Here is a 72,089-nt window from a genome sequence, read left to right on the forward strand (position 1 = left end):
CTCAACCACTGTGCCACCAGGGAAGCCCTAAAATTTTGTCATTTTAAAATGTTATATAAGTGGAATCATACAGTAGGTAAGCTTTTGGGTTGAGTTTTTTCCACTTAGCATTTATCCTTGTAGAGTCATCAGAATTGTTTCATGTATCAGTAGTTTTTTATTGTTGTTTTTTTCTTTCCTTTTTAATGCTGAGTAGTATGCCAGGGTATGTACATACCATAGTTTACCTAAACATTCTCCTGTTGAAGGAAATGGGATGATTCCAGTTTCTGACTGAAGCCAAATCCGGCCTCTATACACCGACACTGAATTAAATCTCGGAGACAGAGTTTTGGGTGAAGTAGAAAAGAATAGCTTTATTACTTTGCCAGGCAAAGGGGGCCACAGCAGGCTAATGCCCTCAAAACTGTGTGTCTCCACCTTGTGGGTGGGGGGGGGCGTGGTGTGAGGAGTCTTATAGTCCTGGGGCAGGGTTGCTGATTAAGATCAGGGGACGGTAAGTGCAGGGCCCGCATTCCTTCAATTCAGACCTTCTCTGGAATGAAGAATGCTTCGTCAAGCAGGTAACATCTTCCATTTGGGGGCTTTAGTTCTGCAGAAGAGCTCAAAGATAATGTTACGTATATCCCTTGAGCCCCTAGACTGTACTATTGTCTCTTGACTGCTCCTCCCTTATCTCCACATCTCCTCCCTTCCCTGATTATCAGCTGTTTGAACCTGCCCTTTGGAACTCAGGGAAGGGGACACAGAAAGGCTTTTGTGCCCAGGAGGCCCATAGGGTCCTGCTCCATTTCATGACTACAACATTAAAGCTGTTATAAACATTCATGTACAAGTTTTTGTGTGAACATCCATTTTGATTTCTCTGGGATAAATTCCCAGGAGTGCAATTAGTGGGACCTATGGTAACAATATGCTTAATTTCATAAGAAACTGCCCAGTTCTTTTCCAGAGTGGCTGTACCATTTTACATTCCAACCAGCAATGTGTCAGTGATATAGTTTTTTCCTACGTCTTTGCCAGCATTTATTTTTGTCACTAGCTTTATTGTAGTCATTTGTATAAGTGTGTAGTGATACTCATTGTCATTTTAGTTTGCATTTTCCTGTGACGTTGAACATCTTTTTCATGTACTTACGTGCCGTATGTATATCTTCTGTGAGATTTCTGTTCATTTATTTTCCCCATTTCCTAATTTTATTTTTTTTTAACTATTGAGTTTTTTTTTTTTTTTTGCGGTACGCGGGCCTCTCGCTGCTGTGGCCTCTCCCGTTGCGGAGCACAGGCTCCGGACGCGCAGGCTCAGCGGCCATGGCTCACGGGCCCAGCCGCTCCGCGGCATGTGGGATCCTCCCGGACCGGGGCACGAACCCGTGTCCCCTGCATCGGCAGGCGGGCTCCCAACCACTGCACCACCAGGGAAGCCCTAAACTATTGAGTTTTGAGAGTTCTTTTCAAGATCCTAGTCTTTTGATGGATACGTGGATTGCAAATACTTTGTCCCAGGCTGAAGGATATTTCTGATTGGCTTTCATAGAACAAATGTTTCTAATTTTGATGTATCTGTATAATTGAGAAAATACTGTATTAAAAATTAAGTGCACAATCTGAGTATTTCTCATTAAATTATCTCAAAATTATCATTTGTAGGGATTACCAGAGAAATCGTTGTAAATTTTAAAAATAGGATTTTAGCTTGAAAGGGAAATACAAAAACCTATACTACTAATAAATAGGTAAAATGTATTAAGTACATCTATGTGCCAGACACTAGGATATGAGGCCCTTTTGTAACCTTCTTATTATTACAACCTCACAATGGTGAAGTGAGCGTGTAGCCACAAAGGCTACCTAGCCTTCTGTCAGATCAACCCAGAGACGCTTAGACAAAGTGATTGGAGGGTGGCCGTTTATATTTGTGTTCACTTCAGAGAGAATCCAGGGACACAAACAGTAATTTGGGCTTCCTCAGGATATTTAGTCTTTTTTTTTTTAATAGATCTTTATTGGAGTATAATTGCTTCACAATACTGTGTTAGTTTCTGTTGTACAACAAAGTGAATCAGCCATATGCATACACATGTCCCCATATCCCCTCCTCTTGAGCCTCCCTCCCACCCTCCCTATCCCACCTCTCTAGGTCATCTCAAAACACCGAGCTGATCTCCCTGTGCTATGCGGCTGCTTCCCACTAGCTATCTATTTTACATTTGGTAGTGTATATATGTTGATGCTACTCTCATTTCGCCCCAGCTTCCCCTTCCCTGACACCATAAAGCATAAACAAGACGAAAAGACAACCCTCAGAATGGGAGAAAATATTTGCAAAGGAAACAACGGACAAAGGATGAATCTGCAAAATATACAAACAGCTCATGGAGTTCAATATAAAAAAAACAAGCAATTCAATTAAAAAATTGGCAGAAGACCTAAATAGACATATCACCAGAAAAGACATACAGATGTCCAAGAGGCACATGAAAAGATGTTCAACATCACTAATTATTAAAGAAATGCAAATCAAAACTGCAATGAGGTATCACTTCACACCAGTCAGGATATTTATTCTTTAACTTACAAAATCTAAGTATTCTCAGAAGGGATAAAGCATTTCTTGAGATAGCCTAATTGTGAGTAGGCAATTAATCCTATTCTACTTCTCCATGGAATAACAATGCTCCTTTGAAGCTAAAAGTTCAATGTTTCAGAGAAAGTGCTGCCCCAGGAATAATCGTGCCTGTTTTGGTGTACTATGAAAAGATCTCCATTTTGGAATATCCAGAACATTATAATTATTCTACAAGCATAGCAGGGCATACAACTTTACAATATTTTCCCATTTTTTGTGTTTTCAATAGCCAGTTTCTACAACTTCCACAATTCCAGAAGCAGAAGTTGTGTTCTGTTGTCTGAAGATAACACTACAAAGAAAATATTTAGAAGATTTCAATGTTATTTATATGTGCCTAGAGGCCTTGAAGTTAATCATCTACATTTAAATATCCATAGTATGTTTTTTTCCCTATCTACGTCTTCAGTATTTCTCTGTCTCCAAAGATCTCATCATGACCCACTTTCCAGCAAAATTTAAAAGGCCTCATTGAACCTTTTAAAAATTCAAATTTAAAAGATTATAAAAATATGCAGTGTTTAAAAGAAATTTCTTAAATTTTGTATTCCAAAATGACCTGGAGAGATTTCTTAAAAATACTGATGCCTGGGACCAACATAAACCAATTAAATTAGAATTTCTGTGATTGGGATCGGTATTTTTAATAGCTTTCCAGATAGTTATAATGCACTGCTAGGGATGAAAATTTTGAAATTAAATTTGACAAGTGATGGAAAAAATTAGATAATTACTATCCCTAGAAAGCCTCAATTAAAAAAACTTTTTCTATATATTTGCATTTTTGTTTTAATTCCACATTGCATGGTATATTGATCTTATTTTGAGTGATATAAAAAAGAAAAGAAACACATAAAAATGAACTTTCCAGTCTTAATTGTAACAACACTTAAAACTTAATGGACTTAATTTTTTTAGTGATATATGGAAAATATAGTTAGATTATATTTTTTTAAATGTGTAGTTGTTTCTTATATCAGTGTATGGAATGTTCCTACTATGAGAGCAGTTATATAATTTTCACAAGTTACATTGTCTAAATTAAAAAATAAGTTGGTTTAAATCAAAATGTTCAAATAAAATAATATATTAAGTGAAATCTTTGGTTTAAAATAATGAATGTTAGAATCAAAGCAGATGGATTACCTCTGCATTTTTATAATAATAGAAAAGATAGGTAAAAAGGTAAGTTTTTCTTTTCATAAAGGTTTTTCAGTTTAGGTGATGACTTTTCTTCCATTGATATACCTATTATATTATTTAATCTCAATTTTCTCTTTTGATTACCAGATCCAGATGATTTTAAAAATAAATATGTCTGGCAGAAATGACTCTATATTACTAATGGCATATTCTTCAGACAGACCTTACAGTCCTTTTGAAGATATTTTAATCTTAGTTACCCATTCTGAGGATCTTCTAGTACAGACATAATTATATTTCTCTGCACAGGTTCCAGGACAGTTTTATGGACATGCTTATATTTGATCTGTTTTCTCATGGCTCTTGACTTAGTATGCTAAAATCATTGAGTAGCTTCAATTACATCAAAACCACTATTAGTTTACTGCTTAATGATTTATCTTTTGAAATTATTCCAATAGATGGATACCAATTAATTCTTCAATGTTATTAAAACCTAAGCATAATAACGAAGTTTAAAAATCTTATGTAAAAACATTTATATTAATGAAGTTTATAAACATGTACTTCTAAACATGCTCATCTATGAATTTAAAATGTATATCATCAGTTTCTTGAATTCATAATAGGATTATTAAAATATTTCAGTTCTCTTGTATACACCTGGAAATAAACACGCTCAAGGGCATTCTGGGGTTAAGCTAATATATCTGACAGGAGAGAAGGTATATGTAGGTGGCTAGGTGACATATCGCATACATATGTAGATTAAAATAGGAACTTTAATTTTTTTCCTATAAACCTTAAAACTATTTATCCTAAACTATTTTGTATTAACATTGATATAAAAAAATATAAGCCATACCAAGTAGCTCTATTGAATCATTGCCTTTCCTCCCTATATTCATAATACATGGACATAAGTAGTATAGTAGAAAAATTCTGTCATGGGGATAATTCAACTTTACTAGGCAGAACTCCTTGAAGACAACTTATAATTTTCATAGTGGAGTTAATTAAATAACCCATGCCTTCATTCAGTGTTTATAAATTTTCTTCTCTGCTCTAGGCATCATGCTCAGCGCTGAAGGTGAAAAGCTCACAATGACAACAGCTTCTTTCCTCTCAGCACGCACAGTCCAGGAACAAAGATGTTCAGTAGTAAAAACTGGGGAACTCTGACCCAAACTCTGCAACTTCTCTGCTCTGTATAACTGCTTTACAAAACCTAAGTTCGGGTCTAGAAACTGCAGAGTTTTAGGTAGATGAGAAAATTCTGATATTGTGGGTTAATCTGGAGTTGAGCGTATTCAATATGTACCCTCTTCTTACAAAAAGGAGTTGAAGAAACTTAAACAAACACATTCCCTAAGATGGAACAGATAAAAATATTGATTTTAAAAATCAAGGTGAAGGAAGATAATCGATTAGCCTGTTGAAGCCAGAAGTGAAGTTTATGGTATAAATGCAATTCCTTTACAATTGCCAGAGATGGGTCACAAATCTGACTCTTCAGTTTCTTTGCAGCCAAAGCAAAGAGAGAAATATGATCAGTTACAATTTAATATTTTCCGCATAAAGCTTTTTCTGGCACTGAGTCCTGAAAGAGATTTCTCCCATGGGTCCTTGTATAAAGAGGTCACACTGTGATATATTATTTCAGACACTATATCCTGGCAAGTATTACAGTGGGTTTCCTATGGCTACTTCTTATACCATCTTTCATTTAAACCAAGGGCACAATGCCAAAGTTCAATTCAGCAAGAGATTCAGAGAGGGAGAAAAACTTAGCAATCTAAACATGCAGATAACTCTCTGATGGTTCGGCTTGATTGAGAGGTAAAGTTTGGAATACACAGGGAGATAGGTAACTTTTCTTAAAGGGAATTTTTCATAAATGTATTCATTAATTTGATACTTGCTGAAAATTTGGCAGTAGAAAGTTTGGGGTTATATTTTGTACCATAAATCTATAGTAAAGATATGCTTCATTGCTGTTTAAAGATGGAATTACGTGCTTTAGATGGTCAACTAAGTAGAAGGTAAAATAGACCACTTCTGAAAATTAAGCTGTCTAAACCAGAATTTATTAATACCAGAAAAGATAGATGGAGGTGGCTTAGGAAGTACCTGTAGACTAACCAAACTCTGTCTCATAAAAAAATTGAATGATGGGGCTTCCCTGGTGGCGCAGTGGTTGAGAGTCTGCCTGCCGATGCAGGGGACACGGGTTCGTGCCCCTGGTCTGGGAAGATCCCACATGCCGCGGAGCGGCTGTGCCCGTGAGCCATGGCCGCTGAGCCTGTGCGTCCGGAGCCTGTGCTCCACAACGGGAGAGGCCACAGCAGTGAGAGGCCTGCATGCTGCAAAAAAAAAAAAAGAATGATGAATGATTTTCACCATGAAAGTATTATATCATAGAATATGGCTGTGATAGTTTTTATTTGATTATTTTTTTCATAGTAATTAAAGCCAATTATCCACAGTGGTTATCAAAAAAAAAAATCTGAAAATTTTATCCCTGCAGTGTCTAATTTTATGCATTGTGATTTTGCTGGTGAATCTCCCAGACTTTTGTTAAGAAAACATACCAATAAGTCAGTGAATAGCTGGTATATTGTATAGGCTTGTTTTATTATTGCTACTTGCTGAAAACTGGTCCACTCTCTGGATATGGTATCACTTTCTCAGTGTACTTGAACTCGTATGATTCTCTCCAGTTGTCTTCCTTCTTTTCTTCCTTCTTGTCTTCCTTTCTTCTTTCTTTCCTTTTCTTCATCTTAGTTTTTTTTTTTTTTTTTTTTTAATAGGGAAGGGACTTTTTTGTAGTTTGTTCATTACATTCTGTGAGGGAGATCCTAGAAACAGTTTATTTATTGTATGCCTGAGGATGTGCCCACATGTGCTTTTTCGTAAGTAGTTGTGGGTCACAGAAGACCAACATGGAGCCACAGCGTTACTGTTACAATGTAGATCATAAGCCTACTGAGAATGCCTGTAATTAATTAATTAATTAATTAGATGTATACCCTTGGCAATCAAGATTTACATGTCCTGATACCTTTGAAAACCATGAACACCCCTATAATGTATGTAATTGTTCATAAACTACAAAAAGCTAACTTACAGTGACACACTGTGCCATGTAGGGACAATGGTCTTAAGCCATTGGCTTGGTTCACTTACTTGCTGTATGGTTTGTTTCTCAATGGCATCTCCTATATGAGCCCAATTCACTGCCATGCTTCAGTGAAATTACTAGTTGCTGAAATTCTCCTACCTTTGGATTTACTTGAAAACTACTGAAAACACCAATTTAAATCTATAACTTTCTAAAGTAACTTTTACTTAAAGTAAAGGAGAAATTATAAATATCATTAATAAGTATCCCAAATGAGTATTGCACATTAAAACTTTCTGCGGCAAAGCAGCGTAATGAAGAGGGCAGACACTCAGTTTAGAAACAGAAACTTTCTTAAAATTTCCGGAATGTCCACTTACTAGCTATGGCCTCAAATAGATTTCTTAACTATTCTAGGTACTATTTTCCTTATCTGTAAAATGGAACAGTCATTCCTCTTAATGTCATAAAATTGTCATGATAACAGAGATAACCACTGTGTCTCTAAAAGTATATTATTTGACCGATAGTTAAAACAGTGTGTGTATATCTCCCTGTTAGCCAGATCTTATTTTTAAAGACAGAAATCTGAGCCTGAAACTGATTGTTTTCCCCCAAATCCCAGTGCTAGGTGAATATTATCATTTAAGTGGCTACCGTTATGTTTAAATTGTATAATTTAATTACAGGACTATCAATAGACTATGTGGAAAACAAACTTTATTGGATCAGTTCGGGAAATGGAACCATAAACAGATGCAACCTGGATGGTGGTAATTTAGAAGTAATAGAGTCAATGAAAGAAGAATTGACAAAAGCTACAGCCCTAACCATCATGGGTAAGTACAGTGATACTATAGCTACGATGCTTGTTTTGATTGGGGTTGATTAATTGTGACCTGTTAAAGCTTAGAAAAGACTGCTCCATTAACACCAGAAGCACATTCAAATTGCACATCTCTAAGAGAGTTTTTCTTTTCTTTTTCTTTTTTTAACCTTAGCAAACAAACTTAAAAAATTATCCAGATCAGTGACTTAGTGCTATTAGCAATAATAACTTCACTGTTATTGATTCTTGGGGTATTATTATTCTTGGTATTATTTTACGATCATTTTCTGTGTTCTACTATAGTGTTCTAAAGTGCAAGGACCTTGTGTATTTGTCACAATAAGGTAAAATCTTATCTCTGCTTATAAAGGATAGATTGATCTACACAGACAGTTGAAGAAACAAGGCCACAGTGTTATTGACCAATGATTTAAATTATTCTTCCACAAAAATTCTTTATATGTACACACACACACACACACACACACACACAGAGATTATACCTGACTAGTGGTTATTTTAGAATAGGATTTATTTAAAATTGTCTCATAAATCAATAAGAAAATAAGGTTATTTTGTATTACCCAGCTTTACCAAATTAACAAGAAAATTTTGTTGTATGTGTATTTTTACATTTTTTAAATCACCTGAGTAAAAACAGCAGAGTTTAAATTCTGAAAGTGATTTGGTAAACTGCAACAATCCCCCGTCAACACCCACACTACGTTTTCAAAAATTGAATTCCAGCATACTTTGTGAAATCAACCCAAACTAGCGAATAATATAGCCAAGGAACCCAGTAAGTTAGAGGAAGCATGATAAAAATATGTCATAACATTTCAAGAGATGTCATTGACTTTTAGTGAATATATACACATATATATATCACAAACTTTATATACTGTAAAAATCATTGCCTCATAGAAAAATGTAGGCTGTATAAAAATTTATTTCTGCTAACATGATTGCTACCGACCCTGCTATGAGTAGGAAATGAGTACTAAACTTACAGAACTCAATGCTATGAACAAAATCTCAACAAATGGAGTAGTCCATTTTAGCAAAAAAATAAAGTAAGTTAGTTTTGTTTCCTAATAAAATAGAAGAGACAAAGCATGGATGAAATCATTAAGCATATATTGGATCAGAGCTGTGAATCTTATTTGACATCAGTGCCGTATGGGAACCGATCTTGAGTAAATTAAAATTCTTTTAACAAGTGAATGGTTACGTATCTGTACTTCTCCCTGCCACCATAATTTGATTAACACTGAAAGATAAAAAAATAAAGAAACCTATTAATACCTCTACTGTCAATACATTAACTGGACATATCAAAATATATCTGCAGTTTGAAGGCTTAAAGTGTAAAGGGCATCACCAAAGAGAAGCAGGAGAGCAACTTCTACTTTCTGAAGTTCCCTAGCTGGTCTCTGAATTTGCCCTTCTGTTCAGATTCCCCCTTCTTTCAGAACCTCTCTACTCTTTCTCTTTGGGGATGGTATAAAGTGCGATGAGGACCTGCTTCCTGCTGAGGCTGAATAGTATAGTCATATAAAAAAGACAATAAAAAAAGGAGAACCTTACCACTATCCAGGGGATTACTGATGATTACAGATGTTTAAGAAGAAATTTGCCTACAGTGATACTGAAATTGCACATCCAGGAACAAAGAAATAATTGTAATATGAAATGACCAGTTATATACCAGCTTCTCAGACTACCTAGGTGATGGATGATAGGTAACTGAAAGTTTGTGTTTCACTAAAATGTAGGAGTGGTTTTCCTAAAATTGAGTTAATAATCTCTTTGGACGCATTTCACAATTTTTTAAACTTAGAATATTGTAATTTATAACTCTCTGGGGGCTCCCAGTTTTACTTGGAATAGTATATACAGAATAAACTGAAAGGAGCTTTGAAATATTAAAATTAGGTAAAGCAATAGGTATTTGGTAATACCTAGATTAAAATAAAGCAATTATTTGATGATTCAACCAAGTTCAAGACCCAAAGACCAAGATTGCTACATCTAAGTTTCACAAACCTTATGATACTTCTTTCAAGAGGTAGAGTTTAACTTCCCTCCGTTTGAGTGCAGGCTGGACTTAGCGGCTCACTTCTAATGAATAAAATAAGGCAAATGTGATGGCGTTTGACTTTGGAGATGAGGTCATAAAAGGCATGAGCCTTCCTCCTTGCCCTCTCTCTCTTGGGTCGCTCACTCCGGGCAAAGCCAGGTGACAAGTTATGAGGTCCCACAAGCAGCCCAGTGGAGAAGTCCACACAGCAAGGAACTGAGACCTCTAGTCAATAGCCGTATGAGTGAGCCATCTTGAAAGCAGAGCCTCCAGCCCAGTCAAGATTTCAATTGACTCAGCCAAAGCCAATGCATTACAGCAACCTCAAGAGAGACTCCAAACCGGCACCACCCACATAGTGGCTCCCAGATTCCTGATCCATAGAAACTATGTGAGACAATAAATGTTTATTGTTTTAAGATACTGAATTTTGGGGTTAATTTGTTATACAGCAATAGATAACTAATTCATGTAATTCCATCTATAGAACTCATTCATTTATGAATAGATTCACAAATTCAAATACTTATTTAATAGAGTGAGGCAAGTTATAAATAGTAAAGTGTGTCAGGTGTGATAAAATCCAATGGCTCAACATGATAGTAAGTAGCAACTGAGTTTAGACTTCAGTATCTAGACTTACTTGAGGGTGGAAGAAAGTATGATAAAACCGGAGAGAGCTAATGGTCCACTTGAGGTAGAACATCTCTCACCTCCACTTATTTTTTACCATAAGGAACATTAACGGGTTGTGCCAGACATTTCATTTTTCATGAGAAGCAAGAAATCTAGATTTGTTGTTGTTTAAATCTCGAAATTTAAAAATGTTACCAAATTATCACATTACAAAAATACCATGCAGGCCAACATACTGCACATATAGGCTAACTGTGAAGTCTAACACTCTACAAACCAAGAAAACTAACGAATAACAAAAACACCACCACAACAATCATCTGTGTGCTTGATTCATCCCAGTGGCACCACCTAGCTACCACCTCTGGTTCAGTCATCTTTTATGCTGGTGATGTTGAATTGTAGAGTGAAAATGATGGAGCTAAGGCAGCTAATGCCCAGTTGCACCACTGGAGGGGACTTGGTAGAAAAAAATAATAATAATCTGGGAGAGCTGGCATAACCTACAGAGGTGAGCAGGACATATGATTTCTCACCAAGCTTTTGTGGTCTTGTTTGACCAGACCTTGTATTCTGCCTGAGGTATATACAAATGAAGAGCATACGAATGTGAGGTCAACTTCTTATTTGAGTTCAACTGTTGACAAGGAAGTGTAGCTTCTAAATGTAGAGCTTGCACCCTAACAGCAGTGGATACTCAATTCCATTCATTCTTTCAACGTATATTCACTAGTGCCTACCATATGCCAGGCACTGCTATATATGGTGGTGAAAATCCTAGCTTCGTCAAATTTGCAGAAAAGCAAGGAAGACAGACACTAAGGAGGATGGAAAATGCATAGAATTATAGGTAACTGTTAAGGAACAAAAAAAGAGAAAAAAAGGACAAAGCAGGGAAAAGAGATAAAAAAGTATATAAAAAGATATAAAAAGGTAAAAAAGTATATAAAATTTTAGGTTTTAGGTTGAATGGCCCAGAAGAGTGAAAGAATGTGAACGAACAAAAACTGTTTCAGTTGTTCATTTGGTTTTCAGTTGTGTTATTAAATGCTTTGTTTTAAAAAATATTTTTAAAGTAATTTAATTATATCAAAATAAACCTTCACAGGTGATTCTGATAATTTACCAGGTTAGACATCTTTTAAGTTGACCATGGTTCAAATACAGTATTGTCTGTGATTCACCTTTTCTCCAGTGAGTCACTTGGTCAGAAGTGATTTACACATCGTGTACAATGGCTGTTTGATGAGGACTCTTAACACCGTTTACTCTGGACTGAATGTTTGCGTTTCCCCAGATTCATATGTTGGAGCCCTAATGTGATGGTATTAGGAGGCGGGGCCTTTGGGAGGTAATTAGGTCATGACATTCAAGCTTCCATAATGGGATTAGTGTCCTTCTAAGAAGAGACCAGAGAGCTTGCCTCTCTGGGGTGTGAGATTACAGCAAGTAAGTGCTGACATCCTGATCTTGGACTCTAGTCTCCAGAACTGTGAGAAATAAATTCCTGTTGTTTAAGTCACTTAGTCTATGGTATTTCTGTTAGAGCAACCCAAGCTAACTAAAATACCATTCCAGTTAGCTGATATAAGCTGACTAGCCTATAAACTTTGAACATCAAATTCTTCCCCGTTTTAAAGAATGACCTTGTCAATTTTCTTTTCCCAAATGTCAGAGCTAACAAATAAAATAGTTGCTGCTTTCAAACACAATAGCTGGTAGCTCTAAAATTATATCTACTACTTATTTTTCTTAGATAATTTTTCTCAGTATTTAGCAGTTCTTTTTAAATAATTTTCTTTTATAAATATATTTCAGTTTCATGATATAATAAGGTTACTCTAAAACATTTTCTTACATGATGTCCAAGAGGTTTGTGTTATAAAATAGTGTATAGTCAACTATGTTATATTTAACTATTGATTACCTAGTTTTCAGATACAGAACTTTTTTGTTTGTTTCTATTCACCTTTTCCTCATAACATTTGGCATTTTCCTCGTCATTAATGTCTGCAGGAGACAGTGAAGTAATCGCAAATTAATAAAGTTGCTCTTCACTGCCTTTAAGAGAAGGAGTTTAAAACTATTGACTAAAATTAGTGTTTGTGGGTTATTTATGGATTATATTTAACATACTGTTCCTTTTCACTGTCAGCATATGCAGTTTGAGAGCAGACTGCGTATATTGTATCCACATTGAAGAGAAAGTTAGAAAAATGAAAGAAAATACACAAATAAAGCAAATGTACTGGCAGAAATAGGCTGAGTAATTTTTAGAGAAAATTAAGATGGAATTTGGGAAATAGCAGGATGGTAACTTAGCTGTATTTTGTACTTTTAGGGTGAGGAAGGGAAGACCTGGGGCAAACGGACCACAGATTTAAAATAAAAATGAGGATATAGATTATTCAATTATAGAATGTAAATTATTCAAGCAAACTTGAAGAAATATGCATATCTGTATGGCAATTGTGGATTTAGTGGTCAGCATCTTATTCAGTCATAGGTGACCTTCATACAGTCCATTAAAATGTGTCATGTAGTAATTTGTCAAGTTTTACTAGGGCAAGGGTTTGAGTCCTGGGCACTACAAGGGGTATGGGTTTGAATTTAAACCTCCACCCCACGCTCACACCTCATGAGCTTTTTTTTCATTAGCTCATATATTACTCCATTGTATATACAGTATTCCCATTGAGATTCAAGTATACATCTACTCTTTTTGTTTCATTTTGTGGTAAATATGATCTTTGGAAATTGTTCTTACCATAGTACTTGTAAATGGGAATTCTGAAGTTAACATGGCAGGTTCTTCTTGAATGTCAAGGGGTATATATATTGGTAGCCTTCTTTATGTGATTAAATCATAGACTTTTATAATTAAATGTAACCTTAGAGATCTTTAAAGTTATTTTGTCAGTTGAGGAAGTGTACTTCAGATTCCTGTTCCTACTATTCACTAACCAGCTGTGGCTATGGGACAACTACTGAACTCTATGCCTTAGTTTTCTACTCTGCAAAAACATGAGCTTTGACCATATGAGCTACAAAGTTTTAAAAACTTGTATGATTTTGTCACCAATGGGTTGAACCAGAGTGCAGGAAATTGTTTAAAATAAACTATTATCTAAGTTGAAGTAATACAGGAGAAGCAATAAAGACTGGCTAAAAATAAAATTTATGTGTGAAGTTATGTTAATCAGAGTTCATACTAATCTGATCAGAAGTTGGGCAAAGTAATTGTTTTGACTTTTAGTTGAGAATTTGGCGGATGTTTACAACATAGGATTGCTTAAATTAATTGTTTTAGAATGGGTTTGTACTTTTTATAAATATCTAAGTAACGACAACACTCATCTGATCTTAGAATCACTTGCAAAAATTGGCAAACTTCTCTTTAAAATAAAAGGAGCTTTGAATCACAGGTAAAGGCAAAAACAAACCAAAAAAACCCGACACATTTTCTATGAATACCTAAGCCCTCTCAGTTGACTTTTTCTGTGTTATCAATCACAGTTTAAATATATTATACTATTGATCTGTTTCGAGTAGCCATTTGCCAGAATAGGCTTAAAATGTAAATATTAGAAGGATATTGAACTTTGGCTACAGTTAGGATCGATCAAGGAGGAGAAAAAGGCATATTCTATGTGCATTTTCAGTCTCTTATCAGAAACAAACTCAGCCCTGTAATGAGTAAAAAGTTGTCTTCTCTTGATTTGGTTATGAACACTTTTATTTTAAGTCAGTGTTAACAAAATAATCATTTCCCTTTAGGGAGCCCTTGAAAGGCTTTACCAAATGTACCCCTTAAGGACATTTGTTCATACTTTTCATAGGTTCACTTCACAAAATTGAAGCCATCATAATAGGTGCTGTGAACACTCTGAGCACATGGATAGTTTGCCATGGGAAACCAAGGCTGTCAGATTAAAATGCTTCCAGAACTGTCTGAATATCAGAGAAGGTCATTTTTATTTGCTTGGGAATGAATACAGTGTTAATATTGTTGGGGATTAAATGTTTTGAGTGTTCCCACTGGAGTTTCTACAGCAAAGCACAATCATCTAATCTCTTTGCTGACCGAAAAAAAACTCTAAGCTTGATGGCAAAAAAATTAGTCTTTACCTACACTAACTCTTAAGCTCGCTCCACTAATTTCTGAATGATATGCTTTTATCATTTGTATCTGTATTCTTTCAGCAAATGATTTGGTGTAATGACATTAGAATTTATTAAAACGTATCTAGCACTCAATTTACATACTTGTATATTTCCTCAAATAATATACTTTACAAATAATAATAGAAATATGAAAAGTGTATATACAATAAACAACCCAGTAAAACTGGCATGCAGAAATCATCAAAAACCTTTTTTTTTCTACTTTACTTCCTAAGATAAATTACTATGGCAAGTTGTCATGACATCTATGAAACATTATAAATGATAGCAAGTGACAGGCTGTAAGTCTGGTGCATTTAGTCTTGCTAAGATCCTTAGACTGAGCACTTGCGGATTCACACTGAAATCTAGCCTGAAAGGATTCTATATGTCATATTCTTATTAAAAGGTGATGAGTCTGATAACTTGAAAGTTCTTGACTTCAATAGCCCACCTTAAGAAGTTATTTCCTCTGTTTTGTACAAGGCAAGTCCACTTTACATGTTGTCACGTGCAGGTTTTTTGTTTTGTTTTGTTCTTAATCATAGCTTAATGAATATCTTTCTCCCTCTGAATGTGCAAAGAAGCTGAAACTTAGTTTCAAAGGAGTTCTTACTTCTTATGAGACTCTACCCTCCCTTCCTTCCTTTTCTTTCTTTTAATCTTCCCTCCCTTTGGCTGTTCCTTGGATTGCCGGTTTTCTTTTTATATCTGAAAGCTTTGCCCCTTTATTTGTTTTGTTGTTTATTTGTTTTCCTTTCACAGTCTAGTTAGATACTAACATTTTATTTGGGCTACTAAAACAACTTCCCACTTTTCGTATCTCCGATCCCCAAACTATTAAGACCTGCAAGGTTCAGAACTCCTGTGGCACCCGCCTACCCCCTCCTTAGCCATAATATTTCAGAGGCTGGAATAAGCACTCACAACTTACTCTGAAATGCTCATTTTTTTCTCTCCTTTTCATTCACCAGAAGTTGTTTGTCACAATATTATCAGTTTTACCTTATAGATAAATGAAACTTAAGGTCAATAAGTTTTGTTAAAACCCAAAGCATTATTTGTCCCACCTTATAGATAAAGAAATAGGGTCAGTAAGATTTGTGAAAACCCTGTCCTCTGAGGCTCAAGCTCAGAGATCCTGATTCAAGTTACGTGTGGTTTCCATTACCAGCAAGAGCCTTCCCTATCATAACTATACTTTTCATTTGATCCTCCTCTACCCCTGAGCTGCAATACATCCAGGCAAACTGTTCCCCTGTATCTGATCATGTCCTACTTATTTCCATTTGTCTTGCTATTCCTTGTTCTTTGACTGCCTTCCATATTTATCAGCCACCCTAATGGGTGAAGTATCACCTTTCAAGGCCTACTTCAACTATACCTCAGTGATTTGAAACGTTTCCCTTCTCTGAACCCCTTTGTATTTTTCTAATGTAGTGGGATATTCTTTGTCTTTTCTAATGAGTGAAAATGTCTCACTTTTCCGTAACTTGGGACTGCATTTTATTCATATATGCATCATTCATGATACACAGCAAGATGCTTTGCACTGAGTACATTTTATTATGTAACAGTAGAATGTATGAATAAATAAAACAATGACCATCTACACACCAAACCCCTACCACAGCAATCAAAATATATTTTCAATCAAAGCAGGCAAATGCTTATGTAGAATGATCACAACCATAAATATACTGTACAATTTAAATATATATAGAAATAAATATTAAAGGAAAATACTTTGAAATATAAGGATTTGAATTGTATAGGGAAGAAAATGAATAACATGATTAAGTGTATACAACAATCATTTCCAACATATATTCTACATACATGTGTATATAGAAATGCAAGAAAAGAAGAGCCGTATTGAATAATGTTTGTTCTCAAAGGAACTAAACAGCTTCATATAAGAAGATTAAGAAGAAGAAGGAAAAAAAAAAAGAATACCCTAAAACACACACAAGTGAAAGAGTTCCAAAACAAAACAAAAACTTTGATGTTTGGAATGTTTTAGTCTCTTAAAGGTAGTCTATCACAGTTGGGCCTAACAGCATTACTCTCTTTAATGATAATAATTGATAGTGTAAATAAATAAAGCATTCTAGTATTTAATTTACAAATCTTAACTCATGTAATTCTCACAGTCCCCTGAGAGAGGTACTATTAACACTGCTTACTCCAGAGCTCCCAGCCAAGGTTCAGCCAGCCTAAATTAATAGCTCAGAGTTACCTGGTTAATAAATAGTGTAGCAAGCTTTCAAGTCCATTATTCTTAGTCTTTAAAGCTTGAGTTTCTTCCAGGAATGTGTCTTGTAGCTATAGTTAACACTGAGATATATGTGCACTGAGATGTATACAAGAATATATGTGTTACTTGTAATTAGAAAAGGCTGGGGAGAAAACCTACATGTGTATTATAAAGGACTAGCCAAATGAATCATGAAATGTTCATGTAGAGTGAAATATTATGCAGCTATTAAAAATTAGGTAAATCTATATATTGACTTGAACCATTCTCTAGAATATATTTTTAATTGAAAATAGGTTCAAAAAGCCTATACAGAATGTTCCAATTTTTATCATATGTATGCATTTCTATAAAAATATATATATTTTTTCATAATGTTCTTTTATCCATTATGCTGCACTGTTTATCTCAATAACTATTGTTTAGAGAGTGTCTACTCTCCAAATTTACACTTTAGTACTAATAGACACAGTTACCATGCAAAGGAGATATTGAAACTGCAGTGTTGCCTCTGAAAACATTGTGGGTGGTTCAAGGTCTAAGCTGGGTCTCTAACATAATTCTGTCTACCTCCAGAGTTAGATTTCTTCTCACTATGCCAGTGCTTCTCAAACCCAGGGTGATTTTGTCTACCAGGGAATATTTGTCAATGTCTGAAAACATCACAGCTGCTGGGAAGAAAGGGTTGCTACTAGCATTCTAGTGGGTAAAAAACAGGAATACTGGTAAACATCCTACAAGGCACAGTAGGGTCTCCCATAACAAAGAACTGTTTGGTCCAAAATGTCAGTAGTGCCAAGCTTGAGAAACCCACTCATACCAAAAAGATTCCTTCTTTTTTTTTTTTTTTTTTTTTTTGCGGTACGCGGGCCTCTCACTGTTGTGGCCTCTCCCGTTGTGGAGCACAGGCTCCGGACGCGCAGGCTCAACAGCCATGGCTCATGGGCCCAGCCGCTCCGCGGCATGTGGGATCTTCCCAGACCGGGGCACGAACCCGCGTCCCCTGCATCGGCAGGCAGACTGTCAACCACTGTGCCATCAGGGAAGCCCCGAAAAGATTCCTTCTTATCCTCAGAGACCAATCACCTGTATGAAGCCTGATATTTTGTGACTGTTGGCCTATCATCACAAATTTTGGTTAAAATAGAAAGCCTTAAAAATATATAAATAAAAACAAATACCTGGTGTTTATAAAAGCTGCTGGTATCAAATTGTCTTGGAAAGATAGGGTGGCAGAGAAGAGAGTGGCGATACACTCCTTTTATGTTTGTTTTCTTTCTTTTAAATGTAACTTAGTGAAAAAGAGTCAGGATTTGCTTCTCTTATGTTTCTATTTATACTTATATATTGTATCATAATAGAGAGAGCATACTCATCTATCACAGTTTTGATTCATTCACCCATTCAACAATTTATCAAGTGACTATTTTGAGCCAGGCACTATTTAGGTGCTAGGTAAACAGCAGGGCATAAAGCAGGTAACAATTCCATTACTATAAGGGGCCGGTATTCCCAGTGTAGGAAAAGAGTGTACAGTTGACCCTTGAACAACACGGATTTGAACTACGTGGATCCACTTATATGGGGATTTTTTTCAATAATAAATACTCCGGTACTACACAATCTGCAGTTGGTTGAACCCTTGGTTGCAGAATTGCAGGTAAGGAGGAACCACATAGTCAGAGGGCTGGCTATAAGTTATACCCAGATTTTCAACTTCCATGAGGGCCTGTGCCCCTAACCCCCAAGTTTTCCAAGGGTCAGCTGTAAAAGCAAATAAACGAGTGAAATAAAATTTGTCAGGTGGTGAAAGACACTAATGGAAAAAATTCAACCAGGGCATAAGAATAGGGAGTGCTGACTTGGGTTGGGAGAGAGGAACCAGAAAAATTATAATTTTAAGTAGTGAGGTCATGGCAGTTTTCACTGGGAAATGGTAAGTGAGCAAGAATCTGCAGGAAGTGAAGGAGTGAGTTATTCAGGTATCTGGGGGGAAGAGCATTTAAGGAAGAGAAAGAAAACAGGATATGCACATTTACTAATGGACCATATTTTCAAATACTTTTTGCTTTTAGAAGAGTTTTTTTGTTTTTGTTTTGTTTGCTTTTTGGTTTTTTAATGCTCTAAGCATCCAACTTACTTTCCTCCTCCATGGAGCTTTTGCTATGTTTAAAAAATACCTGATATGTACATGTAATTTTACTGCTGTCATTGAACTAATCTACTAAAATAGTATATACAGTTAATTTACGCATATAATATGAGCTAAAAGTAGTCATCTACAATAACTTTACTTCTCTAAAGGAAAGCTTTTAGTTTTTGTGTGTATGAAATTCTTAATGATGTTGAAATTAGTTCTGCCCCATGTGTTTTTCTTTATTTTCTACAAAGTTGCTATTAATTATGCATTTTAATAAGAAAGAAATTTCTAGTAAATGTGATTATTCAAGCTGTTACGGTATATGTTTATAGAAATAATAAACCATAAATCAGTCATATGAAGAAATTAATTATAGTTTTTTAGAACAAACTTAACTTGGTAGAACTTCTAGTTTGTTGCTTTAATTTCAAATGTTCTAAAATTAAAAGCTTGAGTGATTTATATGTTTATGAAATTGTATTATGCCAGTTAAAATTATCTAGATTTAGGAAAATTATTAACATATTCTTTAAAAAAAGATTGACATTTTTTGAGAGAATGATCTCTAGACACCAGAGTATACATTTGTAAAATATTAGTAGAAAGCATTCATGAAACATGGTCTGTAATGCTTGAGAATGGTTCTTTTAATGGAGTCTTTAAAACATATCAGAAAAAATAAGGCCAGTTTCTATCACGAGGATTGAAAAAAATGTGAATTCTCTTAGATATATGATCACCAGTGCAATTATATTAGGTATTTATATAATTATTATTGTCATGTTTATACCTGAATTACGTAAGCAAGTTCTACTTAAGAAAATACAAGTGATGAAAAGCTGGACAAATAACATATCATTTAAAAAGATTCAAACGATACCTTATTTACTTAAAAATCGTGTTTACAACCGCTTTTCAGCAAAAGATTCAGTGATTTAATTGTTATACATATATTGCATTTCCCTCTGTAATTTGATATATATAAACCAGTTTATTTTAAATGCACTATAATTATGCTGTATATCTTAAGTGATTCTGCTTTCAAATCATACTTTTTAAAGAGGGGTAATTTACTTTTTAGTTTACACTGCACAATGTCACTTAGTTCAAAGGACTTCAAATACAACCACCTAAATTTTCTAAGCCGTCAGTCTTCTAACTGCTATAATACTATTCATTAAAGTAACAGTAATATATGAAATATATCCAGGCAATTTTCCCAGTACTAAGTATAGGACATAGTTGTCTTCTCTAAGTACTCAAGCCACCATTAATGAAAACTAATAGCCCATCAAACTTTACATTAAAGTGAGAAATCTCCAAAGGACTATATATGATTCTACTCCAGCAATTTTTGTCACCTTAAATTGCTGTGTCCCAATATGTTACACTTCTTAATGCTAATTACCTTACAGAATGGATAAATATTACAATTGCAAAGTACATCAAGTACTATTTTTTTAACCAGATTATAATTAGTGATCAGAGAATGGTCTTATTAACATAAATGGAATAATTAAATCATCTCAGCTTTACCATACTCAAAAGCATTAAATAGTGATCGTTTCCCTTTTGTAAACTACTAAAGGTTAACTTTCCTGGAGTCACTTTCAGGAAAAAAATTACATTATTCATGTTTATGGCATTAAAACAAGAATAAACTTGAAAATGTATAATTTTTTGAGTAGAGATATAATTATTTTATATTGCCCCATGTCTCCCCTTTCATTTAAAAAGGAGAAATAGTAAATGTTCACATTGGGAAAAGATGTAGTATGCTTTAGATTTATGATAGAATTTTGAGTTAATGTAATTCAACAACATTTTAATTAGAGCTAGAAAATTAATCAAGAGAGTCAAAAAGGTCATTCCAGAAGTCTGCCCATATACTGTAGGCATTATCTCATGTTGGAACATAACAAGTAGCTTGGAATCATATGATGATCTGGTGAGCATTATTCATTTCAACTGAGTTAAACAATCAGACCTGAGTCCTTTTACTTCAGTAGTCCTGCTTATTCTTGGGGGATACATTCCAAGACCCCCAGTAGCTGTCTGCAACTGAGGATGATACCAAATTCTATAGACTGGTTTTTTTCCTATACATACATACCTATGATAAAGTTTAATTTATAAATTAGGCATAGAAGGAGATTAACAATAATAACTTATCATAAAATAGAACAATTATAAAAATATGCTGTAAAGTTATGTGAATGTGGTCTCTGTCTCTTCTCTCAAAATATTGTTCTGTAATCACCTTTCTTCTGGTGATGATGTAAGATGATAAAATGACTATGTGATGAGGTGAGGTGGGGTGAATGGCACAGGTAGTGTGAGATAGCATTAGGCTACTACTCCTTCTGACTATCCAGCACAAGGAGAATCATTCATTAGCTTTGGGTGATCCTGGATCACTGAGCGATGACTACATAGATGGTTGGATGTCAGGAACACACTATGTTGATGGTTGGGGACCCCAGCCTGGACAGAGCAGGACTGCACAAGATTTTGACATGCTGCTCAGACCAGTGTGCAATTTAAAACTTCTGAATTGTTTATTTCTTGAATTTTCCATTTAATATTTTCAGATCTTGGTTGACCTTGGATAACTGAAACCGTGGAAATTGAAACCTCAGATGAGAGGGAATTACTGGATTTGGCAGTTTTGTTTAACCCAAATTAGACTTGGATAGATGGCATCTGATCACAGAGGATTTGGGGGGGGGGGTCATATATACCTAGATTTAGGTAAATTTTAAATAATAATAATAATAATTTGTACTTGAGCATCAACATCAAATTTCTGTTTTTTCTCTTTTCATAATCAGTATCAGCACAAAGTTGAAATAAATGCCTGCATCAATTTAATTCTAATTAATAAGGTTCCATATTTAAACTATAACCATTGAAGACAGGAACATGGCAAATGGGAGCACCAAAGATCATTTATTTGTGACAGTATTTATTTCTTAACCTTTTCCCAGTAATATGTTTATATTTACACTCACATATATATTTCTAGTCTGTAAATTTTACAGTATTAATTATTTGGCAGTGTCAAGAGTTGGGTAGTAACTACAATGACATTCATATTTTAATAATAAGAACAGAGTAATAAACTATCTAGGATAGAATAGCCATTTGAAGCAATTTTTAAAATATTGGAACCTTCTAATATACAGTGTGCTCAAACCAGAATAAAATACTAATTCATTGATTCTTATATGGTATTAAAAGAAAACATTGTTCAAGAAGCACACTGTAAAAACGATTTTAATGAATTGAAATCAAAATTTAATATTAATGCTAATCAATAAGTGATTTTAGAAATGGACGGAATAGAATTATTTAAAGATATCAGTAATTTTTGTTGTCGAACTCTGGTTTAAAACTTTATCTAGAAAATTTTAAATTTATGACATTTAAAAAAATTATATATAAACTTCCTTTCAATTTTAATTTGTCATAAACATTGATTTATAGGTCCATAAACATTTCTACAATATCATTTTAATGTTTATACACTTTATACAATGTTTATATACTATATAGTTATATATTTAAATAATTACCTATATATAAATATTTAATTTTTAGGTTTTTCTTGGAAATTATAAATATTGTGATGACTATCCATATAACTAATTATTTGCAGAATTTAGGGTACAGTGTTAGATGTCACATTTCTGAGTCAAATGGTTTACACGTTTTTAAGGCTCTATCATTAATCATCACTTGCACTCATAGGCATTCTGTCAGTTGATGAAAGCAGTACTATTTTTCCCAGCCCCTGCTCCCACATTTGCAATATCTGGTTAGACACCTAGTTTTCTTTATTTCATTCAGAGCTCATGGTTCTCAAACCCTTCTACATCATGATTTTCATCTTCTAAGCCCATTTCCTATTTTTCAAAGTCTTCACAAAACTGAAAACCGAGACCTGAACATAATAATAAGGATATATTTAGGACAAGGTCTACTGAGATTAATACTTCCTGGGCACTGTTTACAGAATTTGGTTACCAGGAACAGAGACTTTCATTCTGGCTGTCTCAAGTAGGGAGAAAATGTCTATTATAAAAATACATGTGACTCCAAAATGAAACAGAAATTTTAACAAAATCCTATATTAGAAGCCATAGAATGCCTGTCATACAGACAGACCGGGAAGGTCAATCTGATAGAAGGCAATTCTAGGGACTTCAGCACAGAAGTTAATGGATAGTTGCTTCTAACTGACTCATGGTCAACTATGGCCCCTTCAACCCCATCTCAAAATGAGTAGAAGTTATAAGGGGGGAAAAAAAGTATATATATGTGTGTGTATGTATCTATGTGTATGTGTGTGTGTGTGTGTGTGTGTGTGTGTGTATATATATATATATATATATATATATATGAAGAGAGAGAGAGATGTAGACATAGAGCTTGGATAAATAAAGTAAGTGCATGAGAGATCCCAGAGATTGCTATTCTGTCAGAACAAAATAGCACCGTATTTTTAAAAATTTCCCATTAATGTGATTCCAAGTCCCAACCTGCTCAGAATATCAGGAGGTTCAATCTTTTAGTAAGATTACCTACCTTAAAATTTGCCCAACATGATTAGACTTGCTTATTTTGATTTTATTTATTTAAAAATTTTGAACATATGAGTTTAATTACCTGCTAGACCATCCAGATGGAAATATGTGATAAAAGGATGGAAGCTAGGGTCATAAACTTAGAAGAGATGCAGGTATTTTTAGACCAGTTTAGGATTAGACATTCACTGACTGGATTATTTTTAACATTTATAATAGAACTTTTTTTACCAAAATAAAATAGTAGTGTATTAAAAGTTACATCCAGAGTCCCTCCCATCAGGAAACTTGCACAAGCCTCTTAGATAGCCTCATCCACCAGAGGGCAGACAGCAGAAGCAAGAAGAACTACAGTCCTGCAGCCTGTGGAACAAAAACCACATTCACAGAAAGATGGACAAGATGAAAAGGCAGAGGGCTATGTACCAGTTGAAGGAACAAGATAAGACCCCAGAGAAACAACTAAATGAAGTGGAGATAGGCAACCTTCCAGAAAAAGAATTCAGAATAATGATAGTGAAGATGATCCAGGACCTTGGAAGAAGAATGGAGGCAAAGATCGAGAAGATGCAAAAACTGTTTAACAAAGAACTGGAAGAATTAAAGAACAAAAAACAGATGAACAATACAATAACTGAAATGAAAACTACACTAGAAGGAATCAATAGCAGAATAATTGAGGCAGAAAACGGATAAGTGACCTGGGAGACAGAATGGTGGAGTTCACTGCTGCAGAGCAGAAGAAAAATGAATGAAAAGAAATGAAGACAGCCTAAGAGACCTCTGGGACAATATTAAACGCAACAACATTCGCATTATAGGGGTCCCAGAAGGAGAAGAGAGAGAGAAAGGACCAGAGAAAATATTTGAAGAGATTATAGTTGCAAACTTCCCTAACATGGCAAAGGAAATAGCCACCCAAGTCCAGGAAGCACAGTGAGTCCCATACAGGATAAACCCAAGGAGAAACACGCCGAGACATATAGTAATCAAATTGGCAAAAATTAAAGACAAAGAAAAATTATTGAAAGCAGCAAGGGAAAAATGACAAATAACATACAAGGGAACTCCCATAAGGTTAACAGCTGATTTCTCAGCAGAATCTCTACAAGCCAGAAGGGAGTGGCATGATATACTTAGAGTGATGAAAGGAAAAATCCTACTACCATTATTACTCTACCCAGCAAGGATCTCATTCAGATTCGGTGGAGAAATCAAAAGCTTTACAGACAAGCAAAAGCTAAGAGAATTCAGCACCACCAAACCAGCTCTACAACAAATGCTAAAGGAACTTCTCTAAGTGGGAAACACAAAAGAAGAAAAGGACCTAAAAAAGCAAACCCAAAACAATTAAGAAAATGGTCATAGGAACATACACATCAATAATTACCTTAAACGTGAATGGATTAAATGCTCCAACCAAAAGACACAGGCTTTCTGAATGGATACAAAAACAAGACCCATCTATATGCTGTCTACGAGAGACCCACTTCAGGCCTAGGGACACATACAGACTGAAAGTGAGGGGATGGAAAAAGATAGTCCATGCAAATGGAAATCAAAAGGAAGCCAGAGTAGCACTACTCATATCAGATAAAATAGACTTTAAAATAAAGAATGCTATAAGAGACAAGGAAGGACACTACATAATCATCAAGGGACCAATCCAAGAAGAAGATATAACAATGATAAATATATATGCACCCAACATAGGAGCACCTCAATACATAAGGCAACTGCTAACAGCTCTAAAAGAGGAAATCGACAGTAACACAGTAATACTGGGGGACTTTAACACCTCACTTACACCAATGGACAGAATATCCAAAATGAAAATAAATAAGGAAACAGAAACTTTAAATGACACAATAGACCCGATAGATTTAATTGATATTTATAGGACATTCCATCCAAAAACAGCAGATTACACTTTCTTCTCAAGTGTGCATGGAACATTCCCCAGGATAGATCACATCTTGGGTCACAAATCAAGCCTCAGTAAATTTAAGAAAACTGAAATCATATTAAGCATCTTTTCTGACCACAATGCTATGAGATTAGAAATGAATTACAGGGAATAAAACGTTAAAAACACAAACACATGGAGGCTAAACAATATGTTACTAAATAACCAAGAGATCACTGAAGAAATCAGGAAATCAAAAAATGCCTAAAAGTTACATCCAATATTGTACAAATTTTTTTAAACATGATTAAAAATTTTTTTAACTGTTAAGTGTTTTGAAAAATATATTCAAAGTATTAAATTTTCATTTTAGATCTTAGTTTATGTTTATATAACAGAATGCCCTCAATTGATCCAGGTTCACCATAATATCTTTCTCTAAGCCCTTAATGGTTCATATCTTCCCTTTAAAATGTATAAGTATGTTTTAATTAAGTTGACATTTACAAAGATATTCTGAAAAAGAATTATTAATTAAACACATATAAGTTCTTCATCATTTCTGTTATAGTGTAGCAATTTCTCATCTAACCCATAGTGGTCTATCAACTGAGTAAACCTTGATTTCTTAGACACACCTGACTGCAACTGAGAGCAACAGCTGGCTGCAGCTTCTCCACCTCTTTGTTAACAACTGTGTCTGAGACAGACCTTTCTTTGATCTATACATTTTAACTAGTTTTAGCCTCTGAAGAAAGTTTCCTTTCTCTTGAACCTGCTCCACCAATTTTGTTTTTTCTTCATTCAATCTTTTTTTGGAAGATTCTCATTCAGAAAATCAGTCTGAAGATCACTGCATTACCCAGTATCAAGTGTTTCAGATCCACATGCATTGATGTTCTTGATGGTATTTTTCAAACACATACTTCACATTCACTGTCTATGTGTTTAAACTTTTTTTTGAAATTCCAAGCTGTTTCCTTGTGTTGAAGGTGCTGGATTCTCTGAAAAGTTCTAACAGTTCTCTTCATTCTCTACTTTAAGATCTTTTACCACACTGTACAAGAAATTAAATGAAGATCTTGTTTTGCTTAATCATTTTCTCTACGTGTTACACTGATAGGTTGTTTTCTTCTATTGGTTATGTGGGGTGATAGTGGATTGACACAGGCCTGTGGAGTGCTAGGTAAAATCATGCCTGTGTTTCCTAGACTTCCCATCTTAAAAATGAAATATTGGTTTACCTGGAGGAAAGGGAACTCTACTCAGCTCCAGCACTGATCCTCAAATTCCAGTTCTCAGATATCACCTGCTTCCCGTCTCCCTCAGCCATCCCCAGAGAGTGCAGAAAACACAAGCAGCTGCAGCTCTCTGCTTACTTTGATTTTAAATGGATCTTCCTACTGTTTGCAATCTCTAAAAGGAACTCAGGGCTACTTCCTGAGGAAGATCTTAACTGCCAACCTTTAGATACTCCCTCTTCTAGCCATGCCTCACTACTTAGTAGAGAGCTGGCACCCAACCTTAGAAATGTCCCCATTTACCACGACTGCCATGGAAGGAGCAGTACCAGGTCGCTACTTGCTGCCTTAACCAGGTTCACTGATGAAACTCAGCATCAGAAATTTGAGACGCCGTTGCTACTTAAAGAAAAAGATCGGTTTTCCAGTGTCCCACGTATTCAGGGATTTCAAAACAAAAGAAAAAGAAAAATCCATGAAACTGCTCAGGTTCCAGGTGATAATAATTCTAGGTGGTCATTTTTTCAGTTTATCTCTTTCTCTCTCTCTCATTCATACACAGCCCTTTTGCCCAAAGCATATCCTAAGCAGCAGAGTGATTGAATTGGGGGTATTTCTAGTATCAGCCCCAATTATTTCTAGAACTAGAATTTCTATTAGAATAGGGAGCATTTATTAATCAATATATAGATTATGCCTTTTCAAGGAGCTAGAGACACAGGGATGAGAAAAGCAGCTCAAATCCCTATCTTCATGAACTTGCATTTAGCTGGAGTAGATAGTAAATGCATAAAAATTTATGAAAATGTCAGATGGGGAAAAGCAGTGTGAAATAAGAGAGAGAAGGGTTTCCATAAAGTCCTTGCCAAGGAGGTGCTATTTGAGCTTACACTTGAATGGCATGCAAGATCTAGCCTTGTGAAGATGTCTTAGGAAGAGCTTTCTGGGCAGAGAAAATAGCAAGTAAAACCCCCTTAAGGCCAGAAAATGCTTGGCAGTTTCTAGCTAATGTGGCTGGAGTAGCAGGAGCTTCATGCCACAGGAGAGGAGGGCCAAGGGTGATGAGATTCTGAGGGACTTGCCTGCTACCGTAAAGACTGAGAACTTTAGTAGCCAGTTTAAGGGTTAAACAGGAGTTTTTAAATCGTGGTTGGTGTTTTAAAATGATTACTCAATGCTGTGTGAAGACTGTACTATGGGAGAGGAAAAGGATGGATGCTGGTGAACTTTAGGAGGCTGGTATAGGAATTCAGGTGAGAGTTTGTGACAACTTGGACTAGTGTGGTAGCAGTGGAAGTGGAAGCAGTGGAGGTCTTAGAAATAATTTGGAAGTAGGTAATTGGAATATATTTTAGAGGTAAGGTTCAGATCTGCTTTAATTTAGGGTGAGTTGCTCCTATTGTACTTCTCCTATTGTGCTCCTAAGGTCAGCTTGGACCTTCAAAATGTCTCAAGACTCTTAAATAACTTTCCCAGTGCTCTGTTCTGCTCCTAATAAGTCAGCAGATATATGTCAGTGTATTAGTCAGCGAGGGCTGCCATAACAAAATACTATAGACCGGTGGCTTAAACAATAGAAATTTATTTTCTCACACTTGTGGAGCCTGGAAGTCCGAGATCAAAGTGTCAGCAGGTTTGGTTTCTCCCCAGGCCTCCTTGGCTTGCAGATGACCTCTTTCTCACTGTGTCCTCATGTGGTCTTTCCTCTGTGCTCACATCCCTGGTAAAGTGTCTTCTTATAATGACACCAGTTCTATTGGATTAGGGTCCCACCCTTATGACCTACTGTAACCTTAGTTACCTCTCTAAGACCCTATTCCAAATGTAGTCTACACTGGAGGTTAGTACTTCAGTGTATGGATTTGGGGAGGGGGAGGATGGTGGAACACAACTCAGTCCAAAACAGAGAAGGTCATTATTTAACTTAACCCTCTTTAGACCTTGCTTAAGCTGAGCCCCTTAACAGCAGGGAAATGATTCTTTTAAACCTTTCTCCTAAACAATGCATACGTAAAAGTCAAACAAAGAATTAAGTTGTCTTTGAATGCTGTTAATCACCCTTGTTTACAACAGTTACAAATATAAATTGAGGTTCTAATATTCTATTTTTTCTATCTTAATAGACCATTTTATATGTGACTTGAACTTGATCACTTTGGAGTGACCACCACAGGCAATTAGTATTATTCTTTTCCATTGTCAGGAATTACACTACTAATCTCAACCAGCCTCCAGGTGAATGAATCTAACTAGTGGTAAGGGGGAGGGAGGAAAGAATTTTCTCTCTACCCTCCTAGACTCTTGGCTGATATCCCTTGAAATAAAGGACAGATTAACAAGAGAAAAAAAAGTAATTATCTATGTACAGGAGCCTCACAAAGATATAAAATTCAAAAGATGGCTATACTGTGGAGGTTTATGTACCATTTATTATTTTATATACCATTTATTTCCTGAGTTAAGGAAAGGGGTCTATGGCTTCAAAGAAGAGAAGGCAATTCATGGAAAAGTGAGAATAGGAGATGTTTAGTAAACAAGGCTTGCTCTTCCTTGCAGATAACTCTCTGAGATGAAAAAGTTCTCAGGTAATAGCTCTCTTCCTGGTACAGGCCCACTTTCTAATGTAAATTTTTCATACCAAAAGGGAATTCCTACTCTGTTTTCAGAGCTTCTCATGTGTCTGGTTTTCCTTAAAATTATCAGTTCCAAATAATCCAAGCCAAAGAGCCATATTTTGGAGTGACACATTCTGCTAGCCACAAGAGAAGTAGTGTAAAATCATAGAAATACAGTAATTCACCATTAATTCCAGAAAAATAATTCCACACACATTCCAATTGACAGTGGGTAGAAATGTTTTTCTGAATTGTTTATGTGTTAGAATCAGTACAGTCACCTGTATGTTTTAGATTTTATTTTTTTGACTCATTCTTTCTTTTATTGTATATAGGTACCGACTAGTGTCCTTACTGTTCAAGTCACTTGGCTAACTATTTCATATATTATATGAGTGTAGTAGAATTTTACTTGTTTTACAGATGAGGAGACTAATAATAAGAGTCCAAGTAAGTTGTTCAAAATCACCCAGAGAGGAAGTGTCATAGCCAGATATCAAAGCACATTTGTGACTCCAAGCCACACTCTCTCACCTACTGTAGTGACTCTCAGCCAGCCTTAAAAACCATCCCTGTAACTGGCATTGGCATATGTATGGAGCATAAGAGTTAATAAGACTAATTCCTCCCCCAAAGAGTCTTACATTTTAAACACGGAGGCAGACATGTAAATAAATGTAGGATTAGGAATGCCATAGGATTAGGAATGTTAGAATTGTACACAGAACAACACAAAGGGTCAGGTGAACCACTTTACGTCTTGGGGACAATCAAAGTTCCTAAACAGCAGTACCATTTGAGCTGAGTCTAGAAATCTGGTTATGTGTTCATTATTCGGATAATGGGAGTACAGCTAGGTGTAGCAGTGGAGGCAAGGATTCCATATGGAGGAAGTAAATTGAGGACAGATATAAAAGGGCATAGGATATTAATGAATCGTTGTTTTGGAAAATTATATCCACTCTATATTATCCTATTAACTAGGGTAATGGAAATTGGGTGAATACAGCAAAAACATTGTTCAGACACAATTCAACACAACTGTGATACAAGGTAGATATTTAATTCAAATGTATTTCATTAAAATATTGAAGTAGTCTGCTCTGAGCTGAGTAGGTCTTCTCCTCCTCCCCCTCCTCTTTCTCCTCTTCCCTTTTTCCGATGAAAACAATCTTTTTCATTGAATAAACTCTACTTTTTGTTTTCTAAATATCCCAGCAAGTAGTTGTTCGGAGCTGCCTTGTTTTTGTCAGCAAATTCTTCCCTCTCACTGTCATTCTCTCCTTCGTCATTGCACAAATACTTCACTGGCAGCACATTCAGGCCATCAACTTGGAAATTAAATTACCTGCCATTCTCAAGTCTTTTTCGCTACAACCCCAGACTGCCCCCTCAGTCTTCAGTAAGGCAAACCTCAGTGTAACAATGAACTGAGAGAATTTTGGACCACATTTGTCAGTTCAAGGTCACAAAAGCTTCAAAGCTAAATTCTGGGCTTTGTTCTTCAGTGCTCTCCATCCCACCTTCATTGTCATTCTCCAGATTCTCTGTTTAAGAAAAATAAATAAAAACAAGTCTTGGGAGAAGGCAGAGCAAAGAGACTTCTAGTACTGTCACTGCCCTAAGAAATAGATTTTTGCCCAGAGCTTCAGACAAACTGCAAAACGCTGCTCCTGCACCAAAGAGCAGTCAACAGGCTAACAGACTGCTGTAAGCAAGCATATTCACCTCTAACTGTCCAGGTGGAGGGGCTTTCCTGATTTGCAGTAGGTACAATGTAAAAATGGAATGGTTCCTATATAATTATAAGTAATAGACTCATTCTGATATGTAGATTTTTCTCTTATTCACAACAGTTTTAATTCTTTTTCTTTACAAATAAGCTGTCTTTGGCTTATTTTCATCTTTTTTTTTTTTTTCCTGTAATGTGGTTAATCTATCCTTGGGAAATTGAAAGTTGACTGCAGTTCAGTATTCCTGGAACATGGTGCATAGTGGGCAGTCATAGATCTGGTGATGGAAAGTTAAGTAGGCATCAAATCATGGATGGCCTTTGTGCCATGCTAAGTGTTTTGCCAGGGGAAAGCAAGCCTTTGGAGAATTTTAAGTGGCATAGTGACATGCTTAGATTTGCATTTTGGAAAGATCACTCTATTGTTTCCTCAGCAATGATAGTCAGGGGAGTGAGAAATAATGGGGTCCTGAGCTAAGCAGTTTTAGTGGGAATGGAGAGAAAATAAAACATTCCGGAGAATATAAAGTGAAGAATTAAGTGGGCTTGCTCAGATCAGAAAGGCACCTGGGAAATGCCATGGTGATGATAGGGGGAATAAAAGATGACTATCTGGTTATTAACATCTGATGACTGCGTTGGGGACCATTTACTGTCAGAAGCTGTCTTAGTTCAGGCTGATATAACAAAAATACCATAGGTTGGGTGGCTTAAATAGCAAACATTTATTTCTCACTGTTCTGGAGGCTGGGAAGTCCAAGATCAAGGAGGCAGCAGATTCAGTGTCTGATGAGAATATGCTTCCTGGTTGACAGACAGCCAGATGGTCTTACTGTCTCACAGCAGAAGGGATAAAGAGCTCTCAGGGGTGTGCCTTCTGTAAGGGCACTAATTCCATTCATGAGGGCTCCACCCTTACAACCTAATCACCCCCCATAGGCACCACACCTTGGGAGTAAGATTTCAACATATGAATTTAGCAGGGGACACAAAAATTCATAACAGAAGTCTATTGGGAAAGAAGCATACATGGGAAAAATAAAATGGATTTTATTTTGGTCATGTAAAGTTTGTAGTGACTTCATTATAGTCAGGGAGAAATTCCTATGATGTAGTAGGATACATGGACTGAAGATTAAGAGGATAGTTAGGCATATGAGAGAGATTTTGGAGCTATTAGGGTGAAACTTAGTTATTGAAGTCACAAGTGAGAATTCTCCCCTACCCAAATTCCTAGACAGTAGATATAATCTCAACTCTTTGGGCTATTTCTTTTGATGTTTGTTGCTGTATTTATGAGTTTTTTTAAAAAGTTATAGATTTTGTTTATTGACAGGTGTTTTAACACATCACATCTCATTTATGATGAGGCAATCATATGTGCTTATGTTCAAAGCCTAGCAAAGGCCTTGGAACTTAGTAGGTCACAGTAAGTTTATTTCCTTTCTTTATTTCTCTCTCTGTCTGTCTGTCTCTTTCTCTTTTGAGTAAAGAGTTTGGAGACTGTATGGTAGAATCTATTTATATTTATTATATTTATATAAATTCTTTTTTATAGCTCATAAATTTCTTCTATATCCCTATTAGTAAGTGTATTTGTTTGCTAGGGCTGCCATAACAAAGTCCCACAGACTGGGTGCCTTAACAGAAATTTTTCTCACTGTTCTGGAGTCTTGAAGTCTGAAATCAAGGTGTGGACATGGTTGATTTCTTCTGAGGCCTCTCTCCGTGGCCTGTAGATGGCTATCTTCTCCTTCCTGGGTTGTCCATCTGTGTGTGTCTGTGTCCTAATTTTCTTTCTATAAGGACATCAGTCATATTGGATTAGGACCCACGCTAATAACCTAATTTTAACTTAATTACCTCTTTGAAGACCTTATGTTCAAATACAGCCCCAGTCTGAGATACTGACAGAACTTTAACACATGAATTTTGGAGTGCACTGTTCAGCCTGTAATAGTAAAATAGAGAAATTCATAATTACTTACATAAAACTTAAACAAGCAATTTTTGAAACCTGGTAATTTCTGAAGATTCTAGTATATTTGTATGAATAACAATGTGAGAAAAAAGTGAGAGAAACAAATGTGATTCTAAATAATAATTACACAGTCAAAACTGAAGTTCTTTATGTTAGAGTGACCTTCAAAAAGGATATTTAAAAAGAGAAATTTTTAAAAGAATATCAAGAGGAAATTGGAGAGATGCCTTTATTTAAATGTTTTCTAAGTGTTGAATTATTATGGGAGATATTTTTAGGGATATTATTTCCCCAGTCATTTCACAGTATTTAGGTAATTTCTACATCATGCTCAGTTCAAAAGAATGCAAAGCACTGTGAAGCATACGAAGAAGTACAAGACAGCATCCTTGTTTTCAGGAGTTTTCATCTCTGGATAAGGAGTCAAAATTAGTACAAGTGAAAAGAAAAGAAAAAGCAACAATTTAATATGAAGCCATATGATTCTGTCTGTAGAGGCTTTAGAATCAATGAGAAGGAAGAGTCAACGTGGGATGTGCTAGTTTGAAGTATTTCACTGAGGGTGGGGTTAGACTTGTGCAATGAAGGGTGAGTAGAATGGGGTTATATGCAGACAAAGGTAGGGAAACGAACTAAAAAATGAAACTGCGCCTGTTTTCTTTATAGGACTAATGGCACTCTTCGGTTATTTCTTATCTTACTTTTTTTTAATTGTGGTAAGAACACTTGCCAAGAGATCTATCCTCTTAACAGATTTTTAAGTGCACTATACAGTGTCATTAGTGGTAGGCACAATGTTGTAGAGCAGATCTCTAGAACTTATTCATTTTCTATAACTGAAACTTTATACCTGCTGGACAGCAACTCCCCCATTTTCCCCCCTCCCTCAGGCCCTGGCAACCACTATTCTACTCTCTGTTACTATGAGTTTGACTATTTTAGATACCTCATGTGAGTGGAATCATACAATAGTTATCCTTCTGCGACTGGCTAATCTTACATCATTTCCTCAAGGTTCATCCATGTTGTTGCATATGGCAAAATTCCCTTTTTGTAGAAGACTTTATTTTGTTCGAGCAGTTTTAGGTTCACAGCAAAATTGACACAAAAATACAGAGATTTCCTACATTCCCCTATCCCTACACATGTGTAGCCTGCCTGTTATCAGCATCCCCCAATCCCCCACCAGAATATTTTCCTCTTTTTTAAGGCTGAATGATATTCCATTGTATATACATACCACATTTTATTGATCCATTCATCTTTTGATGGACATTTAGGTTGTTTCCATACCTTTGCTATTATGAATAATGCTGCAGTGAACATTGGAGTGTTAATATCTCTTCAAGATTTTGAATTCAATTATTTTGTATATATACCCAGAACTGGAATTGCTAGGTCATACTGTAGTCTATTTTTAATTTTTTGAGTAATCTCCATACCTTTTTCAAAAATGGCTGTGCCATTTTACATTCCTAGCAACAGTGTACAAGAGTTTCAATTTCTCCATATCCTTGCATCCTTGCCAGCATTGTTATGTTTTTCTTTTTTTTTTTTATGATAGCCAGGTGTGAAGTGATATCTCATTGTGGTTTTGATTTGCATTTCTCTGATGATTAATGATGTTGAGCTTCTTTTTATATACCTATTTCATATACCTGTTGGCTGTTTGCATGTCTTCTTTGGAGAAATGATTATTTAAGTCCTTTGCCAATTTTCAATCAAGTTATTTATTTATTTGCTGTTGATTTATAGGAATTTTAATGATGTCTTTTCTATTTGTTTATTTCTTGTCTGTCTCCCTCACTAGAGCATAGGCTCTGTAAAGAAAACTTATTCTTTCAATAATACCACACTGTCTCAATTACTGTAGCTTTATAATAAGTCTCAAAGTTTGGTATTGTCAGTCTTCTAACTTTGTTCTCCATCATTTTTTTTTTTTTTGAGAAAATATCTGCCAAATACCTAAGTCTGAATAGCCATAGATTGTAAGACATTCTTTCAAGGACAAAATGATATTCTGTGAAAAAAGTAGCACATTCTTCCTGCAGTTCAAGCCATCTCATAAGTACATTTATTCCACACAGTCATACTTCACTATGCACCAGAAGTGCTTTCTGAACACTCTTGATTTTGTCACTCAGAATATTAAAAAGGCCTGGACTGAAGAGTTAAGATTTAACAAAATTGATACTTTTTACTGGTCAATTAAGGACATTTTTAAGTAAAACTGGAATTTTTCTTCTTTTTTTTTTTTTTTCTGTGACTGCATGGAAGTGAAGAATCCAATGATTCCAAGTACAGCTTTTGGACTTTTTAGACTGACATTTTATTTCTTTCCTTTTCTATCGTATTTTCTGTTTGTCTTTTTCTTCTTTATTATGGAAGATATCCTCAACCACATTTTCTAGCCATTCTATTAAAAATAATTTTATTTAGAAATATTTTTTCCGCAGTGGTTGAGAGTCCGCCTGCCGATGCAGGGGACATGGGTTTGTGCCCCGGTCTGGGAGGATCCCACGTGCCGCGGAGCGGCTGGGCCTGTGAGCCATGGCCGCTGAGCCTGTGTGTCCGGAGCCTGTGCTCCACAATGGGAGAGGCCACAACAGTGAGAGAGGCCCGCGTACTGCAAAAAAAAAAAAAAAAAAAAAAATAGAAATACTTTTTAATCTCTGAGTCCTGTTTTATTCTCTAAATATTACTTTTTAAAATGATCTTTAACTTTTCTAGAATGAGATATGTACTTGAATATATGATGATTTAAAAGATATTTTCTGAATTATTCATTTTGCATCTCTATGTTTTATCTTAGTGTTTACTTTCCACTCTGCTAATTTTCCTCATTGAACTTAATATCCTGGTTTCCCATGACATTTAAGAAAGGACTAGGTGATCTATCCTGGTTTCCTCTATCTTTATGAAAATAAAACTCTTTTCACTTGGTATCTTCCTTGCAGGGGGATCTCTTCCTGGGAGCTCTGCATAGCTTTGAACACATACTGCATTACATTTAGAGATTTAACACATGAAGCTTTCTGCTGAAGGCACAGATAGGTGCATGGCATGAAGATGTCTTGTAGGAGGGAGTTTGCAGGTTTTGCTTTAGAAGGTCAGGATTTGGGTTCCCCAAAGGTCAGAATGAAAAGAACCTTTTTGCAGGGCACCAGCCTTAATATCCCCGATTTTTCACTATCTTAAAAAAGAGCTTTGCTTATGTATTTATTTGAGACTTTCTATCAGCCATTAGCCATCTGTAAACTTAGGGCAAAGGGTGGGGGACATTGTGATGGTAGGTAGTATAACATATAAAAATATCTTGACTTAATCACCCTATTTTTAACCTTTGTTTGCACTTCACTCTGTTATTTCCAAGCTAAAAGCAAGGTCATCTAGAGTTCTGTGGAAGGGGATGTCTTCCATTCCTCCATAGCCTTTTTAAAGTCACATTCTAGGTTGAAACTTTATCTGCCTGTTTCCCCATTTTCCTGTTTCCATACACTGACCATCTTGTACACTTGGTTTATATGCCTGTCATTCTCTTGTTTATTATGTGGATTCACTATGGGTTTATTCTGTTTTATGTTTTCATATTTCTGTTGCAGTGGGTTAGTAGAAGAAACAGAAGTGGAAACACATGTGCTCAATCCACTATACTGTGCTATACACCTTTCAAAAGAGTCTCTTACAAAGTCTCTGCCCTTTTTCTTCACAGAGAACTTCTCTGTTCCTAAAAATAAATTTGTGAGTGTAAATAAAAACATAAATGAATTAGCTACTCAACTTCACCATCATAATCTAAGTTCCATATCTATATGTCAAGAGAAAGAAGACTAAACTATCCATCTATGGAAGGAGACAGTGTAGAAATGAGATTTATGCCATGGACTCTACAATCAGTGCTTGGTTCGTAACCTGGAGCCACTATTCATTCTGTGATCCAGGAAAAACCACTTAACCTCTCTTTGCTTCAGTGTTCTTAACTGTAAGATGGTTTAATAATAGTAGTGCATACCTTATAGAATTGTGAAGATTAAATGAATTAATCTATAGTGTTTAGAACTGTGCATTGCACAAAAGTAGATTTAGAAAGGGATGGTTATTATTAATGTGTATCTTCTAGATTGAAATTGATGTGGTCTCAGTTGTCATTAAGTTAGATGCTTGTTGAAAAGTCTAAATTGTTCAAAACCTTTAAAATTATGATTTTTATTTAAACTTATTTCATTACGTTAAATTTTTTAATGCACTCAGCATTGAGACTTTGAAAGAACACTAGTTTTAGAGACAGGCGATATATGTATATTTGATTAAAATAATCTCTTTGAATCTCAGAATCTTCATCTATGAAATGAAAAATGATAGCAGCATCCTTATAGCTTTGCTATGACAGTTTGACATAATATAATAATAAATGTGAAATTTTACTAGAATTCTGGCTACTGGACTATTTTCTATCTGTGGCACATTTCAGAGTCTCTGCTACCAAATGAACACTCAATACAAGTTAATAGTGCACATTTATAAAATTTCAGAGAAAGAAGCATAAACTATAAAAAATATGTTACTATAAATGTGAAGAATCCAGTAATGGAGAGTGCAAATTATTAAAAGCTTACACACTTGAAACAAAACTTAGAGAACAGTCCTTTTTATACTTGTTCAGATATCTTGTTGGATTTTGCTGTTCATTTAGAGATATAGCACAATACTACTATGATCATGGTTCAGATTGAAAATAATAAATTCTGTATTCCATATTAATTTGAAATATACTTTTATTTATATCATGTGGTTTTTAAGAAAAAGAAAAGTTAAGTCAAGTATCTCTAATTGGAGAGAGAGGAGGAAAATTTAAACAATAGAATGTACTATGGGTTATATTTTTAAAAGTAAAAATGGAGAGGGCAGACAGCAGAAGCAAGAAGAACTACAATCCTGCAGCCTGTGGAACAAAAACCACATTCACAGAAAAATGGACAAGATGAAAAGGCAGAGGGCTATGTACCAGATGAAGGAACAAGACAAAACCCCTGAAGAACAACTAAATGAAGTGGAGGTAGGTCACCTTCCAGAAAAAGAATTCAGAATACTGATAGTGAAGATGATCCAGAACCTCGGAAAAAGAATGGAGGCAAAATCGAGAAGATGCAAGAAACGTTTAACAAAGACCTAGAAGAATTAAAGAACAAACAAAGAGAGATGAATAATACAATAACTGAAATGAAAACTACACTAGAAGGAATCAATAGCAGAATAACTAAGGCAGAAGAATGGATAAGTGACCTGGAAGACAGAATGATGGAATTCACTGCTGCAAAACAGAATAAAGAAAAACAAATGAAAAGAAATGAAGACAGCCTAAGAGGATGTCATTCAGATTCGATGGAGAAATCAAGAGCTTTACAGAGAAGCAAAAGATAAGAGAATTCAGCACCACCAAACCAGCTCTACAACAAATGCTAAAGGAACTTCCCTAAGTGGGAAACACAAGAGAAGAAAAGGACCTACAAAAACAAACCCAAAACAATTAAGAAAATGGTCATAGGAACATACACATGGATAATTACCTTAAAAGTGAATGGATTAAATGCTCCAACCAAAAGACACAGGCTTTCTGAATGGATACAAAAACAAGACCCATCTATATGCTATCTACAAGAGACCCACTTCAGACCTAGGGACACATACACACTGAAAGTGAGGGGATGGAAAAAGATAGTTCATGCAAATGGAAATGAAAAGAAAGCTGGAGTAGCAATACTCGTATCAGATAAAATAGACTTTAAAATAAAGAATGTTACAAGAGATAAGGAAGGACACTACATAATGATCAAGGGATCAATCCAAGAAGAAGATGTAAAAATGATAAATATATATGCACCTAACATAGGAGCACCTCAATACATAAGGCAAGTACTAACAGCTATAAAAGAGGAAATCGACAGTAACACAGTAATAGTGAGGGACTTTAACAGCTCACTTACACCAGTGGACAGAATATCCAAAATGAAAATAAATAAGGAAACAGAAGCTTTAAGTGACACAATAGACCAGATAGATTTAATTCATATTTATAGGACATTCCATCCAAAACAGCAGATTACACTTTCTTCTCAAGTGCACACGCAACATTCTCCAGGATAGATCACATCTTGGGTCACAAATCAAGCCTCAGAAAATTTAAGAAAATTGAAATCATATCAAGCATCTTTTCTGACCACAATGCTATGAGACTACAAATAAATTACAGGGGAAAGAAGGTAAAAAACACAAACACATGGAGGCTAAACAGTACGTTACTAAATAACCAAGAGATCACTGAAGAAATCAGAGGAAATCAAAAAATACATAGAAACAAATGACAATGGAAACACGATGATCCAAAACCTATGGGATGCAGCAAAAGCAGTTCTAAGAGGGAAGTTTATAGCTATACAAGCCTGCCTCAAGAAACAAGAAAAATCTCAAATAAACAATCTAATCTTACACCTAAAGGAACTGGAGAAAGAAGAACAAACAAAACCCAAGGTTAGCAGAAGGAAAGAAATCATAGAGATCAGAGCAGAAATAAATGAAATAGGAACAAAGAAAACAATAGCAAGATCAATAAAACTAAAAGCTGGTTCTTTGAGAAGATAAACAAAATTGATAAACCATTAACCAGACTCATTAAGAAAAGAGGGAGAGGACTCAAATCAATACAATTAGAAATGAAAAAGGAGAAGTTAAAATGGACACCGCAGAAATACAAAGCATCCTAAGAGACTACTACAAGCAACTCTATGCCAATAAAATGGACAACCTGGAAGAAATGGACAAATTCTTCAAAAGATATAACCTTCCAAGACTGAACCAGAAAGAAATAGAAAATATGGACAGACCAATCACAAGTAATGAAATTGAAACTGTGTTTAAAAATCTTCCAACAAGGGCTTCCTTGGTGGTGCAGTGGTTGAGTCTCCTGCCGATGAAGGAGACACAGGTTCATGCCCCAGTCCAGGAGGATCCCACATGCCATGGAGCGGCTAGGCCTGTGAGCCATGGTTGCTGAGCCTGCGCGTCCAGAGCCTGTGCTCCGCAACAGGAGACGCCAAAACAGTGAGAGGCCTGCATACCGCAAAAAAAAAAAAAAAAAAATCTTCCAACAAACAAAAGTCCAGGACCAGATGGCTTCACAGGTGAATTCTATCAAACATTTAGAAAAAAGCTAACACCCATCCTTCTCAAACTCTTCCAAAAATTGCAGAGGAAGGAACACTCCCAAACTCATTCTATGAGGCCACCATCAACCTGATACCAAAAGCACACAAAGATACTACAAAAAAAGAAAATTACAGACCAATATCACTGATGAATATAGATGCAAAAATCCTCAACAAAATACTAGCAAACAGAATCCAACAACACATTAACAGCATCAGACACCATGATCGAGTGGGATTTATCCCAGGGATGCACGGATTCCTCAATATATGCAAATCAATCAATGTGATACACCATATTAACAAATTGAAGAATAAAAACCATATGATCATCTCAATAAATGCAGAAAAAGCTTTTGAGAAAATTCAATACCCATTTATGATAAAAAGTCTGCAGAAAGTGGGCATAGAGGGAACCTACCTCAACATAATAAAGGCCATATACGACGAACCCACAGCAAACATCATTCTCAACGGTGAAAAACTGAAAGCATTTCCTCTAAGATCAGGAACAAGACAAGGATGTCCACTCTCACCACTATTATTCAACATAGTTTTGGAAGTCCTGGCCATGGCAATCAGAGAAGAAAAAGAAATAAAAGGAATCTAAATTGGAAAAGAAGAAGTAAAACTGTCACTGTTTGCAGATGACATGATACTATACATAGAGCATCCTAAAAATGCTACCAGAAAACTACTAGAGCTAATCAATGAATTTGGTAAGGTTGCATGATACAAAATGAATGCACAGAAATCTCTTGCATTCCTATACACTAATGATGAAAAATTTGAAAGAGAAATTAAGGAAACAATCCCATTTACCACTGCAATGAAAAGAATAAAATACGTAGGAATAGACCTACCTAGGGAGACAAAAGAACTGTATGCAGAAAACTATAAGACACTGATGAAAGAAATTAAAGATGATACCAACAGATGGAGAGATATACCATGTTCTTGGATTGGAAGAATCAATTTTGTGAAAATGACTATACTACCCAAAGAAATCTACAGATTCAATGCAATCTCTATCAAATTACCAGTGGCATTTTTTACAGAACTAGAACAAAAAATCTTAAAATTTGTATGGAGACAGAAAAGACCCTGAATAGCCAAAGCAGTCTTGAGGGAAAAAAGTGGAGCTGGAGGAATCTGACTTCAGACTGTACTACAAAGCTACAGTAATCAAGACAATATAGTACTGGCACAAAAACAGAAACATAGATCAATGGAAGAAGATAGAAGGCTCAGAGATAAACCCATGCACCTATGGTCAACTACTCTATGACAAAGGAGGCAAGGATATACAATGGAGAAAAGACAGTCTCTTCAATTAGTGATGCTGGGAAAACTGGACAGCTACATTTAAAAGAATGAAATTAGAACACTACCTAACACCATACACAAAAATAAACTCAAAATGGATTAGAGACCTAAATATAAGACTGGACACTATAAAACTCTTAGAGGAAAACATAGGAAGAACACTCTGACATAAATCGCAGCAAGATCTTTTTTGATTCACCTCCTAGAGTAATGGAAATAAAAACAAAAATAAACAAACGGGACCTAATGAAACTTAAAAGCTTTTGCACAGCAAAGGAAACCATAAACAAAACGAAAAGACAACCCTCAGAATGGGAGAAAATATTTGCAAATGAATCAACGGACAAAGGATTAATCTCCAAAATATATAAGCAGCTCATGCAGCTCAATATTAAATAAACAAACAACCAAATCCAAAAATGGGAAGAAGCCCTAAGTAGATATTTCTCCAAAGAAGACATACAGATGGCCAAGAAACACATGAAAAGCTGCTCCAAATCACTAATTATTAGAGAAATGCAAATCAAAACTACAATGAGGTATTACCTCACTCCAGTTAGAATGGGCATCATCAAAAAATCTACAAACAATAAATTCTGGAGAGACTGTGGAGAAAAGGGAACCCTCTTGCACTGTTGTTGGAAATGTAAATTGATACAGCCACTATGGAGAACAGTATGGAAGTTCCTCAAAAAACTAAAAATAGAATTACCATATGTACAGCAATCCCACTACTGGGCATATACCCAGAGAAAACCATAATTCAAAAAGACACATGCACCCCAATGTTCATTGAAGCACTATTTACAATAGCCAGGTTATGGAAGCAACCTAAATGCCCATCGACAGATGAATGGATAAAGATGTGGTACATATATATAATGGAATATTACTCAGCCATAAAAAGGAATGAAATTGGGTCATTTGTTGAGATGTGGATGGATGTAGAGACTGTCATACAGAGTGAAGTAGTCAGAAAGAGGAAAACAAATATCGCATATTAATTCATGTATGTGGAACCTAGACAAATGGTACAGATGAACCGGTTTGCAGGACAGAAGTTGAGACAGATGTAGAGAACAAACTTATGGAGACCGAGGGGAAAGCCACAGTGGGGGGTGGGGGTGGTGTGATGAATTGGGTGATTGGGATTGACCTTATACACTGATGTGTATAAAATTGATGACTAATAAGAACCTGCTGTATAAAAAAATTAAATTAAATTAAAAATATTTTTTAAAAAAACATTAAAAAAAGAAGCAAAAATGATTTTGCTGTTTCTCATAGAAACAGGGTTTGGGAATTTAACAAAAGAAATCAGAAAGCACTAGAGCTTAATAGTTATTTATTATTATTTAATAAGATGATTATCTTTTTCATTAAAAAAACTTTTCATTTTTATAGATAAGAAACTGTGGTGGGCAGACCAAAACTTAGCTCAGCTGGGAACCTGCAGCAAAAGAGATGGAAGAAACCCCACTGTTCTAAGAAATAAGACTTCTGGGGTCGTTCATATGAAAGTGTATGATAAAGAAGCACAGCAAGGTAAGTCACACGGTAATGCATTTGTGCCGCCTTTTGAATACATAATGTTCTCTTTTTTCATATTATTTTCTCAAGTCAAAAATTGAAGTTCCCTATTTTTCTTCTAGTAAAAAAGGGGGTGGCAAATGCTGCTTAATACTGTAGAAGGAATGCCTTTAGCATAAGGTATATAATGAGCTTTCAAAACATTAGCAAAGCTGCCCAAGGAATCTTAATTTGTCAGGTCTTCAAAGAGGTCTTATTTTGTTCTTGATTTAAAAATATAAGAATAAGGAAAAAATCCCAGTAAAATATATTCAATGTATAATTATGCCAGAAACAGAATGAACTAGGTGACTTCAAATGGACTATGTTGATGCAAGAATTTCATAACCAAAAGCCCTTCATTGTTTGGCTCTAAGCATTTTGCGTTTTTGTTTTTGCTTGTCCAAATGGTGTGCAGTGAAATGGAGTGAGAGAACTAACAGATGGTTTACGTACGTGGACTTGTCACATTGCCCAAATGGCAATTAGATTAGAGATGCCAGCCAGTACAGCCCTACACCTGCTAGTCTTTTCTTCGTTTTTGGTTCATGATCCATGACATTAGCAGAACTCCCTTCCTAGAAAAAATATTCTTCTATATTCTACTATCTTACTTAAATCTCTGCCGTGAAATCCTTTTCTTCATATATTTTTCTGCTTAGGAAAAAAATATCAAGAAAACTTAAAAGGATTTTTATCTAAAGGATTTGGGCATGTAGATCAAAGCAGATAAGAGTAGAGATAAGAGTAGTGAACCAAAGGGATCACTAATTCTGAAGACAGGTGACAGCAATCAAGCAGGCAGAATTTATTGGAGATACCAATTGAGAGCCATTCCTGCACAGCCGGAGACAAAGTGAAGACCAGATTCATGGTTACCTTTTCTGAAAAAAGCATGGGTCAAATTTCGGTCTGGAATCCTTTCTTGCCAGGAGCAGCAGGAAATATTTCTTTTTCAGGAAAAAAAAATTTTTAAGAGAAAAGAATTGCTTTGTAAAACCATCTGAACTGATTACTGGGATCCATTCATGGTTGAGAAGACATTGACACCCAAACTCTTAGGCACAAAATCTGTACTTATTCTCTGATATATATATATATATATATATATATATATATATATATATTTGGTCATTGTCTATAATAATGAACAGGAGTGTTTTCACTAGGAATTACTTAATAGAAAATTTTCTGTATCAAAATAAATAATTTTACTGGCATTCAAGTCATGGAAAATAGATTATTTAACTGGGAATAAAATACTGGCACTCAATAAATAAAATATGGCACTTTTGTGGATTTCAATACAATCTGTTAAGTGTAAAAACTTACAGTACTATGATAAACTTTAGTTCATAGTCTATACTGAGTGAGATTATATCTGAAAATACACATTATAAAATACAAATTAGAGACATTATATTTCCAAACATTTTTTTAAAATCTATATTTATTCCTTCAAAATGTGAACAAACACATACTTTGAAATTGTAAATTAATATAATACATTGAATTTTTGTAGGTACAGTTCCAATAGTTTCTTGGAAGGAAAATTCATTGTATTATGCTTGTCTCACATTGTTCATTTTAACAAGATCCCCCTCATCTTTTTTTCTTTTTTTTTTCGTAGCATAGGGCACTATCCATGATTCTTTTTTTTTTTAACATCTTTATTGGGGTATAATTGCTTTACAATGGTGTGTTAGTTTCTGCTGTATAACAAAGTGAATCAGTTATACATATACATATGTTCCCATATCTCTTCCCTCTTGCGTCTCCCTCCCTCCCACCCTCCCTATCCCACCCCTCCAGGCGGTCACAAAGCACGGAGCTGATCTCCCTGTGCTATGCGGCTGCTTCCCACTAGCTATCTACCTTACGCTTGGTAGTGTATATATGTCCATGCCTCTCTCGCGCTTTGTCAGAGCTCACCCTTCCCCCTCCCCATATCCTCAAGCCCGTTCTCTAGTAGGTCTGTGTCTTTATTCCTGTCTTACCCCTATGTTCTTCATGACTTTTTTTTTTTCTTAAATTCCATATATATGTGTTAGCATACGGTGTTTGTCTTTCTCTTTCTGACTTACTTCACTCTGTATGACAGACTCTAGGTCTATCCACCTCATTACAAATAGCTCAATTTCATTTCTTTTTATGGCTGAGTAATATTCCATTGTATATATGTGCCACATCTTCTTTATCCATTCATCCAATGATGGGCACTTAGGTTGTATCCATCTCTGGGCTATTGTAAATAGAGCTGCAATGAACATTTTGGTACATGACTCTTTTTGAATTATGGTTTTCTCAGGGTATATGCCCAGTAGTGGGATTGCTGGGTCATATGGTAGTTCAATTTGTAGTTTTTTTAAGGAACCTCCATACTGTTCTCCATAGTGGCTGTACCAGTTCACATACCCACCAGCAGTGCAAGAGTGTTCCCTTTTCTCCACACCCTCTCCAGCATTTATTGTTTCTAGGTTTTTTGTTGATGGCCATTCTGACTGGTGTGAGATAATATCTCATTGTAGTTTTGATTTACATTTCTCTAATGATTAATGACGTTGAGCATTCTTTCATGTGTTTGTTGACAGTCTGTATATCTCCTTTGGAGAAATGTCTATTTAGGTCTTCTGCCCATGTTTGGATTGGGTTGTTTGCTTTTTTTGTTATTGAGCTGCATGAGCTGCTTGTAAATTTTGGAGATTCATCCTTTGTCAGTTGCTTCATTTGCAAATATTTTCTCCCATTCTGAGGGCTGTCTTTTGGTCTTGTTTATGGTTTCCTTTGCTGTGCAAAAGCTTTGACGTTCCATTAGATCCCATTTGTTTATTTTTGTTTTTATTTCCATTTCTCTAGGAGGTGGGTCAAAAGATCTTGCTGTGATTTATGTCACAGAGTGTTCTGCCTATGTTTTCCTCTACGAGTTTGATAGTTTCTGGTCTTACATTTAGGTCTTTAATCCATTTTGAGCTTATTTTTGTGTATGGTGTTAGGGAGTAATCTAATCTCATACTTGTACATGTAGCTGTCCAGTTTTCCCAGCACCACTTATTGAAGAGGCTGTCCTTTCTCCACTGTACATCCCTGCCTCCTTTATCAAAGATAAGGTGACCATATGTGCGTGGGTTTATCTTTGGGCTTTCTATCCTGTTCCATTAATCTATATTTCTGTTTTCGTGCCAGTACCATACTGTCTTGACTACTGTAGCTTTGTAGTATAGTCTGAAGTCAGGGAGCCTGATTCCTCCAGCTCCGTTTTTCGTTCTCAAGATTGCTTTGGCTATTCGGGGTCTTTTGTGTTTCCATACAAATTGTGAAATTTTTTGTTCTAGTACTGTAAAAAATGCCAGTGGTAGTTTGATAGGGATTGCATTGAATCTGTAGATTGCTTTGGGTAGTAGAGTCATTTTCACAATGTTGATTCTTCCAATCCAAGAACATGGTATATTTCTCCATCTATTTGTATCATCTTTAATTTCTTTCATCAGTGTCTTATAATTTTCTGCATACAGGTTTTTTTGTCTCCTTAGGTAGATTTATACCTAGATATTTTATTCTTTTTGTTGCAATGATAAATGGGAGTGTTTTCTTGATTTCACTTTCAGATTTTTCATCATTAGTGTATAGGAATGCCAGAGATTTCTGTGCATTAATTTTGTATCCTGTAACTTTACGAAATTCATTGATTAGCTCTAGTAATTTTCTGGTAGCATCTTTAGGATTTTCTATGTAGAGTATCATGTCATCTGCAAACAGTGACAGCTTTACTTCTTCTTTTCCAATTTGGATTCCTTTTATTTCCTTTTCTTCTCTGATTGCTGTGGCTAAACCTTCCAAAACTATGTTGAATAAGAGTGGTGAGAGTGGGCAACCTTGTCCTATTCCTGATCTTAGTGGAAATGCTTTCAGTTTTTCACCATTGAGGATGATGTTGGCTGTGGGTTTGTCATATATGGCCTTTATTATGTTGAGGAAAGTTCCCTCTATGCCTACTTTCTGCAGGGTTTTTATCATAAATGGGTGTTGAATTTTGTCAAAAGCTTTCTCTGCATCTATTGAGATGATCATATGGTTTTTCTCCTTCAATTTGTTAATATGGTTTATCACATTGATTGATTTGCGTATATTGAAGAACCCTTGCATTCCTGGATAAACCCCACTTGATCATGGTGTATGATCCTTTTAATGTGCTGTTGGATTCTGTTTGCTAGTATTTTGTTGAGGATTTTTGCATCTATGTTCATCAGTGATATTGGCCTGTAGTTTTCTTTCTTTGTGACATCATTGTCTGGTTTTGGTATCAAAGTGATAGTGGCCTCGTAGAATGAATTTGAGAGTGTTCCTCCCTCTGCTATATTTTGGAAGAGTTTTAGAAGGATAGGTGTTAGCTCTTCTCTAAATGTTTGATAGAATTCGCCTGTGAAGCCATCTGGTCCTGGGCTTTTGTTTATTGGAAGATTTTTAATCACAGTTTCAATTTCAGTGCTTGTGATTGGTCTGTTTATATTTTCTATTTGTTTCTGATTCAATCTTTGCAGGTTGTGCATTTCTAAGAATTTGTCCATTTCTTCCAGGTTGTCCATTTTATTGGGATAGTGTTGCTTGTAGTAATCTCTCATGATCTTTTGTATTTCTGCAGTGTCAGTTGTTACTTCTCCTTTTTCATTTCTAATTCTATTGATTTGAGTCTTCTCCCTTTTTTTCTTGATGAGTCTGGCTAATGGTTAATCTATTTTGTTTATCTTCTCAAAGAACCACCTTTTAGTTTTATTGATCTTTGCTATCGTTTCCTTCATTTCTTTTTCATTTATTTCTGATCTGATTTTTAGGATTTCTTTCCTTCTGCTAACTTTGGGTTTTTTTGTTCTTCTTTCTCTAATTGCTTTAGGTGCAAGTTTAGGTTGTTTATTCGAGATGTTTCCTGTTTCTTAAGGTGGGCTTGTATTGTATCATTTAAAGCTTGTGTTTCCTTATTTATTTTTATTTTGGATGATCTGTCCATTGGTGAAAGTGGGGTGTTAAAGTCCCCTACTATGAATGTGTTACTGTCAATTTCCCCTTTTATGGCTGTTAGTATTTGCCTTATGTATTGAGATGCTCCTATGTTGGGTGCATAAATATTTACAATTGTTATATCTTCTTCTTGAATCGATCCCTTGATCATTATATAGTGTTCTTCTTTGTCTCTTCTAATAGTCTTTATTTTAAAGTCTATTTTGTCTGATATGAGAATTGCTACTCCAGCTTTCTTTTGATTTCCATTTGCATGGCATATCTTTTTCCATCCCCTTACTTTCAGTCTGTATGTGTCTCTAGGTCTGCAGTGGGTCTCTTGTAGACAGCATAAATATGGGTCATGTTTTTGTATCCATTCAGCGAATCTGTGTCTTTTTTTGGGAGCATTTAGTCCCTTTACACTTAAGGCAATTATTGATATATATATTCCTATTCCCATTTTCTAAATTGTTTTGGGTTCGTTATTGTAGGTCTTTTCCTTCTCTTGTGTTTCTTGCCTAGAGAAGATCCTTTAGCATTTGCTGTAAAGCTGGTTTGGTGGTGCTGAACTCGCTCAGCTTTTGCTTGTCTGTAAAGGTTTTAATTTCTCCATCCAATCTGAATGAGATCCTTGCTGGGTAGAGTAATCTTGGCTGCAGGTTTTTCTCCTTCATCACTTTAAATATGTCCTGCCACTCCCTTCTGGCTTGCAGAGTTTCTGCTGAAAGATCAGCTTTTAACCTTATGGGGATTCCCTTGTGTGTTATTTGTTGTTTTTCCCTTGCTGCTTTTAATATGCTTGCTTTGTATTTAATTTTTGACAGTTTGATCAATATGTGTCTTGGCATATTTCTCCTTGGATGTATCCTGTATGGGACTCTCTGTGCTTCCTGGACTTGATTAACTGTTTCCTTTCCCTTATTAGGGAAGTTTTCAACTATAATCTCTTCAAATATTTTCTCAGTCCCTTTCTTTTTCTCTTCTTCTTCTGAAACCCCTATAATTCGAATGTTGTTGTGTTTAATGTTGTCCCAGAGGTCTCTGAGACTGTCCTCAGTTCTTTTCATTCTTTTTTCTTTATTCTGCTCTGCTGTAGTTGTTTCCACTATTTTATCTTCCAGGTCACTTATCTGTTCTTCTGCCTCAGTTATTCTGTGCTTGATCCCATCTAGAGTATTTTTCATTTCATTTATTGTGTTGTTCATCATTGTTTCATCTTTAGTTCTTCTAGGTCCTTGTTAAATGTTTATTGCATTTTGTCTATTCTATTTCCAAGATTTTGGATCATCTTTACTCTCATTATTTTGAATTCTTTTTCAGGTAGACTGCCTATTTCCTCTTCATTTGTTAGGTCTGGTGGGTTTTTATCTTGCTTCTTCATCTGTGGTGTTTTGTTCTGTCTTCTCATTTTGCCTATCTTACTGTGTTTGGGGTCTCCTTTTTGCAGGCTGCAGGTTCGTAGTTCCCGTTGTTTTTGGTGTCTGTCCCCAGTGGCTAAGGTTGGTTCAGTGGGTTGTGTAGGCTTCCTGGTGGAGGGGACTAGTGCCTGTGTTCTGGTGGATGAGGCTGGATCTTGTCTCTCTGGTGGGCAGGTCCCTGCCTGGTGGTGTGTTTTGGGGTGTCTGTGGACTTATTTTGATTTTAGGCAGCCTCTCTGCTAATGGCTGGGGTTGTGTTCCTGTTTTGCTAGTTGTTTGTCATAGTGTGTCCAGCATTGTAGTTTGCTGGTCGTTGAGTGAAGCTGGGTGCTGGCGTTGAGATGGAGATCTCTGGGAGATTTTTGCCGTTTGATATTATGTGGAGCTGGGACATCTCTTGTGGACCAGTGTCCTGAAGTTGGCTCTCCCACCTCAGAGGCACAGCCCTGACTCCTGGCTGCAGCACCAAGAGCCTTTCATCCACACGGCTCAGAATAAAAGGGAGAAAAAGTAGAGAGAAAGAATTAGTAGAAATAGGAAGAAAGAAGGAAAGAAAGAAAGGAGGGAAGGAAGGAAGGAAGAAAGAAGAAAAGGAAAGAAAGAAAGGAGGGAGAGAGGGACAGTGGGAGGAAGGAAGGAAGGAAGGAGGATAGGAAGGAACAAAGAAAGAAAGAAAGAAGATAAAGTAAAATAAAATAAAGTAAGAAATAATAAAGTCATTAAATTAAAAATAATTATTAAAAAAAATTTTTTTAAACAGTACGGATAGAACCTTAGGACAAATGGTGGAAGCAAAACTATACAGACAAAGTCTCATACAGAAGCATACACATACACACTCACAAAAAGAGGAAAAGGGGAAAAAATAATAAATCTTGTGCTCAAAGTCCAGCTCCTCAATTTGGGATGATTCGTTGTGTATTCAGGTATTCCACAGATGTAGGGTACATGAAGTTGATTGTGGAGCTTTAATCCACTGCTTATGAGGCTGCTGGGAGACATTTCCCTTTCTCTTCTTTGTTCTCACAGCTCCCAGGGGCTCAGCTTTGGATTTGGCCCCGCCTGTGCGTGTAGGTCGCCGGAGGGCGTTTGTTTTTCGCTCAGACAGGATGGGGTTAAAGGAGCCGCTGATTCGGGGGCTCTGGCTCACTCAGGCCGGGGGAGGGAGGGGTACGGAGTGCGGGGCGGGCCTGCGGCGGCAGAGGCCAGCGTGATGTTGCACCAGCCTGAGGCGCGCCGTGCATTCTCCCGGGGAAGTTGTCCCTGGATTCCGGGACTCTGGCAGTGGCGGGCTGCACAGGCTCCCTGGAAGGGAGGTGTGGATAGTGACCTGTGCTCGCACACAGGCTTCGTGGTGGCGGCAGCAGCAGCCTTAGCATCTCATGCCCGTCTCTGGGGTCTGCGCTTTTAGCCGCGGCTCACGCCCGTCTCTGGAGCACCTTTAAGCAGCGCTCTTAATTCCCTCTCCTCGCGCACCAGGAAACAAAGAGGGAAGAAAAAGTCTCTTGCCTCTTCGGCAGCTCCAGACCTTTTCCCGGACTCCCTCCCGGCTAGCCGTGGTGCACTAACCCCTTCAGGCTGTGTTCATGCCGCCAACCCCAGTCCTCTCCTGGTGCTCCGACCGAAGCCCGAGACTCAGCTCCCAGCCCCGCCCACCCTGAAGGGTGAGCAGACAAGCCTCTCGGGCTGGTGAGTACCGGTTGGCACCGATCCTCTGTGCGGGAATCTCTCTACTCTGCCCTCCGCACCCTTGTTGCTGTGCCCTCCTCCACGGCCCCGAAGCTCCCCCCGTTCGCCACCCGCAGTCTCCGCCCGCGAAGGGGCTTCCTAGTGTGTGGAAACCTTTCCTCCTTCACAGCTCCCTCCCACTGGTGCAGGTCCCATCCCTATTCTTTTGTCTCTGTTTTTTTCTTTTGCCCTACCCAGGTACGTGGGGAGTTTCTTACCTTTTGGGAGGTCTGAGGTCTTCTGCCAGCGTTCATTAGGTGTTCTGTAAGAGTTGTTCCACGTGTAGATGTATTTCTTGTGTATCTGTGGGGAGGAAGGTGATCTCCACGTCTTACTCTTCCGCCACCTTCCCCTCGTCCCCTCCCCCCCTCATCTTTTAAGGATTTGATTCTATAGGTAGAGTTGTAGCTTATATGCACTGTGAAAGTATTAGCTGACAGGGCCCTCTAGTACTTAGAAATTTATGGTATAATATGACTAAGCTTAAAATGCAGTGAAAATAATGTTTTTCCTGGAAGAATATGCTGATAAAAGCATCTGTATTAAAGACAGTCCCATTAACAGAATCATAGCAGGTAGCTTAAAAGCTTCATTAGTATGAAATATGAGCAATTTAGGACTATTTAAGGTGTTAACATTACTACCACTTTGGATTTCAAAGTACAATTAGCTACTTCATTTATCATTTTTGACACAGATCACTGGAGAGCTGAGACTTCTCATCAGTCAAGTGGACTTTCTATTTCCACTAGAGAATTTAGGAATGAGGTTTGAACATCAATATCATTACAAAATATTAAGCCAAACCAGTATTTCTAACCTGCTAGATATTCACTACCTAAATTATTACTTTAAAAATCTCTCTATATTTTTCCTACATCAAATCTATATTTAATAGGCAAAGATACTTATTAAAATAATGATGTGTTTTATTTTTTTGCCTTTTCTCTTTCACCATCATTTTCCCTTAGAGACTAAACAAATGATACATGGATTGTGTTATTGTTGTACAACATTAACATAATTAATTTTATTATTTATAAAAAATAATTATTACTATTATGTTTAAAAATGCACAGTCCCAGGATCTCCTTTTTCTTCTTTTTTCACGTATTTTGGATATTATCAAGGTTATATAATGCCTCATTTTCTCTTGTTTTTATAAATCAACTCCAATCCATTTTTCTTTACTTCTTCAATTCCCTTGTTTCCCATACTCTCTGTTTGGTGTTTTTTCAAACTTTATAGACGAGTATCACTTGTCAATCTCTTCCCAGTTTTCCAGTCTTTAGTGGTAGTTGAAGTAAGTTTATATCCAAATGCATATCTCTATAGATTGGCATTGCATTAATGTACATTCACATGCTTTCTATAAAATGAAATACGTACATGGTCAGTATGGAATTACTGTAGATCCATAAATACAATTGTCTCATTATTAAAATAATCATAGAGCTGAAAATTCATCTTAGTATTATAAGTCAGCTTGGAAAAAAGGGAATAAATCAATGAATCTCCATTAGTTTATATATGAGATAAAGGTAATCATTTCAGAAGTTCAGGGCAACTCAAATCTTAGTATGTGGACCTACATAAGAGCAACTGCCAGGTATAAGAAATGAGCAGAGAATGTGGTAGATCTCCTGTTGAGAACTCTCCCCAGTTGAGACTATTTCACACTTCAAAAATGACAGAACTTGTGACAGGTTTGATTGAACAATTAAATCCCATCAGACTATCTTGAATTCAGGAGATTAGAAATAATGAGCTTCATTGGTATTTTGAATTTTCCATAGACCACTATTGATATATAGCTTTCATAATGCTTTGTAATTCTCACTGGATTTACTGTACTTCATATCAGAGTTTGAATATCCAGTAAATGGCATTGCATGTCCTAGAATAATAAAAATGTTGTAAAACTGGGATATTTAATGAACTTGATGGATAAGATTGTAAATTACTTAACTTTATGTTACCAGCTTTAATTAGCACATTGGGCCTAGTAAATTTAATGGACCATCTTTATAGAATTCCGACCTGTGATTACCTAATATTTGTCATTGCTACCTCACAGGAATAAGGCAAATTAATATGCCAGTTAATTAGATTACTATTATGGGTGTGTTTTAAATCTATTTTTGAAGAATTATGTTCCTTGGAATGGCAAATTTTAGTTCCTTGCTTTTAAAAAATCAATTATACATATATGTATATATGTACCTCCTTACTTTCAATGGTATAATCTTTGAGTTGAGTCAGTAATATAAATTAACAGCTATTTATTTGATACATTTGGATAAAGTATTCTTGAAAAGGAAGTAACTGTAGAGTTGAAGTGAAATTTAGAAGTCAGAAAAGAGATTTCCTTGTTTCTGTGATCTTAAAATATTACAAAGATCTATGACCATATTCACGGCACACCAATTTCCTTTTGCTCTTCTATAACTATGAATCCTCTCATGTATCTTACTTTACAAAAAAATTATTTATTTATTGTAAATGTATTTTTATTGAGATATAATTGACAGATAATGTTGGTTAAGATGTATAATGTGTTGATTTGATACTTTATATATGGCAATATGATTACCACCATAGTGCTATCTGTTACATCACATAATTATCATTTCTTTTTTGTGGTGGGAACAATTAAGATCTAATCTCTTAGCAACTTTGAATTGTATTCAAATTGTATTCAAAGTTAAATTGATTCTGTAAATTGAGTATAGTACTGTTGTCTGTAATCACTATGCAGTGCTTTTTTGGAAGGAGAAACTTCAACCATAATCTGCTACTTCAAATTATTTGAGGGAATAAAATATGATACCAATATGAAACAGCTGCATTTATAAATTAATAGCATAAATATTTATTCAAATTACTGATATTGAATTATACTTTCTTTAGTTTTTTTGATTTTTATGTTTCTTTTGTTTGCTTTCCTACTTTGCAGGCAGCAATTCCTGCCAACTAAATAATGGTGGATGTTCTCAGCTTTGTTTACCAACATCTGAAACTACAAGGACTTGCATGTGTACAGTTGGATATTATCTCCAAAAGAACCGCATGTCATGTCGAGGTATGAGGTTTTGAAAAATCTTAGTTCTGATGCATTTACTTCATCCATACAGATTTTAGGCAACCAAAGTCAGCTTTATCTGTGTCTAGTGAGATTATCATATAATTTTTTATCCTTTATTTTGTTAGTGTGGTGTAACACTTTGATTAGTTTATGGATATTGAACCATCCTTGCATCCTTGGCAGAAATAACATTTGATCATGATGTATGATCCTTTTAATGTATTGATAAGCCAGTTTGCTAATATTTGTTGAGGATTTTCACCTCTGTGCTCATCAGTGATATTGGCCTGTTGTTTTATTTTCTTGTGGCATCTTTGTCTGGTTTTGGAATTAGGGTGATGCTGTCCCCATAGAATGAATTTGGAGGTGTTCTTCCTCTTGAATTTTTTTGGACTAGTTTGAAAAGGATCCTGTGATCCCAAAAGTGGCTGCTGCCAGCCTGTCAGTCCCCAGGGGGCTTCCCAATTGCCTCTTGCCTCTCAGAAGGCTCTCTGAGATCAGCAAGTGGATCTGACCTGGGCACCTCTCCAACTATATTGTCTCTGTGCTGGGACTTGGAATATGTGAGATTTTGTGTGCACTCTTTAAGAGAGAAGCTTCTGTTTCCAATATATCTCTCCAAAACAAGTCCAGCTGATTTTCAAAGCCCAACTTTCTGGGGCTTTGTCTTTCCAGTGTAGGATCCTCGGGCTGGGAGCCCTGTGTGGGGTTCAGACCCCTCACTCCTCAGAGAGTACCTCTGTGGTTGTGACTTCTCTCCTGTTTGTGGGTCACTGACCTGGGAGTGTGTTTGTGTCCTGACTAGACCATGTCTCTGCCCCTCCTACCCATGTCATTGTGGCTCCTTCTTTATATCTGTAGGTGTGGAAAACCTTTTCTGCTAATCTTCAGATTGTTCTCATAGATAGTTGCTCTGTAAGTAGTTGTAATTTTGGCATGCCGGTGGGAGGAGGTGAGTTTGGGGTCTTTCTACTCTGCCATCTTGATACCCACCTCCTGCTAATGGAATGATTTTAATGTTATATATTCATTTTATTTTTGTTTCCTTTTAAATTTAGGTATAGAGTCATTTCTTATGTACTCTGTTCATGAAGGAATCAGGGGAATACCTCTGGAACCAAGTGACAAAATGGATGCCTTGATGCCTATATCAGGAACTTCATTTGCTGTGGGAATAGATTTCCATGCAGGTAAATAGCTTTTATTCATAATTTATGTATAATATTTTCACTTGATTTATTAAACATGATGGAAATATAACCTTTCCGTCTGTACTCTGATAGTCAAGATGAGGAATAAGAAAGCAAATCAGAAGTGAATTTTTAAGCCTAACACAAATTGTTATAAATAGGTTTTGTCTGAAAAAAATGAAGCAGAATTTTTCTAACATATAACATTTGAATTGCAAGTACATTAAAATGCCATGATTGGCATTTGGTTGCTTCATTTGTATTTCTATCTTTTTTTATCTTTCAGATGACACTTTTACTTTTATCCAACTATAAATATTAAAAATAAAGCATTTTGATTTATTATTTACTTAAACATAATCTTATTTAAATTATTTTCCAGGATGTGGTTATCTGTTCTAATACAGGTAATAGCAAATGAAATCCAAATAATGGAAACAATTATAAATGCTAAACCATTCTTTTTACTTTGGAATACAGTAGCTATCATTTCAGAGTCAGATTTTACCTTATCTTCTTGTTTTAGCAAACACTGAAAGAAAGCAGCTTGGACACTGTCTTTTTTTGTGGCTAACACCAATGTGTGATTTGGGGGGAGTTCCCTCGTGGTCTAGTGGTTAGGATTCAGTGCTTTCACTGCCATGGCCCAGGTTCAGTCCTTGGTTGGAGAACTGAGATTCCACAAACTGCACGGCAAGGCTAAAACAAAAAAGAATTTGTGTGATTGGGAATTGATGGTAGAAACTGTTAAATTTATTGAAGGAAATAAATTTTTCGTTCTAATTGCTAACTTCAGATATAGCATAAGCATTGGGTATATTTCTTTCATTAATATTCATATTTATTATTCTACCCTTGAAGGATTAAATTTATAAAAACAAATTTCTCCATCTCTCATCCAACTAAATCATATGCTTCCTGAGTTAATGTTTTGGTGTTGAAGATGTACTGCATGTTCCCATTATATTTTTTATATATGTAAAGACAGTTTTGTCAGATGTTAAAAAAATCGTTCTTTGATCTATAATCTTTAAAAAAATCTTTAAACAGCAGCACGTGGGCTTCTGGTAGTAAGCCTATTATTTCCCTCGGCTCTAACGCATTTTGTTCAATCACGTGTTAATGAATTTTTGGCTACAAATCAGTGTATTACTGGGGATTTTTACAAATGGTTCAAAGATGACTTTTCTTAAGAAAATTATTTGCACCGAATATTTGGAATCACAAAGAGGGAAATTTCCTATGTTTTTTAAAATGGCTTTTTCCGAAAGGAAGGTATAGAACAAATATAGCATACTTTATTGAGCATTATGTAAATTTTGCCAAAATTAGTGTGATTTTTGATCAAACAAGGCTCTTTGATCCAACCTCATTTTTTGTGGAAGGCTCACTACCCTACCATGCGTAATCCACCCTACCTCTTATTCACGTACGTGTTATTCTGTAGAATTTTATTATATAGGATTTAATAGGTGCAAAACTAAGAAAAACTTGAACTTCTTGAAAAGGGTGTATTTATATATGTGTATATATTTTTACTAAGTACACACAGTCCCTTGTTTTAGCCGGTATCACATAGTTGATTCTTTTAAAGACTACATAATGATTTTTGAAAGTATTTGATAAATTTCCAAATACAAATATCAAATAAGCCATTTGGTCAAATGTCCTGGTTAGATCATTTGTAAATCTCTTGTTCCTTAAGGGCAAACTTATTATTTGCATGAGTTGAATTCACTTTCCAAGGTTTGTATGTTGGCCCTGAAATGGTTAAGTTTCATATAATGTGCCATGAGAGCAGATAATTTTATTTGCAAAGAATAGTACTCTCCCTGTTTCTAAATCCTTAGTAATTACTAATATTTTATAACAAACATATTTTGTATCTATTTTGATGATTTTCCATAGAGCAATTACTACTTATTAGTTAAAACTTTGTATTCTTCATATTATACCTGCCATATTTTAAAATTACATTCCTAGAAAGGAATTATTTTTGGAAAATCAATTTCTTCTAAATGCAAAAGGATATAGGCATATGGAATAGTCATGTGAAATTAGAATGTTTAAGAGTCTATTAAAATTTCTACTGTTAATCAGAAAATAGCAAGATAAAACTTGCTTTGAAATCTAAGAGGGCCAGAGACCTAGGGGCCAGTAAAACATACGGTGGGAAGAGACCAGACTTTTGCATCAGACAACTTGGATTCTAAAACCAGTTTAACCACTTACTAGTTCTATGACCTTGGGTGAATTACTTAATTTTTCTGAGGCTCAGTTTCCTCACTTTTGGGGATATTTAGATCGATGTCTGTAAATGTTTGGCACAGTGCTTGATATACATGAGTGCTCAGAAAATAGTAACAATACCTAATAATGGAAAGTAATAAATTGTAGAAATTAGCATATGTGATATATATTTACAAACATATTCTGCAAGCTATGTTTAAGCTCCCAGTTAGCAAAGATTTTGTTTTCTGTTCTTTGATAGTACTTTTTCTATTCAGTTACCTGCATATAGTTGTTTCTTAACTTCTTGAGGACAGAAAGAGTACATTAGTAAACGCCTCTAGTGAAAATGAACTTATTACTGCTAATGATGATAATGAATAGTCTGTAGAGCAGATATTTAAAGATTAAATAACACCACCAGGTATTTGAAGTCATTAAATGTAAACCTAGGAGGCTAGCAGACAGTAAACCAACCGAAACACTAATGATGATGGTGGTGTTGGCAGTAGTATCAAGAGTTTTCAACCATGTCTCCACGTACATTTGTGCTTCCATCTACTATACAGTCTGATCTTTTCATAATTGCATTTTATGAAAATATATGAGCATAAGAATGTCAGCAACTTCATTCATAATAGCATTGTAGACCACATACAAGCTCTGTAACTTGATTGAATGAAGCTGCTTTAGGGAGGAAGGAAGGAAAATAATGAATTGCTCCAGAGAGATAGAGAAAATTTTTGATACATCACCCCCTATTTTTTTTATCAAGACCTTTATAACCTGATTATATGTTCTTCCTCTACTAGTTCCCTTTGCAGACATTCTGTTTCCTCTTCTTTCATTAACTGCATTCACTTCAGGACATAATCTCTACTTTTAGGATCAATCAAAGGTAAGGATGACAAAATGAAAGAGCACAGTTGTCCCTTATTCTAAACATAATAAGGAAATGGTGTGAAGGAGGATCACTTGTTAAGTATAGCTATCATAATTTCTATAATACCAATTCACTACCACAACTCTCAGGGATAAATATATGCTCAAACCTGTACATTTCACAACAGATCTGAATCTTGCTGGGTTTTGGTTGTAATGAATTAAAGTTTTCTGCAGTGAAAGGATTTCTTTCACCAGATGAAGCCATTCTGGATACTATCCACAGAAGAAAGAAGACGCTGTGGCTCTTTTTAAATGTTCAAAGCATACTTATCACTGCACTGGAAAAGTCCCATTCCACTGGAAAAAAAAATACTAAGCTTTGAAAATTCTGGCCTGCTGGGTGATATTCCTCCTGATGAATGAATACTGCATTTGATGTTTTAAAAGATATATTTTAGTTAGGGGAAAAGCCTTCGAAATAAAGCTCACTGCTCCAGTTAGTAATATGATCTCCAGTAAGTAATGCTCTATTCAGTTCCGCCACCCACACCTTGGGGGTATTTATGACTTTTTCACAATAATCACATAATAGGATATTACTTAACTAGAGGAAATTCTACTCAGAGAATGGTGATTGACTGAACTTTTCCAGCTTATATTCTTTTTTCATCTTTTATCTCTTTTGTTCAAATTGGAGTTATCCAACTCAGTGTTAACAAATGTTGATTACTATCTGCTAGGAGTAGTACATCACAGCTAAGTTGCTATGGGGGACAAAGATAAACTAGGAATAGTTTCTGAGGTAATGCATGAATGGATAATCTATGGGAATTTTTTTTCTTTTTTAAAGAGAGCATCAAAGTACCATTATTTGGATGTCATTGCTTTACACTCACTATGGGGAATATTCTAATGCCTTTTTACAGCATCACACAGTGATCTGGCTATTAAGACAATACAAAAACTGAAGGAACATTTAACATTATACATCTGTTCAATCCATAGAATGTAAAACACTAAGACTCAACCCTAATGTAAACTATAGATCCTAATATAAACTATGGACATGTCAGTGTAGGTTCATTACTTGTAACAAATGTACCACTCTGGTATGAGATGTTGATAGTGGAGGAGGCTGTGAGTGTAGGAAAGGAAAGGGTATATGGGGACTCCTGCTCAAATTTGCTGTGAATCTAAAACTGCTGTAAAAAATAGTCTATTGAAAAAAACCTGCAACAACCCTGAAGGAGAATATGTGACAGAATTCTGTTGCCATATTTACACGGTTGAATATCACCTATTTACATGAAAGATTTTCTCCTCAATAGTTCCACACCATTTGCATATATCTTTGAATGTTAGAATTAGAAGGAACATTTGACACAATCTAGTGGCATTTCCTCATGTTACAGATAAGGAACCCAGAGAGATCAAGGGCTGCATGGTAATGGAGTGTCCTACTTTTAATTCTTTACACTATGCCATCTTGCCTTTGTAACCACTTAAACACAATTTTATTTAGACCATTGTTGGCATTACTTGATGAAACTACATGGTACTTCTACAAATTTGTACTGGTAAAAGATCATGCTTTATTTTGATTTATGTACTGAATCATATTACTTTAAACCCATCTAATAATTGAAGCAGGTGACACTCAAGTGAGAGTCTCTTTTTTATTATGCCTGGAGGCTTAGAAAAGAGCTGTTTACAATTTTTTTCTAATAACCACTCTGTCACCAACCAAGGCCGAAGAAGAATTATAGAAAGAATTCTTTTTATGTCAGTAACAGCAATAGCTGAAGAAATACAATACTGTTGCTTTGAGACATTTTTTCAATTTTATGGAAACCATTCCCTTGGCTACAAAGTGAATTTTTAGGGCTGGTTCAATTTCTTTCCGTTCTTGTGACAGTGAACAGATACTACTTTGTGTTGTCGTTTCAGATTTGTTTCAAGACTATATTTTCAACTCATGAAAACAGTTTGTATGTATTTGTAGATGGTCAAGTCCAGTAAATCTTTCAGGATGTAAAGTATTAACTGCCACAAGAAAACAAAAACTTTCCAGCATCATGAGGAAACGAATATAACCACGCATAGAATAAGTCATTATAGGTCAAACAAATTATGGGAAATATTTCACGTATCCTTTTTGGATAATGCCTGAACTCAAAACATAAAATACAAAGCAAAACAAAGCAAGCTTCTGTTAGGCATCTGGATCCCTCAATAGGTTACCTGAAACCAAAAGCTCCAGAAGATGCACAGCGATGACCTACTATCATGAAAACTTTGGTCACCTTATTTGGGATATATTATTCTCTGCTATTGAAAGAACCATGAAGTCTCCTGAAATTTCTTTCTCAGGCAGTTAGCACTCCTCAAGAAAATGAAAGGTCCCAACACCAGCTTTGTACTTATTCACATGAAGTACATCCACTCTGTTTGGGCACCTTTCTTTTTCCCTCTCCTGAGTCACTCTATCCTGCTCTATTTCTTTCTAGCTGCTCAGGATTTTCAGCTCAGGAATCTCTTATACATTTATATCTGATACTCATGTCTTTCTCTACTCCTCTCCTTATCAAAATTGAGTTACCTAGAACCCTATTCTCAAAAGGCCTGGTTACACTTATCATAGTAAATTATTAAGAGCTGCTAAGAGATTGACAAGTTGTCTTACTAGTATGTTTGAATGAAGCACAGTATCTTAACCCAACACTGTAGATCCAACTAAAGCACCATTAAAGACATGTGAAGAAAATATTTTTATGGATAGGTCAATCTTTTGGATGTTTTTCAAATTATTTCATACTCTATTAGACAATAGATTGGTATCTATTTATTTGTGGAAACTGGATACGCAAATGATAATGTGGAGGTCTCCTTTAGCTTAGGTACATTGATACCATTAATATCGTAAAGTGTAACTTTAACCTTGAAAAAGTGTATTTCCCCTATTTTAAGAAAACCAAGGGCATACTAATTTATTTTTCTTTCTGATATTCTTTCTTTTGGAAAAAAATATATAAAGCTGTGATTCAGCTTCTGAGATTGTTGGCCATTAATTTTTTTATCAATTTTCTAGTTAAAAGAGGAATAAAAAAGTCATCTAATTGATTTTTGGACTGGTCATACGGAATGGATCGATCTTTCTTTTTATCATTTGGTTTCATTCTTAGCCAGAGGCCATAAGTAGTAAGAATCCTTTGGGGGATTTGAAAGGAAAAAAGAACTAATTATTTCTATAAATTTCTTATTACTTTTAGAACAGGGACTTGGCTAAAGTAGAAAGCCTAGAAATGGAACTGATCACCCATGAGTGGGTTAGGAAGAGGAGGTTTGGAAGAGGAAGCAATTAAAATAGCATCACAAAAACCCTTAATATTTATTAAGCACTTACTACATTACAGGAATAATATTTGGAAAATTTTATATATTTATGCAGTTTAAATCATCAGAGTAATCTTTTGAAGAAGATAGTATTTTTAACAATGAAGAAACTGGATTTGGGGATGAGATATGCATGCAGAGGACAGTTGGTTACTTTGGGATGCTCGAATTCTGAATTAAAGATTTGCGTTTGGATTTTTGCCCTTGAAATTTACAAAAGCCGTGAATTGAATAACCAATAGTGGAGTAATCAACATCAGATCCTTGATAATTTCATAGTGAGAATTTTAATTCTATTGTACTTATGATTGGGAAAGATAATGGATAGGCAATGTCAGCGCCCAGGGTTTGAGGGAATGATGATAATATGGTCAACAGTTGTAGAACTGCCCCTGCTAAACTTAGGGGCAGAAGATTAATGGTACAGCCTCATCTGAGAGAGAGTAATGGTGATGATAATCATCATCGTCAAAAGGAGAATGAGAAGAAAGAGAAAATCATTTATCTCACTGTGTTTATATTATTTAACTATTGCTGTATAACAAATGACCAAAACCTAGCCACTTAAAGCAATTAATATTATCTTATAGCATCTGTGAGTTCCCTTAGGTCTCTCGTGAGGCTGCCTTCAAGGTGTCGGCCAGATATGTGGCGTCATCATAAGGCTCAACTAGGGAGGATCTGCTTCCGAATTATCCATGTGGCTGATGGCAGGAATTATTCTCTTGTGTGTGTTTGACTGAGAGTCACAGCTCCTCACTGACTGTTTATTTTAGTTTCTTGTCATAAGGTCCTCTCCACAGGGCATTTCAAAATATGACTGCAAGCTTCCCTTAGAGCTAATGAAAAAAGAGTGAGAAAGGGCACACAGCACCTGGAAGCCAGACCTTTTATAACCCAGTCTCAGAAGTGATATCTCATCATTTTAGTATATTCTATTTATTAGAAGCTAGTTAGTAGGTCTAGGCCACACTCAAAGAAAGGGAGTAGAGGAGGGAATGAATACCAGCTGGTGTGGAACATTGGTGGCCACATTAGAGGCTGCTTATCACAATATTGTAGATTTTTATTGATATTATCCCTATACAGTGGTGTCTAAGAGGTGAATTTTGATTGTCAGCTTGAATTATTAATGATGCTCCTATATGGACAGCTTCTGTATTCTGGTTTAAACCAAGTGAGGATGAATTAATGTAAAGAACCAGGATCATGGTCTTGAATCCGTTTTTAACACTAATTAATAGTAAGCCTTGGATACCTGGAGAAGTGCTCCAGGTAGAGAAAAATAATAAAGCCTAAGTAAACTGTCAACTGCTTTACAGGTGGAGTGGGACAAAGCTGGGGTTTGAACTTACACATACATATATACATATACACACACATATATATGTGTGTGTGTGTGTGTATATATATATATATATATTTCCCAAACCCTAGTTTTCTTTACACTACCATGCTAGGGTAAGATGAAAGTGAGGAAAGATTCCAGAAGTATCCAAGAATGAATGAGTATTCAACAACAACAACAAATGTGTTATATAAGGCAAAGGCTCAGAGATATTGGACCATTCAGTGCATGGGGTTCAGAAAGTCAGGCTGGGGACAGGGGGTAGTTGGTGGTCCTAGTACTAAGTATCTAACTTAGCAGTTCTATGGCAGTGGTTCTCAAGGGACGATTATGCGCCCCAGATTACATCTGGCAATATCTGGAAACATTTTTAATTGTCGCGACTGAAAGGGTGCTACTGGCCTCTACTGGGTAAAGCCAGGGATGCTGCTAAACAATGCACAAGACAGATTACCACAATAAAGAATTATCCAGTCCCAAATGCTAATAGTGCCAAGGTAGAAAAATCTAACATGTATTTTCAATGATTTTGAAATGCACCTCTAGTTTAGTGACACTATCCTTGAAAGTAGCAGACCCAATGTCTTTTTCATTAGGGTACTATTTGTTATCCTGGTCATCTCATTCATTAGTACCTGGCTTTTAATATCATGAACTTGCCAAATTTGCTTCTGACCAGAATTCCGGAAAAATTCTCCATCAAAACCCAGCAACTCTCTCAAATCGACCTTTACAGTTTTTAACCAGTGTCTGGAGAAGTCTTCATGTAATATTAACTTACACTAAATCTTTTACTGACAGCTGTCTGGCACCAAAGCTTTATAAGAAAACCTCTTCCAAAAAATTGCTTAAAGCTGTCTAGGATTGCCTGGGGGATACAGAGGTGTGTAACACCAACAGAATTATGAGCGCAGTTACTTTCTTCTTGACACCAATGCAGACTGTGTGTTGACTGATGTTAACTACGCTTAGAATGAGTTCTACTGCATCCAGTGTTTCTGTCTAGAATTTTGTGTCCAGGAAGGGAGCCCCAAAATACTTGGCAACAGTTGACAGTTCTTTATGCTCACCCACCATGGTGCACAGAGCAACTATGCAAATCTTCCAAGGATAGCAAATTATCTCCCTTTGTTTGCTATGGGTAAAGCATTCTGTCAGTGTGTTCATTTAGGACTACGTTGGGGAAAAAAAATCCTGATTTCATTAGTCTAGAATTTTATTTGTTTTATTTATTATTTAATTTTACTGAAGACGGAAGGAGAGGAGTTAGATGTAAATTAAGTAGGAAAAAACTCGGAACTAGAAATGGAACTTGATTGTCAGTATATTAAATACTAGAATAGATTACTTACTGGTTATAAATCTCTGGCTCTGGAGTATTTTAAAGAGTTAAAACAGACAAACCACCTCTTCTGAATCATGATTTCTCTGGGTCTCTTCCAGCTTTTTGACTATTCAACTCCCACTGTTAACAGCTTCAACAGTAACAACCTGTAGGCTATTTTTTAAAACCATCTGTTTTCTTAGTCAACGGTCATTAAAACCTATATGAACAGAATCATAATTAGGTTTGCATAGTTTGAGTACAGAAAGTAGACTACTGTGAATCTATCCTTTTCTTCAGGGGCAAAACAAATGTTCACAGGACAGATTCTATTTATGTTGCTGCTTTCCTTACAAATTAAATATTAAGATACTAAAAAGAATTGATGATTCCACAGTAATTCAAGGTTCTAACTATATATGAAAAGCTATTTTCTAAATCCTGGATAAGAGGATTCAAAATTTTTATTTTGTTACTTATGAGACATTTTTCTGGTTGGAAGGAAAAAGAGCTAAGATTTATTGGTGACTCTTATTAATACCTTACTTAAAATGTGATGATAGCATTATGGTTGTTTCCATTTAATGTTTTCCATTAACACTATTTTAGTGATAAAGCAAGTGATATTTTTGAGCTTGGCTCAGATTTGAATTTATAGATACAATAAAGGATTACAGCGAGTATATTTGTATACTATTTGCAATGTTCATGTGAATCCCTATTAACTCAAAATAATGATGATTAAATAAAACAGTAGATATCTGTCAGCTCAGTCATCATTAAACATTATTAAAATAAGCTTGTGGAGTAATAGTCATTAGTTCAGCAATCATTTATTGATGGCAGATCTCAATTTTTAAATAAATAACTTTATTTATTAAAAATTCTTTATTAGAATTGTACACAATGGGAAATTTGGAAAATTAGGAAACATGAAACAAAGTTGAAGTAAAAAATTACCAGTACTATTACTACACCAACAGCAATTATTAACATTTTGGAATATTAATATTCATGCCGTGTTTTTAAAATACAAATAACCTTGCTATTGATAAAATTTTGTCCTAATCTTTTTCTAACTAACTATTTTAACATGAACACTTTACTATGTTGTGATTAACAATCTGTAAATACTATTTTCAGTAGGGGTACATTATTTATCATGTGGATTACCATGATATTTTGACCTTTCCAATATTTTTGGACATTTTGATTATTTCCGAATTTTGGCTGTAAATCTTTTCAAACATTTTTGATAATTCCTCAAAATACAATTGCTTTTTTAAATATAACTAGCAACTGTTTTGAGATATAATTCACCTACCATAGAATTAATATACTTAAAATGCTAAGTCAGTGGTTTGGGGTATATTCACAGAGCTGTGCAACCATCACCACTATCTAATTTTAGAACATTTTCATCACTCTAAATGGAAGCTCCATACCCATTAGTATTTCTCACGTTTCTCCTAACTTCCTAGCCCTAAGACAACCACTAATCTACTTTCTTCCTCTATAGATTTGCCTATTCCGGATACTTGTCTATTCAGATTAAGAGATGCTAACTGTAACAAAGCACTCCTTCTGCTACTGTTGCTACTGTATATATCTCTTATATGAGCATTAGTTTATTCTATTGTATTTTGTAATGATTTTCCTGAGACCCAATGGTGGCAGCAGCTTTAATGTTAGAAATATTCCAAAAAGGAAAATGAATCTCAGGGACAAGAGCAAAGGCAGCATAGTTTTAACATCTCTCTCCAAGTAGAAAATCTCTTTTCATTGACAAATTTGGAAACTCAAAGTTTGATTTTATTAAGGGAAATGTTGTCTCCTCAAAATGGGATTTAAATATCTTTCAGGTGTATATGGCAGGTATGTCAGGGGAAACTTGAAACCTTGAGATCATGGCTCAGTTTCTTGGCATGAATTATACTTGAAGATTTTCTGGGGGAAAAATAGTTCTTAAGATATTATTTTTGTATTTACATCAACTGAGATATCAAGGAATGGAATACACATTTTGCATGGAATTTGAAGCTAAAATTATATTTCAAAATACACCCAAAATCGTAGTGGAAAAATTGAGAATAGTGGTCATCATCAAAAGGATTTTTGAACACTTATTCCTTTAACTTTAAAAACCAAGTTTCATTCATGTTGCTGTAGTCTACTTCTGTTTCCAGATATTTATTTTATGGAGATTACACTTTCACATAATGTATGCCTAAAACGTTATAACTGTGTAGGCAAATATTAGGGGTTTTTTTGTTGTCATTGTTGTTATCTTTTTACGTTCAGGTCACAGATGGGTGTGTGAGATGGTTCCTGTTCACTGGGAAACTATGCCCCATCCATAAGACACATTTCAGGATACCCAAGAACTGCTTTATTAAGGTTACTTAGATATTAAAGTTCTTTGCACATTTACAGTCGCACTTTAAGGATGACTGAGAAATTCAATCTGGAAATTCCTTTTGTGTTGTGTCATTTTCCTTTTGTGTGAAATAATACAGTCCCATAACATGCAGACTTCAAAGGCAGGCCCATGTCACAATACCTATAAATTACAAGGCTGGGATTGGTAAATGATATGACCTTGCAAGCTTTAACCTTTTGGTTTTGTTTTGTTTAGATTTTTTTTTATGTGGACATTGGTAAAGTCTTTATTGAATTTGTTACAATATTGCTTCTGTTTTTTTATGTTTTGACGTTTTGGCCACAAGGCATGTGGGATCTTAGCTCCCTGACTAGGGATTGGACCTGCACCCCCTGCATTGGAAGGCGAAGTCTTAACCACTGGACAGCCAGGGAAGTCCCCAGTTTTAGCCTTTTTGGATTTAAATTTTTCAACTGGTAAAATGCAGATAAGTCTATGGCAAGAAATAAGGAACAGCTGGTGTCCATGCTTTCTTTAATAAACTTTCGCATACTAGAAAGCCATCTATTTACTGAAAGCAGTCATAAAACATTTTGCATATATAAATTGTGTTTGTGCATACAGAATAATAATAACAAAATAATTCGTTATGCATTAAAACAAATATAAAACTTGAAATCAGAATGGACTGGTTGATATTTTATACATCTGTTTGTAGGTGGATTCCTTCCATTTGTCCTTAGTGGATTCTCCATGCCTTGTTTCACTGTACTCATATAACTGACCTATGTAATCTGCTAGATTTCCAGGCAGGCTAATTTTTGTTGTTAAAGACAGTTTCCCGCTGGTAACATTGATTCTTACACTCCAGTCAGTATCGGATGGAATGTACAGTATCAGGATGGATGTACAAAAGAGCATTATACTACTATGACTCTAAATTTTATATGGATTGCTAATGTACTGAAATATATACAGATAAATACTCCTAGGACTTTTTTTTAAATCTTAGCAATAGTAATGTGTTGACAACTCTTGATATCGCATCAGGTGTTCAAAATTTAAATGAGCCATGATGATAATTATGTTGTTAAACAGAAAGATTAAATGGCATGGAACAATCAACTTGCCCTATGTCCTGGAAATTGCATCCTATAAAAATAGTCCTGCATTTGCAATTACACATAATCCATAATACCGAAAAATGTGGTAATTGCTGATTTAGATGCTTTACACGCTTCAGAATTACTTACTCTCTGAAGTTCTCCTCCATCCCAATGGGTTAACATTATGTCAGCTGTCTCAGATCACTTTCAAGCTATTCCTGTTTCCATTTAATCAGCGATTTACAAGACTTTCCCAGATAAGAGACTTTAGAGATTATCTAATTCAACCTGATTGTTTTTCATATAAGACAAAGGATTTGTTCCAAAATGGCCATCATGCTGACTAACTTCATGGAAACAGAGACGTACTAAGACGTACTAAGGAACGCTGTGCCAGCTCTAGCTGCTTGAGTTTTCCCATGTACATGAATGAGCGAGCTTTCACATGATAGCATTCTGTCCACCCCAGCTGCTGTCAAGCAGAGCAGAGACATCAGAGCAGGAAAAACCGCCCCTGCCCCTATTGCAGGTTCATAAGCAATACTGTTGCTTTCAGCCACTAAGTTTTGGAATGATTTGTTACACAGCCTTAAAAACTGGCACAGGCACAAGCCTCGTAGATAGCCTCATCCACCAGCAGGCAGGCAGCAGAGCAAGACGAACTACAATTCTACAGTCTGTAGAATGAAAACCACATTCACAGAAAGATAGACAAAATGAATAGGCAGAGGACTTTGTACCAGATGAAGGAACAAGATAAAAACCCAGAAAAACAACTACATGAAGTGGAGACAGGCAACCTTCCAGAAAAAGAATTCAGAATAATGATAGTGAAGATGATCCAGGACCTCGGAAAAGAATGGAGGCAAAGATCGAGAAGATGCAAGAAATGTTTAACAAACCTAGAAGAATTAAAGAACAAACACCTAGAAGAATTAAAGAATAAACACCTAGAAGAATTAAAGAACAAACAGAGATGAACAATACAATAACTGAAATGAAAAATACACTAGAAGGAATCAATAGCAGAATAACTGAGGCAGAGGCCACCATCACCCTGATACCAGAAGCACACAAAGATACTACAAAAAAAGGAAATTACAGACCAACATCACTGATGAATATAGATGCAAAAATCCTCAACAAAATACTAGCAAACAGAAGCCAACAACACATTAAAAGGATCATAAACCATGATCGAGTGGGATTTATCACAGGGATGCCAGGATTCTTCAATATATGCAAATCAATCAATGTGCTACACCATATTAACAAATTGAATAAAAACTGTATGATCATCTCAATAGATGCAGAAAAAGCTTTTGACAAAATTCAACACCACTTATGATAAAAACTCTCCAGAAAGTGGGCACAGATGGAACCTTCCTCAACATAATAAAGGCCATATACGACAAACCCACCTCAAACATCATTCTCAATGGTGAAAAACTGAAAGCATTTCCTCTAAGATCAGTAGCAAGACAAGGATGTCCACTCTCACCACTATTATTCAACATAGTTTTGGAAGTCCTAGCCACGGCAATCAGAGAAGAAAAAGAAATAAAAAGAATACAAATTGGAAAAGAAGAAGTAAAACTGTCACTGTTTACAGATAACATGATATTATACATAGAGAATCCTAAAGATGCCACCAGAAAACTACTAGAGCTCATCAATGAATTTGGTAAAGTTGCAGGGTACAAAATTACTGCACAGAAATCGCTTGCATTCCTATACGTTAACAATGAAAGATCAGAAAGAGAAATTAAGGAAACAATCCCATTCACCATTGCAACAAAAAGAATAAAATACCTAGGAGTAAACCTACCTAAGGAGGTAAAAGACCTGTACTCAGAAAACTATAAGATACTGATGAAAGAAATCAGAGATGACACACACAGATAGAGAGATGTACCATGTTCTTGGATTGGAAGCAACAATATTGTGAAAATGACTATACTACCCAAAGCAATCTACAGATTCAATTCAATCCCTATCAAATTACCAGTGGGACGTTTTCCAGAATTGGAACAAAAAAATCTTAAAATTTGTATGGAGACACAAAAGACCCCGAATAGCCAAAGCAGTCTTGAGGGAAAAAAACAGAGCTGGAGGAATCAGGCTCCCCACCACAAACTATACTACAAAGCTACAGTAATCAAGACAGGATGGTAGTGGCACAAAAACACAAATACAGATCAATAGTACAGGATTGAAAGCCCAGAGATAAACCCACGTACCTATGGTCAACTAATCTATGACAAAGGAGGCAAGGATATGCAGTGGAAAATCTCTTCAATAAGTGGTGCTGGGAAAACTGCACAGCTACATGTTAAAAAATGAAATTAGAACACTCCCTAACACCATACACAAAAATAAACTCAAAATGGATTAGAGACCTAAATGTAAGATTGGACACTATAAAACTCTTAGAGGAAAATATAGGCAAAACACTCTTTGAGATAAATCACAGCAAAATTTTTTTTTGCCTCACCTCCTAGAATAATGGAAATTAACACAAAAATAAACAAATGGGACCTAATGAAACTTAAACGCTTTTGCACAGCAAAGGAAACTATAAACAAGATGAAAAGACAACCCTCAGAATGGGAGAAAATGGGCTTCCCTGGTGGCGCAGTGGTTGAGAGTCCACCTGCCAATGCAGGGGACACGGGTTTGTGCCCTGGTCCAGGAAGATCCCACATACCGTGGAGCGGCTAGGCCCATGAGCCATGGCCACTGAACCTGCACGTCCGGAGCCTGTGCTCCGCAATGGGAGAGGCCACAACAGTGAGAGGCCTGCGTACCGCAAAAAAAAAAAAAAAAAGAAAAAAAATGGGAGAAATTATTTGCAAACGAAGCAACTGACAAAGGATTAATCTCCAAAATTTACAAACTGCTCATGCAGCTCAATATCAAAAAAACAAACAACCCAATCCAAAAATGGGCAGAAGACCTAAACAGACATTTCTCCAAAGATATACAGATTGCCAACCAACACATGAAAGGATGCTCAACATCACCACTTATTAGAGAAATGAAAATCAAAACTACAATGAGGTATCACCTCACACCAGTTAGAATGGGCATCATCAGAAAATCTACAAACAACAAATGCTAGAGAGGGTGTGGAGAAAAGGGAGCTGTCTTGCATTGTTGGTGGGAATGTAAATCGATACAGCCACTATGGAGAACAGTGTGGAATTTCCTTAAAAAACTAAAAATAGAACTACCATATGACCCAGCAATCCCACTACTGGGCATATACCCAGAGAAAACCACAACTCAGAAAGACACATGCACCCCATTGTTTATTGCAGCACAGCACTATTTACAATAGCCAGTTCATGGAAGCAACCTAAATGCCCATCAACGGATGAATGGATAAAGAAGATGTGGTACATATATACAATGGAATATTACTCAGCCATAAAAAGGAACGAAACTGGGTCATTTGTAGAGATGTGGATGGATCTAGAGACTGTCATACAGAGTGAAGTAAGTCAGAAAGAGAAAAACAAATATCGCATATCAACGCATGTATGTGGAACCTAGAAAAATGGTACAGATGAACCAGTTTGCAGGGCAGAAATAGAGACACAGATGTAGAAAACAAACATATGGACACCAAGGGGGGGAAAGTCATGGGTGGTGAGTGGTGGGATGAACTGGGAGATTGAGATTGACATGTATACACTAATATGTATAAAATAGGTAACTAATAAGAACCTGCTGTATAAAAAAAATTTTTTTAATTACAAAAAAAGAAACTGGCACAGAAGCCCATATTGTTGAAGTGACATGTCCAGAAATGCACATCTGTGAGTGACAGAATTGGTGACAGATAATAG

At 35.7% G+C, this 72,089-nt stretch overlaps 1 pseudogene; it reads right to left on the bottom strand.

Annotated features, from left to right (window-relative positions):
* Nucleotides 1-25,662: 25,662 nt before the first annotated feature.
* LOC111172730 (swi5-dependent recombination DNA repair protein 1 homolog pseudogene) lies at nucleotides 25,663-27,327 on the bottom strand (annotated as a pseudogene).
* Between the last annotated feature and the right edge of the window lie 44,762 nt (nucleotides 27,328-72,089).

The sequence above is a fragment of the Delphinapterus leucas genome, chromosome 8 (genome assembly GCF_059928025.1).
Source record: "Delphinapterus leucas isolate spDelLeu-1000000601 "Yukka" chromosome 8, BTC_Dleu_Yukka2, whole genome shotgun sequence".
NCBI classification, from domain to species: Eukaryota; Metazoa; Chordata; class Mammalia; order Artiodactyla; family Monodontidae; genus Delphinapterus; species Delphinapterus leucas.